General features: G+C 46.3%; 3 protein-coding genes across 3 annotated transcripts; all 3 read left to right on the top strand.

Annotated features, from left to right (window-relative positions):
* The first annotated feature begins 37,495 nt into the window (after positions 1-37,495).
* On the top strand, positions 37,496-39,866 carry LOC123063557 (40S ribosomal protein S10-1). Its single transcript, XM_044487363.1, has 5 exons — positions 37,496-37,629; positions 37,719-37,767; positions 38,185-38,467; positions 38,984-39,119; positions 39,539-39,866. Exons 1-5 carry the CDS (start codon positions 37,627-37,629, stop codon positions 39,614-39,616), a joined length of 549 nt encoding a protein of 182 aa, XP_044343298.1. The 5' UTR covers positions 37,496-37,626; the 3' UTR covers positions 39,617-39,866.
* A 1,836-nt stretch (positions 39,867-41,702) lies between these two features.
* LOC123063555 (putative box C/D snoRNA protein SPCC613.07) lies at positions 41,703-45,912 on the top strand. Its single transcript, XM_044487361.1, has 5 exons — positions 41,703-42,092; positions 42,193-42,418; positions 43,918-43,986; positions 44,364-44,496; positions 44,590-45,912. Exons 1-5 carry the CDS (start codon positions 41,819-41,821, stop codon positions 45,550-45,552), a joined length of 1,665 nt encoding a protein of 554 aa, XP_044343296.1. The 5' UTR covers positions 41,703-41,818; the 3' UTR covers positions 45,553-45,912.
* Positions 45,913-46,106: 194 nt separating this feature from the next.
* Positions 46,107-48,777, top strand: LOC123063556 (ubiquitin-fold modifier 1). The gene is made up of 4 exons (XM_044487362.1): positions 46,107-46,353; positions 46,445-46,542; positions 47,851-47,883; positions 48,512-48,777. Exons 1-4 carry the CDS (start codon positions 46,265-46,267, stop codon positions 48,589-48,591), a joined length of 300 nt encoding a protein of 99 aa, XP_044343297.1. The 5' UTR covers positions 46,107-46,264; the 3' UTR covers positions 48,592-48,777.
* Positions 48,778-71,686: the final 22,909 nt, after the last annotated feature.

Below are 71,686 nucleotides of genomic sequence, written 5' to 3'. Positions count from 1 at the left end.
TGCATGTATCCGATGGATTTCCTACTCCAAGTTCGAAGCATCAATAATGTTCAATTCATCTCTCAACCTGCAAAATACTTTCTCATCAAGAGGTTTAGTAAATATATCCGCTAATTGCTTATCGGTGCGAACATGCTTAAGATCAATGTCACCCTTAGCAACATGGTCTCAAATGAAATGATGACGAACTTCAATATGCTTAGTTCGAGAATGTTGTACGGGATTATGACCAATTTTGATAGCACTTTCATTGTCACAAAGCAGTGGAACATGTTTCACATAGATCCCATAATCTTTAAGAGTTTGGGTCATCCAAAGTAATTGAGCACTACATGAACCAGCAGCAATGTATTCCGCTTCGGCGGTGGATAAGGATACTGAGTTTTGTTTCTTGGAAGACCAAGACACAAGAGATCTACCAAGAAATTGACAAGTACCCGAAGTAGACTTTCTATCAACCTTGTCTCCGGCATAATCCGAGTCGGAATAGCCAACAAGATCAAAAGAAGACCTCTTAGGATACCAAATGCCAAAGTTTGGTGTATGAATTAAGTATCTCACTATCCTTTTCACGGCCTTAAGATGACATTCTTTAGGAGCGGCTTGATATCATGCACACATGCACACACTTCGCATAATGTCGGGACATGAAGCACATAGGTATAACAAAGAACCAATCATAGAGCGATAAACCTTTTGATCAATTGGTTCACCATCTTTGGTCAAATCAAGATGTCCACTAGTAGGCATGGGTGTAGGCATACCTTTGCATTCTTGCATATTGAACTTCTTGAATAAGTCCTTGGTGTACTTCGTTTGAGAGACAAATGTACCTTCCTTAGTTTACTTGATTTGCAAACCGAGAAAGAATTTGAGTTCACTCATCATAGACATCTCAAACTTCTCTGACATTAGCTTTCCAAACTTTTCACTAAAGAGAGGGTTAGTTGAACCAAATATGATATCATCAACATAAATTTGGCATACAAATAGTTCTCCATTAACCCTTTTAGTAAAAAGAGTAGAATCAATTTTACCAATTTCAAAACCACTTGCAATAAGGAACTTGGTCAAGCATTTATACCATGCTCTAGGAGCTTGTTTAAGACCATAAAGAGCTTTGTGAAGTTTGTAAACATGATTTGGTTTCTTAGGATTGATAAAGCCGGGAGGTTGTTTGACATAAACTTCCGCCTCTATTTCACCATTTAGAAAAGCACTTTTAATGTCCATTTGGTACAAGGTGATATTATGGTGCTTAGCATAGGCAAGTAAGATGCGAATGGACTCAAGTCTAGCAACGGGAGCATATGTCTCACCATAGTCCATACCTTCGACTTGTGTGTACCCTTGGGCGACGAGACGTGCTTTGTTGCGAACCACTTGTCCATCTTCATCTTGCTTGTTGCGAAACACCCATTTGGTACCAATGATGTTGTGGTTGTTGTCGGGCTTCTCAACCAATGTACAAACTTGGTTTCTCTCAAAGTTGTGTAGCTCTTCATGCATAGCGTTTATCCAATCCGGATCTTCCAATGCTTCTTCAACCTTCATAGGTTCAATGCTAGAGATGAGTGAATAGTTTTCACAGAAGTTAGCTAAACGAGTCTTTGAGCGAGTGATTCTCCCGGTTTGTATATCATTGAAGATTTGCTCGACGGGATGATCTTTGGCAATTCTTGCTCGAACTCGTGAGAGCTTTTGCTTGGGTCTTCGTTGAACATCTTCTTCATCTTGTTCTTCTTCTTGGCCTTCTTCATTGTTGACGTTGTCGTTCTCTTGTCGTGGTGGAGAAGGAGGTTGTTGATGTTCTTCTTGATGCATTTCCTTGCCTTCTTCATCTTGGTGTGTCCCACTTGTGGATCCTCCGTATCAATTTTTGGTTCACCTTGTCGTGAAGTAGAAGCTTCCACTTGGACGGACGAGGTACTCTCCTTCACCTCCGTTGGACGAATTTTGCCCATAGACAAGTCTTGGATTGCTTCTGAAGGGTCTTTGTCTCCTACATCGGTTGGCAATTGCTCTACTTGCGAGCCATTAGATTCATCAAACTTCACATCTACCGTCTCTTCAACTTTTCGGGTGAAATTGTTGTAGACATGGTAAGTGTGAGAGTTTGAGCCATAACCAAGTAGAAAACCTTCATGAGATTTAGGAGCAAACTTTGAACGATGATGCTTGTCAAGAATGTAGCACTTTGAGCCGAATACTCGAAAGTATCCAACTTGGGGTTTGTTACCGGTGAGGAGCTCGTATGTCGTCTTGCCGAGTAGCTTGTGAAGATACAAGCGATTTGTTGCATGACAAGCTGTCTCAACCGCTTCTGCCCAAAAGTGCTTCCGCGTCTTGTATTCATCAAGCATCGTTCTTGCCATTTCGATGAGCGTCCGGTTCTTCCTCTCAACAACTCCATTTTGTTGAGGTGTGTACGTAGCCGAGAACTCGTGTGAAATCCCTTCTTCGTCAAGAAAGGTGTCCACATTTGCGTTCTTGAACTCCGTTCCGTTGTCACTCCGAACCTTCTTGATCTTCACGTCAAACTGATTTTGGGCCTTCCTAGCGAAGTTTTTTGAAGATCTTCTGGACCTATGACTTGTCATTAAGAAAAAACACCCACGTAAATCTTGAAAAATCATCAACTATAACTAGACCAAAAGAATTTCCACCGAGACTCTTGTAGGCGTTGGGACCAAAAAGATCCATATGAAGTAGCTCGAGTGGCCTCCTTGTGGTCATGATGTTCTTCACGGGATGCCTTACTCCAACCTGTTTGCCTGCTTAAGCACTGCAAAGTCTATCCTTATCAAATATGACATCGTTAACTCCAAGGATATGATTTCCTTTAATAAGCTTGTCAAGGTTTCTCATGCCAACGTGACCAAGTCGTCTATGCCACAACCAACCGTTTGAGGATTTAGCAATAAAGCAAGTTTTAGGTTGTGCCCTTTTTGAGAAATCGACAATGTAAAGATCACCTCTACGCATACCGGTAAAGACCATTTTATGATTGTCTCGACGAAACACTTGGCAATCTACCTCAGTAAATAGGACATTCAAACCGAAATTAGCAAGTCTAGATACTGAGAGTAAGTTGTAGCCGAGAGATTCAACGAGCATGACATTTTGAATGGAACTATCATGTGAGATGGCCACCTTACCAAGGCCAACCACTTTACCCTTTGAATTATCACCAAAGGTGACATATTTTCGAGGGCCGTCATTTTCAGCAAGCTCACGGAACATCTCTTTATCTCCGGTCATATGATTAGTACATCCACTATCAAGAACCCATTCCTTTCCTCCTGACACATATCCCCGAAGATTTGCCGTAAGACCAAAATGTCTCATTGCATCATCAAGATCGAAGTCACTATCATCATCATCATCATAGTATCCATGTTCACCATGATCTTGTGACTCATCATTTCCTAGAGAGGGTAATTCATTAGATAAATGATCATCAAAGTGGTCACCTTTATGAATTCTTATAGCTTCGGATATAATGATTCCAACATCTCCTTTAGCACACTTGAGATTGGTAAGCTCAAATAGACAATCACCAAAACTAGGATCACTAGAGTTCATCTTACTCAAGGCAATAGATTTATGGAGAATTTCATCCAAGTTTTTTAAGGAATAATCGGGAAATCGTTCCTCAAGAAATTTCCATATAGTATAGGCACAATTAAGAGTAGGCAAACTAGCAATCAAATTTTTGGGCAATCCTCTAATGATGAGCTCAACAGTTCTAAGATTGCGAATTATGTCAATATCTTCATCTAGGGTGGGATGCAACGGACCAATATGAGGTGCACAAGGGCTAGCAATATACTTGTTCAAATGATATTGGTTGAAAATTACAAGCATCTCATTTTTCCACTCATGAAAATACTCTCCATCAAGAATAGGCACTCTATGTCTAAGACTCCCTAAAGTAGACACGTCCATCTTCCTCCAATGGTGATTAAACCAAGGCAATGGAGACCAAAGCTCTGATACCACTTGTAGGACCTTGAAGTAGATGTGTCTAGAGGGGGGGGGGTTAGACACTTAATGCTAAAGTTGCAGTTTTTAAGCTTTTTCAGTTTAAGTGGAGTTTAGGCACAATTTCAATATTCATAATACATATCAAGCAAGCATGCAAAGAGTGTATAGGGAGCGGAAAGTGAAGCATGCAACTTGCAAGAATGTAAAGGGAAGGGTTTGGAAAATTCAAACGCAATTGGAGACACGGATGTTTTTCCCGTGGTTCGGATAGGTGGTGCTATCCTACATCCACGTTGATGGAGACTTCAACCCACGAAGGGTAACGATTGCGCGAGTCCATGGAGGGCTCCACCCACAAAGGGTCCACGAAGAAGCAACCTTGTCTATCCCACCATGGCCATCACCCATGAAGGACTTGCCTCACTAGAGGTAGATCTTCACGAAGTAGGCGATCTCCTTGCCCTTACAAACTCCTTGGTTCAACTCCACAATCTTGTCGGAGGCTCCCAAGTGACACCTAGCCAATCTAGGAGACACCACTCTCCAAGAAGTAACAAATGGTGTGTTGATGATGAACTCCTTGCTCTTGTGCTTCAAATGATAGTCTCCCCAACACTCAACTCTCTCTCACAGGATTTGGATATGGTGGAAAGAAGATTTGAGTGGAAAGCAACTTGGGGAAGGCTAGAGATCAAGATTCATATGGTAGGAATGGAATATCTTGGTCTCAACACAAGGTTAGGTAGTTCTCTCTCAGAAATAGGATGCTAGAAATGTAGGCTTAGTCTGATGGCTCTCTTCCCAAATGAAGAGGGGTGGAGGGGTATATATAGCCTCCACACAAAATCTAACCGTTACACACAATTTACCAATCTCGGTGAGACCGAATTGAAAAACTCGGTCGGACCGATTTAGCAAACCTAGTGACCGTTAGGGTTTTCGGTGGGACTGATTGGATCAACTTGGTGGGACTGATGTGCTATGGTTAGGGTAAATCCAAAACTCGGTTTGACCGATTACTCAAACTCGGTGGGACCGATTTGGGTAATAAGCGAAACAGAGAGTTGGCCAAGCAAACTCGGTGGGGCCGATTTCATATCTCGGTGGGACCGAAAATATTACAGTAGGTAACAGAGAGTTTGCAAGCCCATCTCGGTGAGACCGAGATCCCATCGGTGAGACCGAATTGATTAGGGTTTTGGCAGTGGCTATGACAAGTGAAACTCGGTGGCGCCGGGTTGGAAGAATCGGTGGTGCCGAGTTGGATATTTGGTTTAGGTCATATGTGGAAGTGAGAAAGTGGCTGACGATTTTGGAGCATACCATTAAGCACTTGAGCAAGAGGCTCATTAAGCAACACCTCATCCCTCCTTGATAGTATTGGCTTTTCCTAAAGACTCAATGTGATCTTGGATCACTAAAATATAAAATGAAGAGTCTTGAGCTTTAAGCTTTAGCCAATCCTTTGTCCTTAGCATCTTGGAGAATTTCCCACAACCTTTAGTCCATGCCACTCCACTGTTGAACTTATCTGAAACATACTAGATAGAAACGTTAGTCCAACAAGAGATATGTTGTCATTAATTACCAAAACCACCTAGGGAGCACTCGTGCTTTCAAAAACGGATGACTTTGTCTCGAGCGACGCGGCTGATAAAGCGTTTGAGGATTTGAAGAGACAGTTAGCTGAACCGCTAGTCCTTGCGGCTCCGGTCGATAAAGAGCCCTTATTGCTATATGTGGCTCCTAATGCCTGGGCTGTTAGTGTGGCTATTGTTGTGGAGCGCAAGGAGGCTAGAAAGGAGTATCCGATTCAACGGCCGGTTTATTACATCAGTGAGGTGCTTATCGAGTCAAAGCAGAGGTATCCGCATTGGCAGAAGCTGGTGTATAGGGTTTTCATGGCAAGACGAAAGCTCAAGCATTATTTTTAGGGTCATCCTATCACAGTGGTCAGTTCAGCCCCTCTGGGAGATATCATTCAAAACAGAGAAGAAACTGGCCAGATTGCCAAATGGGCCATTGAGCTTGGACCTCATGGGATAAAATATACGCCTCGCACAACAATCAAATCCCAAGCACTTGTGGACTTCATCAATGATTGGACAGAGTTGCAGGCACCAGAGGAAAAGTCAGATAACACATATTGGACCGTTCACTTTGATGGGTCTAGACAGTTGGAGGGCTCGGGGGCTGGAGTCATATTAACTTCCCCACGAGGTGACGAGTTTTGTTATGTTCTCCGCTTAATGTTCCCTTGCACTAACAATGCAGCTGACTATGAGGCCTTACTCCATGGTCTGAGGATGGCTAAGGAGATGAACTTAAGCCGGGTTAAGTGCTTCGGTGACTCGGACCTGGTGGCTCAGCAGGTATCTGGCACCTGGGATTCTAAATATTCGCTCATGGCTGCATATTAACGAGAGGTGGACATAGTGGCTGGTCATTTCAAGGGTTATCAAGTTGACCATATAGACTGGCGAAAGAATGAAGCGGCGGACGCTTTAAGTCGTCCAGGCTCTCAGCGTGAACCGGCGCCACCTAATGTCTTCCTCGACGTACTTCATAATCCGTTGGTCAAGATACCCACAGAGGAGTTGGCTATTCCTGACCCGGAGGCCCAGTTGGTGACGGCTTTGCATGTTATACTGGATTGACAGTCCCGTACCTGGCTTACATGAACCAGGGCGAGTTACCGGATGATGAAGCCTTGGCCCGGCAGATAATCCGGCGATCCAAGTCAATGACCGTTATCAAAGGGGGGCTACATCATTACAGTGTCACAGGAGCGATTCAGCGTTGTGTGTCTCCTCAAGAGGGTTGTGAGATTTTGCGAGAAATCCACGAAGGAGATTGTGGTCACCACGCCGGTTCAAAATCCTTGGTGGCTAAGGCTTTTCATCACGGCTTCTATTGGTTGACGGCTCATGCTGATGCTGAGGATTTAGTAAAAAGGTGTGACGGTTGTCAGAAACTTGCACGCCGCGCTCATGTTCTGGCTCAGGAGTTGAGAATGATTCCAATCACTTGGCCGTTTGCAACTTGGGGGCTCGATATGGTTGGACCCTTTAAGGGATCCAAGGACAAAAAGACCCACCTGTCGGTGGCGGTTGACAAGTTTACCAAGTGGGTAGAGGCAGAGCCAGTCAGTAAGTGTGATGCAGCCACCGTGGTTCAATTCATCAAAAAGGTGATATTGCGGTTTGGTTTTCCACACAGCATTATAACTGATAGTGGTACTAATCTGTCCAAGGGTGCTATGGAAGAATTTTGTCAACGTGAGCACATCCGGCTTGATGTGTCATCGGTAGCTCACCCCCAATCTAATGGTCAAGCAGAGAGGGCAAATCAAGAAATTTTGAGAGGTATTAAACCCCGGCTTATGGTTCCTTTAAAGCGGACACCGGGTTGTTGGGTGGAGGAGTTGCCTTCCGTATAATGGAGTATCAACACCACACCAAACAGATCTATGGGTTACACGCCTTTCTTCATGGTTTATGGAGCAGAGGCGGTTCTCCCTAGTGACATCCGTCATGACTCGCCCCGTGTGGCGGCTTACGTTGAAGCTGAAAATGAGAAGGCATGTCAGGACTCACTGGACCTGTTAGATGAGATGTGTGATCTCGCAGCGGCGCGGTCGGTGATTTATCAACAAGATCTCCGATGTTATCACAGCCGTCGGGTTAAGACCAAAACTTTTCAAGAGGGCGATCTGGTGCTCCGACTCATCCAGGATCAGACTGATATGCACAAGTTATCCCCACCCTGGGAAGGACCTTTTGTGGTCACCAAAAATCTGCACAACGGGTCATACTACCTTATCGATGTTCGAGAGCACAAAGACTCACGCAAATCGGAGGAGGAGACCCAGCAGCCATGGAATATAGCTCTTCTTCGACCTTACTATACTTGAGCCACGGGCTCTTCTCATGTACATACTTATGACAATGTATATATTATATAATAAACTGGAGCCTCGGCTAAAGCAGGGTCTCTGTTCTTTTTTTACATCATGTGTGGTTATGAGGGGGCTTCTACTTACAAAGTGGAGTTCTATTAACCCGGCCTATAAAGCTACATAGATATAAAGGAAATCACTAGGGGGCCTGGTCGTATTCGAACCATAGCTACGCCTCTTGATCGGCTTAAGACCAAAAAGGGAAATCACTAGGGGGCTTGATTGTATTTACACCATAGCTACACCTCTTGATAGGCTTAAAGCCAAAAGGAAATTATGTGGAACCAAAGAGAGTCTGTTGCATCAAGCACAACTCAAACATAGGTAACCACTGAGCATAGCTCAAATATTACTTGGGGGCTCCTTGCTTCTCGAAGAACAACGAGCTTGCACCCTTGTGATAGGCTATCAAGCCAGGCTTGGAAGCCAGGTGTATTCACCTAAAACCCCGGGTTATCCTGCCTTTTTAAGTAAGCCACTCCATCCAGGTAAACCTGGTATGACCCATCGAACGTTTGACAAGTCAATCTCATAGACCCTGAACTTGTCAAAGTTAAAATGATGATTGGTTAAAGATTGAGGTCCATCTTAAAAAGGCTTTGAAAAATGGTTTAACTCCCATGAAAAGCCTCGATTTAGGGCCTGGCAGCCCATGAAAAGCCTTGCATATTTCTTTTGTATTTGTTGTTTTAAAATCTTTTGATAAGAGATTTATGAATATTTTCTGATAAACCGGTGTTTATCACAACCCGGCATGGCTTTCAACGCTCAGTTGTTAGTACATGATCAGTTCTAAACCGGCAGTAAGTTGCTCCGGTCTGGTTTTGACTAGAGGTCACCAGCGTTATACGAACAAACATGTGGTTATCATAACCCGGTATGGTTTTTATATGAACCGACAAGAGGGAAAGGACTCATCAAAACTCCAGATTGGTGTTTTCACCCTTACTATACCAACAGTTGGTCAGCCAACGAGATATATCACAGGTATCATCTATTTTATATCTGGTTATTACAATCTTGGTTATCCATCCAAGTTATCTATATATTTTTTGGGCATCATGACCCGTCCAGTGGTAAACCACTAGGACACTTTCAAGTTCTTATATGCATGAACAAGTTAAATAAAAGCCATAATGGACTATGCATATCATCGATCCGAAAGGCATGGCAAGTTCTCAGTATCAAGCGAAACAAACATGCTCGATGGCATGACAGATAACGTGTTCACGCTATCCTATTACAAGGCGCTTTAAACAACCCAAATTGAATAATTGTTTTAATAGGAGCGGCAGACTACAACTGATAAACGGGCCTCTGGTTTATGATTCCTCATCTGGACGGCTTGAAGATTGAGGGTCATCTTGAGCGGTCGCATTCTCCTCATCCCTACCCAGTTGCTGGAAATCAATCGTTGACCAATCAATTCCAGTTAAGGCTTGAAAAACGGCTTATTCATGAATATGGTTGGAAGGGTCAATGTCAGGGGCATAAGTATGCTTACGAATCGGCGGAACAAGATTTTCTACATCATGAATCGGTGCGGGCTGTCTTTTCCCCTCAACGTTATAAACTGGTTGATAATGAGATAGATCTGTGCCATCCGCCAGTTTACTCGATATAGGCCGCATTTCCTTTGTCAGCCTTCAGAGATCATCATTGTTGAAGTTTGTGCCATCTTCCTTCACGCTGGGGTAACCTTGGCCGATATCTGCCGGTTCAAGATCTGGAATCCACGCCTTAGCCCGGATTAGTGCGGTCAGTGCACCTCACCTTGTGGCTGATCTCTTCAGTTCATCCAACCGGGCAGGCAGCATGGCCAGTTTTTCGATGGTTTTTTTATCAGCGTTGGAGGAGGCTTGTTATACGTTGCAGTGCAAATGGCTCGTTGGGATCCAGCATACATCTGTTCTATCAAAGTATAGGCCGCTTTAAGCTTCATCCGCATGTCGGAGCCCAGATGAGTAATGCGGGTCCCTGTCACAGTAAGGCATCAGTAAACCGGTCCTCGGTAAGATATTATGGATTGGAAAATCTTAATATGCGGATACTCACCAAAATACATCAGAAGTCATGGCATTAATCTACCGTTTTAAGCCGATCAGTTCTTCAACCACTGGCTTCAGGGATGCTTCTGCGTCTTCGGCCTTCTTTGTTAAACCGGACTTTTCTGTCTCCCAGTCTGCATGCTCTTTGTTAAAGGTTTCTTTCAGTTTCTCCATGGCTGCTAAGGCATTTGTCAACTCTTCCTTGGCCTTGGAAGCCTCCGCTTGCTGAGATTTAATGTTCTCCTGAAGGTCAGCGGTTTGAGCATCCTTCTTACTCAGCTCGGCCTGCAAAGGCAAGATATATCATCAATGGGCTATGTATATTTGAAGTACCAAGCGTATAACAAGTTATGCACTTTGTACTTGGGGGCTAATGCCTATTTGCTATGTCATCAGAAAAATTTGCAAGTCTCAAATACAATGCAAGCATTATCCTTAACACTTGGGGGCTAATGTACATTTGTTCAAATTAGAGCATTGGTTAAAATCCCGGTTCACCTTGGAAAGATAGACCGGCCCTTGGGGACTACACAGAGGAAAACTACAGGAATACAACGATAAAGTGCCGGTTTATTTCAAAGGATCACCTAACATATGGAGGATAAGTATGTAAGGGTAGAGATATTACAAAGTCCCGATTTATGATTACCATCATAAACTGGTCGTTGAGGGCTACTTGAGTTGGTACTTACAAATTGGATTTAACAAAGGAAAAAGTGTTGAAAAATACCTCATAGCGCTCCTTCATCAGATTCACCAAACTGGCTTCATAGTCGCGGTTTGAGTGCAGTCGGTTTAGAAAACCAAAGTGGAGTTCTTGAGCACTAAGATGGGTATAGCTGGATAAATCGGTGCTCCATTTTCCTTTCTCCATGGCAGCACGCTCTTCCTTGGCACTATGTTTCGCCAATATAACAGGATGGCCAGGAGAGGTGTGACTAATACCAGTAATGATAACCTCACCTTCTTTGTCTCCAGCAGCCTTTTCTGGAGTTGATGGAATGTCGGTAGTTCTCACTGGACTAGACGGTCTGTCATCAGTCCAGATTGGATTTGTCGGTTCATCATCTGGCACAGCAGTATCAATTTCTGCTTGTTCATCAGCATTATGATCTTGAGGGGGTGGTTCATCAAATTTGGCCTCAGTATTTGGACCCTCTGATCCTGCAGTTTGCTCCGGTTCAATAACCACATGGTCTTCGGGCGGATTATTCACCCGAGCCTTTTCACTGGGTCTGGCTTTGGCGCTAAACAAAATAAGATGTAAAGGTTAGCATAGCATATAAAGTGTGAAACATCAAAAGATTGGGTTGAAATGCTTACCCAGCCATGGTTTTGAGACGAGGGAGTTGGGTCGCTGTTGACTCGCCAAAGGATGAAGGAGGTGTCACCTGATAATTCGAATCGGACGGATTAAGAGGTTGTCGGAAATAGCCTGCCTTGGGATAAGAAGTGTCAGAAGTGGGTGAGACCTCAGATCGGCCTTTTCGAACCAGGGTGTCCGGTAAACCGGTCGAAGTGACCTTTTGGCCGCTGTGTCGGGTTGTGCAGCAAGCCTCGTGCTGCTGCTTCTTCAAAATAAATGTTGGATCCAAGTGAGCAAGAGGATGAGAAAATCTTACTTTCTAGACTGCTTGACGGATTTTTTGTGTTGGCAGAGAGTCTGAACCGGAGGAAAGGATAATTACCTCTGCATCGTCAGCTTGGCTGCCCTCAACGTCCTCCTGATAAGTATCATTGTCAATGAGATGCATGAAAAGTGAACCAAGTGAGTCAAGTTCTACCTCTGCTTCCGGTTCATCCGGATCATCATCAAGCTTGAAGCCGATGGGTTCAGGTGCTTTTCTCTTTGTGGTTTTCCTGACTGCTTTCGTCTTAGGACGAGAAGGCTTCACTGCTTTCTCTTGAGGTTTCTTTTTCCAGAAAGGATCGTCACCTTGTTTAAACATGAGCGGAGGGTATTCAAAGATTGCATAGTTCAAAAATATCAGATGTAAAGCGAAAGCACAAACAATACTTACAACGGGCGGTTTGTTTTGTGTATAAAAGGGGCTTAACCCGCTCTTGCTGCAGACAGCTTCCAATTCATTCAACATTTTCTTAACAGATTCAGTGACTTCTTCATCTGTTAGCTGAATATTGATATAGCGTTGGGAGTCTTCTACGTCACCAGTATACTCACACATTAAACCGGAGCGGTGACTTAACGACAAAATGCTCCAGGATATCCAGCAACGGACGAAGTACACACCTGTTAAACCGTTGGCCAAGAAGGCTCTAAGCTTGGCAAGTTGAGGTGCGTACAAGGCCCGTTCCTGGGCACTTAGTCGTTGCGGAAGCGGATGAGTATTAGCAAGCCGGTGAGCGCGGTAATCTGGCAGAGGGTTTTCAGCTTCCGGAGAGGTGTCCCTACAGTAGAACCAAGTTTGATTCCACTCTTTGGGGTGACTGTGAAGTTTGGCATGAGGAAACTCAACCTCTTTCCTTTTTTGAATTGAGATACCGCCAAGTTCTGTATTGGGTCCGTCTACGAATTCATTGCGACGGTTTAAATGGAAGAAATCCCGGAATAGCTCAACAGTTGGTTCTTCTTGAAGGTACGCTTCACAAAAGACTTGAAAGTTGCAATATTGGATACCGAGTTGGGTCCAATATCTTGAGGATGGAGCTGAAAGCTAGCAAGTACATCTCGAAAAAACTTCGATCCGGGCGGTTTAAAGCCATGGCCTATGTGATCAACAAACACCACTACTTCACCCTGCTTAGGGGTGGGAGGATTTTCCGGCCCAGGAACTCGCCACCGGATCTCATTCTTCTTCGGTAAGGTGCCAATCTTGACCATTCCGTTGAGTTGCTCCTCAGTAACCCGGGAGGGGACCCAGTTGCAGGAATAAAACTGCTTGGCCATTGCAAGTGAAAGACTGGGACGAAAATAATGCCGGTTTACGATTCATTAATGGTGATGCATAAGGTACAACAAGGAAAAGGAATCCGAGTATGTGCAAATTGGTAAACCAACGACAGGGTATTTATGAATGATAAGGAATGAACAGAGGCAGAGGTATATGCGTACTATTAAACTGGAGTATAAATAAATTGGCGGTTTAAAAGGGGACTAATGGTACCTGTCGGATTATCATATTTCAAAAAGTTAAACCGCCTATATTGGTGTGAAGGGTACAGATCTGAAAAAATACCTAAGTACGGGAAACAGGTTTCACAGATTTATATGGTGATTTCAGATCTAAGGGGTGACAGAAAATGAGAATATATTCAAGAACTAAGTTACAGATTTCAGTTCATCAGGTTCAGGTGAGTTTTCTTATATATGAAGGGGATGATCAGGTTCAGATAAGACCTAAGTCGCACGAAGAGCTAGCAGATCTAGCTAGTTTTTGATGCTACTGGGAAGAAAAGAGAAGAACACCACCGGAGCTGCGACGAACTCCGATGAATACGAAAACCCTAAAGTGGATCTATGAAGAAAAAGGGGAAAACTTACCGAAGTTGTTAAGATAGCGGAGGTGTGCCGCGGTTATCTGGAGCGTTCAGGTCGATGCAGCGGCCAAGGATGAGGAAGAGACGAAGCTTGACGACGGCGATGGCGTTCGGGCGCAGGGACGTCGTGAGGAGGAAGAGGAGATGAAGAGGTAGCGGAGGAAACGGAAAAGGGGGGTCTCAGCCCTATTTATAAGGCGAATAGATAAGCGACAGGCACGAGAATCAAGGAGCTCAAAAATGGATATTTAATAAGGTTGTCGCCTCGATGGTTGGATACTCATTAATGAAGGGCATCTTTGGCCTCAACGAATAGGTGACATCATGACGGTTTACTGCGGATCTGAAGGATGACATCACGGCGGTTTTACAAGATCCATGCGAAGGTGCTAGGGCAAGAATTTTTCTAAGTGTTGAAGATTGACATGAACAAGTTCAAATCAATCTGGGGCCTAATGTTGGGGATATTACTACTGGACGTAAACTGGCCAGGGGTACCGGGTTAACTCTATGAAGATCAGAGGCCCATAAAAACGTAAGGATGGTGGCGCTTTACGAAGGCCCAAGGCCCAAAGGCGGGTTAAGGCCTGTAGATGTAAACCGACTTTCTCATGTAACTTGTATTGTAAGATAGGGAGGATAAAGACTGAGTTGGACACATTGATGATCCGGCATCGGGACTCTGTAAACCGACGGGCGTCGACCTATGTATATAAAGGGACGGCCCGGCGGCGGTTTAGGGATAACAGACAACAACTCGAGATCCAGGCAAAGCGGATTCGCTCCCTGATCATCGAAACCCCAGCAATTCCATCGCAACTAGACGTAGGCTTTTACCTTCATCGTAAGGGGCCGAACTAGTATAAAACTCTCGTGTCCCTTGTCCGGTTTAACCCCTTTAAGCTAACCCGTAGCAATGGCTCCACGACTAAGTCCTTTCACGAGGACATTTGCCGTGACAAAACCATGACAGTGAGCGTATAAAATAAAATACCTTTTGGACACTGTCAATTCAAAGTGCAGAACAACAAAGTGAGTAGAAATATGTGGAATTGATGGCAATATATTCAATGAAAGTACAATTTCAATATGAAAACACATCTAGGCACTTTGAGGATTGTTCAGTTTATGAAACCGCAACAAGATATATCATGGCAAAAACTTTTATATTGTCAGAGAGGATACAACAGCCATGCATCTTTGAAGAAAGTTCACAATCAAGAGGTCCCAGAACTTCCTTCAACACTCTCTTTCTAGTTGCAGACAAAAATACACTTGAGTGATGATCCAGGAGTAAGGGCACTTGAGCTAGCAGTACCACCCACTGCCAGTTTCAGGAGTTCTTATTTTCTCGGATGATATCCACTGTAATCTTGCACGTGAAAATTCACGTGTATAAAAAAGATAGTCCAATAGTAGCAGTCAAAAATACTGCAAACGAACTTATACTTGAATTAAGTTTCAGAAAGGCCATTATTTATAACATCTGTTTTTCAATGTACCTAAACATGTTTCTATACAAAAGTTAAAAAAATGGTCATTCTTATTGTTCTGAGCTACTGCTGGCCATACTTCAAGATAAGGTATGCCACATATACATGTGTTCATAAGTTTCCTTCAAAATCTCATTAATGAATAAGTGTATCAGAAGAGAACATAACACTCCTTTGGTTAAATCAACGCATCCAGAACACATATATGCTAGCAGAAAAAATTGCACATTTGTCATAACCTTGATCTCATATGAAGTAACATCAGTAGAAAATGAATAAAATCTTAAATGGCTTGTACATTAGGAGAAGGCAAATAGATATGTCGTGTCCAATTGTCCAGAAGAACGAACATGGTCATCAGGGGGAAAGAAGAAATATACAACACTGGTTCGCTGTTTCCTAATCAAACATATGGTTGGCTTATCTGGATAATCCAAATTGGTGTTGCTTGCCAGTAAAATTCGGGGCCGGGATACTCTGCATAAATGTGGTCGATCTTGTGCCTCATTTGCACAAAAGGGTAAGAAAACCATTTAAAGCACAAATCCTAGTAACCTATGGGTTATAACAATTAACCCATAGTAAAGAAAACATGTCGACGCATTATCAACGGCTACAACCAGAACTAAACAATCATTACATTTAAAGGGTCGAGGTCATACTATTTTTGAAAGTTCAGTGCCCAAGTCCACAATGCGAAGACATAGAGGATTTACTTCAGTTTGTAGCAGAAGCCCAATAACTTAGAATCATCAGCCTGCATATATCAAAAATAAAGCTAGGGAAATACTTTTGTGATTTGAGAAACTGATATCATATAGAAGAAACAACAGAAGTTGTACCAAATCATTGATTTGGTTAAGAAATCAGCAAACACATAACACTGGCATTGGTTCGCCATGAACCGTGGTATTGAAAGAGGCACTATTCTTCTTCCTTTTACCTTTTCCTTTCTAGAATAAATAATCTTGGTCTAGAATTTTTTTTACATAACCACAGCAATAGGAAATTATAGAAACTGAATCATGTAGGAAAGTTGCATATTCTTTGAATATCATGCAATGTTTTCCTCACCAGAGAAGTGGTGAAGAAGCTGTTGCTAACCAGAGTGCCCATGGCGTCTCTCCGGGAAATTCGTACAGGCACACAACGTAAGAAGCATAGTAATAGGATAGGAGTGGCCGATAATTAAATATGACCACTATCATGTGCATTGGCAGGATCAAAATATGATTTCAGTTAATCCTATCCATTTGTTTCCATTATTTCTGAAGCGGTCAATAAAGCTCAAGCCCTTAATGCGAAAACAATGAAAGATCGGTTTATGCACTTCTTTATCCTTTAAGAGAACACTTTAAGTGTGTTCTGTTGCGAAGCAACAGTAATTGAACTCAGCAATAAGGAGGTAAAAAGATTATCTTCTCGATGAGGCCAAGCCATAGCAGAATGAATAAGATCTCCAAAACTCAACAAATCGTAAACGAATTTAAAGAACTCATAAGTGAACCACAGAGATATAAATGGGATATGTAATCACTTGAACTGTAAAAGATCTTACATGATTTGGAGAGTAAAAGGATAGAGTAAACTTACAATAGCGTGCGAGGCATATCCTGGAAAGATCCCAGCATAAGCATCAGCAGTATAAGGAAGCCTATAACAAAAAAATAGTTGGTCAACTGAAGGCAGCATATGAGATAGAGAACAATTCCCATGATGACATGAACTTACAAATGATTGGCTACAATCAAGCATTGGTGGGGGAGCAACAGTCTCTGGGTTCCCCATAGATAAAAGCGGCTTTACCTTGTGCTGATCGGGCTTTCCATGATCATTGTCATTGTCTGAAACAAAAAGGGTGTTACTGTTAGCATGAAGATATAATCACATCAATTCACCTCACTATAAATGGGGCTTGGGCGATGTGAACATCATCAGAGAAAAGAGCCATTAATAAAGTAAAAGACCTAACAGAACTTCTAGTTTACAGAGATAATCTTCTCTTCATATTTTGAGAAAACACAAATGATGAGTTTAGGCATTGGTAAGAAGCATAGTTGTCGTGGTTTTGTCACGGCAGATGTCCTAGAGAAAGGACTTAGTCGTGGAGCCATCGCAACCGGTTAGCTTGAAGGGGTTAAAGCGGACACAAGGACGCAAGAGAGTTTATACTAGTTCGGCCCCTTCGATGAAGGTAAAAGCCTACGTCTAGTTGTGATGGAATTGATGGGGTTTCGATGACTAGGGAGCAAACAAGCTTTGCCTAAGTCTCGAGTTGTTGTCTGTTGTCTTTGAACCGCCGCTGGGTCGTCCCCTTATATACACGGGTGACGCCCGTCGGTTCACAAAGTCCCAACACCGGTCCATATTCGTATCCGGGTTGGTCTCTCCTTATTCCTAACTTACAATACAAGTTTATATACAAATGTCGGTTTACAGCTACAAGTCTTAAACTGACTACGGGCTTTAGGCCCTCATCTGTCTTCTCGGGCTTTAGCACTCTTGAACTACTGATGAAGTTGACCCGGCCCAGATAGGCCGGTTTACGCCCAGCAGTAATATCTCCAACATTAGGCCCCAGATTGATTTGAACGGGTTCATGTCAATCCTTTAGCAAAAACTTCGTCTTCAACATCTTCTCATAAATTGGTAAACCGCCATGATGTCATCTTCTCTGATTGCTGTAAACCGGAGTGACGTCACCTGTCATGACGAAGCTATCCATTACGCTTGCTTGTTTAATAGATCTACGGAAATCGAGGCAACAGCTCCGTTTCGCGGCCCCTTGATTGTCGCGCCTGACATATGTCCTTTTGCCTTATAAATAGGACCGAAGGGTCATTTCTTTTCTCCCCTTCATGCCTTTCTTCTTCGTCTTCCTCGCGTCGCCAGCCTCGGAGCTCCGCCGCCACCGTCAACTTCTGCACCAACCTTGGCCGCTGCATCAACCTGAACGCACCAGAGCACCGCGACAACCTTCCGCGTCTTCCTCAACTCTGGTAAGCCTGCTGCTCTTCTCAACACAGATCTGTTCTAGGGTTTTGTGTTCTTGCAGTGTTCATCTCCTGTTCATGTTCATATACTAGCTCCTGGATGCATCTGTGAACCCCTGCTCTATGTAGCGGTAGCTTTTAGTATCCACCTTTAGTTTCATGCCCAAGACCATAGATCTCACATATATTTCTGCCCATTGATTCAATACTGTTCTGCTTTGAGCTTTTGAATATTTTTCTTATTTTCTGAACTTGCTTCAGATCCAATGCTGTAGAGAAATCTTGTGAAATCTGTTTCTGCATACTTATCCATCCGCAATCTCAGCTGTTTCAATGCTTAGATCAGGCGGTTTAACCCTGTAGAAAAAATTGCCAAACCGGTATATACCATTAGTCCCCTTGTTGAACCGCCAGATGTTGTTGCTTCATAAAACTCTGGTTTAGATAGATCTGTCTCCGGTTTAACATTGCACATACCAATGTACCTTAATCAGTGCATTTTTGAACCGGGATCCTCTACCATGTAGATTTCATCATGGCCAAGCAAGTATATGAGTGCAATTGGGTTCCTTCTCGCATCACAGAAGCTCAACTGGACGATTTAGTCCTGATCGGTGCCTTAGGCAGCAAAGATACCATCCATTGGAGGGCTCCCGGCAAAGAATGCCCTCCCACACCTCAAGAAGGAGAGGTCGTCGTTTTCGTAGATCACTTAGCCCGGGGTTTTAAGCCGCCCGGTTCTAAATTTTACCGGGATGTTTTAGCCGATTTCCAACTCCATCCACAAGACACTGGCCCCAACTCTCTTACAAACATGTGTCACTTCCAAGTGCTCTGTGAGGCGTTCTTTCAAGAGGAGCCCACAGTGGAATTGTTCAGAGACCTTTTCCATCTAAACCGCCGTACTGAGTTTACTGACGGCTCCAATACGGAGTTGGGTGGCGTGGCGATTCAGAAAAGGAAAGAGGTCACATACCCTCACGCCAAACTGCACAGCCACCCCAAAGAGTGGAATCAGACATGGTTCTATTGCAAAGACACCTCCCCTGCTGGAGAGAATCCCTTGCCTGGCTTTCGTCCGGAGTGGCTCAGCAATACACACCCCTTTCCGCAAAGGTTGACTGCCCAGGAGAGAAGTAAATATACTCCTCAACTGTCAAAGCTCAGAGCCTTTATGGCCAACGGTTTAACAGGGGTTGATCTTGCTCGTTGTTGGATATCATGGAGCATACTGCCCCTTAGTCAGCGCTCCGGTTTGATGTGCGAGTATACTGGCAGTGTTGATGACCCACTGCGACATTCCAACATCCAGCTCACCGATGAAGAGATCACAGAGGCTGTGAATAAGATGCTGAATGAACCGGAACACATCTGTGCTAAAACTGGCCTGCTTCCCTTCTGTGCCACCAACAAACCGCCAACTATAAGACTTTGATTTTTCTTTTTGCTGAATCTGTTATTGATATATCTGGTCATTGTTTAATATCAGTGTCTGTGTAACTAGGGCAATGATCCGTTTTGGTGCAAGAAACTGCCACAGGAGAAACCAGAAAAACCAGACAAACCGGAAAGAGCAACCTGGCAAAAGACTAAAGCTGTGAAGAAGACTGCCCACAGGAAAAGAACCACTGCATCCTCCAATCCGGCCCTTGATGATGATGTGGATAATCTGGACCTTGAGGTAGGGCTTGACTCACTTGGCTTATTTTTCATGCGTCTTATTGATGATGATATTTGTCAGGATGATGCCGAAGCCAGACATGCTGATGCTGTAGAGGTAATTATTCTCTCTTCCGATTCAGAACCTTTGCCTTCACTAAAAATCCGTCAGGCAAACCGGAAAGTTAAATTTTCTCATCCTCTTACTTATTTGGATCCCAAATTTCTTATGAAGACCCAACAGCACGAAGCTCGTCGCACCACCCGGCACAGCGGCCAGGTAGTTACCTCCGCCGGTTTACCGAACAGTCCGGTTCGGAAACGCCGCTCAGAGGTCTCTAATTTGCTTGTCAGTGCTTGTCCTAAAGTGGGCTGCTTTCGTCAACCTCTTAATCCATTTGACTCCGATTACCAGGTTACTTCCCACTCATCCTCTGGCGAGTCATCGGCTACTCAGCTGCCCCCGCTCAAAACGGTGCTTGGTTAAGCTATACTTATCATAATATTTGCAGTACATCACCTTGGAACATATGCTGTATTTGATTTTTTTATTCCTTTCAGGGCCAAGCCTAGGCCAAGCAAGAAGGCTCGCCTGGACAAAGCGGCCGAAGAAGATGCCATCCTTGAACCGGGCAAAACACCAGATCTTGAAGCGGCTATTCCTGAGGATATACCCAATGATCCACCGCAGCAAGATGACGATCTTATTGCTGAAGAGAAACCTATTGATACCTCCAGTCCTGTCAATCAGCCAACAAGTTCCATCCGGATTGAGAAATTCACCGGTCCAACAAAACCTACTGACAAGCCAACAGCCCCAGTGCAAACCGGCGATGCCAAGGATGATGAGGTTGTCATTACTGGCATTGGCCATACAGAGCCAAGCAATAATGTCGCTTTGTCCAAACACACTGCCAAGGAAGAATTTGCTGCTTTTGGCAAAGGCAAGTGGAATGTTGATCTAGCGACTTACGCTGCTCTGAATGCCCAAGATATCCATTCCGGCTACCTGAACCGACTGTATACCAGTCGTGACTATGAAGCCGGTCTGGTTAACATGATGAAAGATAAATATGAGGTAACTTCCATATGCTCTTTCCTGCTTGTATGCTTCAATTCTTGCTGACTCTCCTAGCCCCCAAGGGCCGGTTTGTAATCTTCTTTCAAACCGGGACTTACTAATATGAATCTTAATGCTTTGAAATTCGCTGATGTAGCCCCCAAGGGCCGGTTCAACTTAGCGTAGTTAAACCGGGACTTTAAGTAATTGAGATTGCCGCATCAGAATATATACGAGCAAATAGCCATTAGCCCCCAAGTGCCAAGTTGAATACTTGTATTGATCTTGGGATTTTGTAAGCAATTGAAAGATGAAGATCGAATATGCATTAGCCCCTAAGTGCCAAGTGCATAACTTGTTATGTGGTTGGTACTTCAATCCTTGTACCGTTTTGCTGAAGCATATAACTGTCTGCATGCAGGCTGAGCTGAAGACGAAAGAAAGCCAAGTTGCCGATCTCCAAGAAAATCTGAAATCCCAACAAGCTGAAACCTCCAAACCAAAAGAGGAATTAGCCAGCACTTTAAGCGCCATGGAACAGCTTAAGGAGAGCTTCAAGAAGAAGCGGGCGGATTGGGCCACTAAAAAGTCTGCTTTACTCAAACGAGCAGAGGATGCCGAGGCTGCACTAAAACCGGTGGCGGATGAACTGAGCAGCATAAAGCGGCACGTGCATGCCATGACCACTGCTATCTTTGGTAAGCCAGTTTGACTTCTGAATTGATTCTGCCGTCTTACAAAGCTGCCGGTTTGTTAACCCTTTATGATATTTCAGGGACACGCATTGGTCACTTGGGGTCAGATGTGCAGAAGAAATTGAAAGCCGCCTATACGTTGAACGAACAACTATACACTGGTGCACAGCGTATCATCTATACTGCATCCCACAACATACCGGCGCCCACTTTGATTCAAGACACTCTGATGAAACTGTCGGTGCTTCCTGCCCGGGTTGAAGAGCTGAAGAAATCTGCTGCTCGAACCGGTGCGATCAATGCCTTAATCCGGGCAAAAGCTTGGGTGCCGGATTTGTTGGAAATATGCCCTAGAGGCAATAATAAAAGGATTATTATTATATTTCCTTGTTCATGATAATTGTCTTTTATTCATGCTATAATTGTGTTATCCGGAAATCGTAATACATGTGTGAATACATAGACACCAACATGTCCCTAGTAAGCCTCTAGTTGACTAGCTCGTTGATCAACAGATAGTCATGGTTTCCTGACTATGGACATTGGATGTCATTGATAACGAGATCACATCATTAGGAGAATGATGTGATGGACAAGACCCAATCCTAAACATAGCACAAGATCGTATAGTTCGTTTGCTAGAGTTTTTCCAATGTCAAGTATCTTTTCCTTAGACCATGAGATCGTGTAACTCCCGGATACCGTAGGAATGCTTTGGGTGTACCAAACGTCACAACGTAACTGGGTGACTATAAAGGTATACTGCGGGTATCTTCGAAAGTGTCTGTTGGGTTGACACGGATCAAGACTGGGATTTGTCACTCCGTATGACGGAGAGGTATCTTTGGGCCCACTCGGTAATGCATCATCATAATGAGCTCAAAGTGACCAAGTGTCTGGTCATGGGATCATGCATTACGGTATGAGTAAAGTGACTTGCCGGTAACGAGATTGAACGAGGTATTGGGATACCGACGATCGGATCTCGGGCAAGTAACGTACCGATTGACAAAGGGAATTGTATATGGGGTTGCTTGAATCCTCGACATCGTGGTTCATCCGATGAGATCATCGAGGAGCATGTGGGAGCCAACATGGGTATCCAGATCCCGCTGTTGGTTATTGACCGGAGAGCTGTCTCGGTCATGTCTACATGTCTCCCGAACCCGTAGGGTCTACACACATAAGGTTCGGTGACGCTAGGGTTGTAGAGATATGAATATGCAGTAACCCGAAAGTTGTTCGGAGTCCCGGATGAGATCCCGGACGTCATGAGGAGTTCCAGAATGGTCCGGAGGTGAAGAATTATATATAGGAAGTGCAGTTTCGGCCATCGGGAGAGTTTCGGGGGTCACCGGTATTGTACCGGGACCACCGGAAGGGTCCCGGGGGTCCACCGGGTGGGGCCACCCATCCCGGAGGGCCCCATGGGCTGAAGTGGGGAGGGGAACCAGCCCATAGTGGGCTGGTGCGCCCCCTTTGGCCCACCCCATGCGCCTAGGGTTGGGAACCCTAGGGTGGGGGGCGCCCCACCTGGCTTGGGGGGCACTCCACCCCTTGGCCACCGCCCCCCTAGGAGATCCCATCTCCTAGGGCCGGTGCCCCCCCTAGGGGAGCCTATATAAAGGGGGGAGGGAGGGGCAGCCGCACCCTTGACTCTTGGCGCCTCCCTCTCCCCTGCTACACCTCTCCCTCTCGCAGAAGAACGGCGAAGCCCTGCTGCGGTGACTGCTGCATCCACCACCACGCCGTCGTGCTGCTGGATCTTCATCAAACTCTCCTCCCCCCTTGCTGGATCAAGAAGGAGGAGACGTCACGCTGACCGTACGTGTGTTGAACACGGAGGTGCCGTCCGTTCGGTGCTAGGATCTCCGGTGATTTGGATCACGTCGAGTACGACTTCCTCATCCCCGTTCTTTGAACGCTTCCGCGCGTGATCTACAAAGGTATGTAGATGAAATCCGATCACTCGTTGCTAGATGAACTCATAGATGGATCTTGGTGAAACCGTAGGAAAATTTTTGTTTTCTGCAACGTTCCCCAACAGTGGCATCATGAGCTAGGTCTATGCGTAGTTCTTTTTGCACGAGTAGAACACAATTTGTTGTGGGCGTAGATGTTGTCAACTTTCTTGCCTCTACTAGTCTTATTTTGCTTCAGCGGTATTGTGGGATGAAGCGGCCCGGACCAACCATACACGTACGCTTACGTGAGACCGGTTCCACCGACTGACATGCACTAGTTGCATAAGGTGGCTGGCGGGTGTCTATCTCTCCCACTTTAGTTGGAGCGGATTTGATGAAAAGGGTCCTTATGAAGGGTAAATAGAAGTTGACAAATCACGTTATGGCTTTAACGTAGGTAAGAAAACGTTCTTGCTAGAACCCTCTTGCAGCCACGTAAAACTTGCAACAACAATTAGAGGACGTCTAACTTGTTTTTGCAGCAAGTGTTCTGTGATGTGATATGGCCAAAGTTGTGATGAATGATGAATGATATATATGTGATGTATGAGATCATGTTCTTGTAATAGGAATCACGACTTGCATGTCGATGAGTATGACAACCGGCAGGAGCCATAGGAGTTGTCTCTATTTTTTGTATGACCTGCGTGTCATTGAGAAACGCCATGTAAATTACTTTACTTTATTGCTAAACGTGTTAGCCATAGTAGCAGAAGTAATAGTTGGCGAGCAACTTCATGGAGACACGATGATGGAGATCATGGTGTCATGACGGTGACAAGATGATCATGGAGCCCCAAGATGGAGATCACAGGAGCTATATGATACTGACCATATCATGTCACTATTATTCGATTGCATGTGATGTTTATCATGTTTTTGCATCTTGTTTACTTAGAACGACGGTAGTAAATAAGATGATCCCTCATAATAATTTCAAGAAAGTGTTCCCCTAACTGTGCACCGTTGCGACAGTTTGTTGTTTCGAAGCACCACGTGATGATCGGGTGTGATAGATTCCAACGTTCACATACAACGGGTGTAAGACAGATTTACACATGCAAACACTTAGGTTGACTTGACGAGCCTAGCATGTACATACATGGCCTCGGAACACAGAAGACCGAAAGGTTGAGCCGTATAGAAGATACAATCAACATGAAGATGTTCACCGATGTTGACTAGTCCGTCTCACGTGATGATCGGACACGGCCTAGTTAACTCGGATCATGTTATACTTAGATGACTGGAGGGATGTCTATCTAAGTGGGAGTTCATTGAATAATTTGATTAGATGAACTTAATTATCATGAACTTAGTCTAAAATCTTTACAACATGCATTGTAGATCAAATGGCCAACGTTGTCCTCAACTTCAACGCGTTCCTAGAGAAAACCAAGCTGAAAGACGATGGCAGCAACTATACGGACTGGGTCCGGAACCTGAGGATCATCCTCATAGCTGCCAAGAAAGATTATGTCCTACAAGCACCGCTAGGTGAAGCACCTGCTCTCCCTGCAGAACAAGACGTTATGAACGCTTGGCAGACACGTACCGATGATTACTCCCTCGTTCAGTGCGGCATGCTTTACAGCTTAGAGCCGGGGCTCCAAAAGCGTTTTGAGAGACACGGAGCATATGAGATGTTCGAAGAGCTGAAAATGGTTTTTCAAGCTCATGCCCGGGTCGAGAGATATGAAGTCTCCGACAAGTTCTTCAGCTGTAAGATGGAGGAAAACAGTTCTGTCAGTGAGCACATACTCACTATGTCTGGGTTACATAACCGCTTGACTCAGCTGGGAGTTAATCTCCCGGATGACGCGGTCATTGACAGAATCCTTCAGTCGCTTCCACCGAGCTACAAGAGCTTTGTGATGAACTTCAATATGCAGGGGATGGAAAAGACCATTCCTGAAGTATTTGCAATGCTGAAATCAGCAGAGGTAGAAGTCAAAAAGGAACATCAAGTGTTGATGGTGAATAAAACCACTAAGTTCAAGAAAGGCAAGGGTAAGAAGAACTTCAAGAAGGACGGCAAGGGAGTTGCCGCGCCCGGCAAGCAAGCTGCCGGGAAGAAGCCAAAGAATGGACCCAAGCCTGAGACTGAGTGTTTTTATTGCAAGGGAAGTGGTCACTGGAAGCGGAACTGCCCCAAATACTTAGCGGACAAGAAGGCCGGCATCACGAAAGGTATATGTGATATACATGTAATTGATGTGTACCTTACCAGTACTCGTAGTAGCTCCTGGGTATTTGATACCGGTGCGGTTGCTCACATTTGTAACTCAAAGCAGGAGCTGCGAAATAAGCGGAGACTGGCGAAGGACGAGGTGACGATGCGCGTCGGGAATGGTTCCAAGGTCGATGTGATCGCCGTCGGCACGCTACCTCTACATTTACCTACGGGATTAGTTTTAAACCTCAATAATTGTTATTTAGTGCCAGCTTTGCAGCTGAGCATGAACATTGTATCAGGATCTCGTTTAATTCGAGATGGCTACTCATTTAAATCCGAGAATAATGGTTGTTCTATTTATATGAGAGATATGTTTTATGGTCATGCTCCGATGGTGAATGGTTTATTCTTAATGAATCTCGAGCGTAATGCTACACATATTCATAGTGTGAATACCAAAAGATGTAAGGTTGATAATGATAGTCCCACATACTTGTGGCACTGCCGCCTTGGTCACATAGGTGTCAAACGCATGAAGAAGCTCCATGCAGATGGACTTTTAGAGTCTCTTGATTACGAATCATTTGACACGTGCGAACCATGCCTCATGGGTAAAATGACCAAGACTCCATTCTCAGGAACAATGGAGCGAGCAACCAACTTATTGGAAATCATACATACTGATGTGTGCGGTCCAATGAGTGTTGAGGCTCGCGGTGGCTATCGTTATGTTCTCACCCTCACTGATGACTTGAGTAGATATGGGTATGTCTATTTAATGAAACACAAGTCTGAGACCTTTGAAAAGTTCAAGGAATTTCAGAGTGAGGTTGAGAATCAACGTGACAGGAAAATCAAGTTCTTGCGATCAGATCGTGGAGGAGAATACTTGAGTCACGAGTTTGGCACACACTTAAGAAAATGTGGAATAGTTTCACAACTGACGCCGCCTGGAACACCTCAGCGTAATGGTGTGTCCGAACGTCGTAATCGCACTCTATTAGATATGGTGCGATCTATGATGTCTCTTACCGATTTACCGCTATCATTTTGGGGCTATGCTTTAGAGACTGCCGCATTCACTTTAAATAGGGCTCCGTCGAAATCCGTTGAGACGACACCGTATGAATTATGGTTTGGGAAGAAACCTAAGCTGTCGTTTCTAAAAGTTTGGGGATGCGATGCTTATGTCAAGAAACTTCAACCTGAAAAGCTCGAACCCAAGTCGGAAAAATGCGTCTTCATAGGATACCCTAAAGAAACTATTGGGTATACCTTCTACCTCAGATCCGAAGGCAAGATCTTTGTTGCCAAGAATGGATCCTTTCTAGAGAAGGAGTTTCTCTCGAAAGAAGTAAGTGGGAGGAAAGTAGAACTTGATGAAGTATTACCTCTTGAACCGAAAAATGGCGCAACTCAAGAAAATGTTCCTGAGGTGCCTGCACCGACTAGAGAGGAAGTTAATGATGATGATCATGAAACTTCAGATCAAGTTGCTACTGAACTTCGTAGGTCCACAAGGACACGTTCCGCACCAGAGTGGTACGGCAACCCTGTCTTGGAAATCATGTTGTTAGACAACGGTGAACCTTCGAACTATGAAGAAGCGATGGCGGGCCCGGATTCCGACAAATGGCTGGAAGCCATGAAATCCGAGATAGGATCCATGTATGAAAACGAAGTATGGACTTTGACTGACTTGCCCGTTGAGCAGCGAGCCATAGAAAATAAATGGATCTTTAAGAAGAAGACAGACGCGGATGGAAATGTGACCATCTATAAAGCTCGGCTTGTCGCTAAGGGTTATCGACAAGTTCAAGGGGTTGACTACGATGAGACTTTCTCACCCGTAGCGAAGCTGAAGTCCGTCCGAATCATGTTAGCAATTGCCGCATTCTATGATTATGAGATATGGCAAATGGACGTCAAAACGGCATTCCTTAATGGTTTCCTTAAGGAAGAATTGTATATGATGCAGCCGGAAGGTTTTGTCGATCCTAAGAATGCTGACAAGGTGTGCAAGCTCCAACGCTCGATTTATGGGCTGGTGCAAGCATCTCGGAGTTGGAACATTCGCTTTGATGAGATGATCAAAGCGTTTGGGTTTATGCAGACTTATGGAGAAGCCTGCGTTTACAAGAAAGTGAGTGGGAGCTCTGTAGCATTTCTCATATTATATGTAGATGACATACTTTTGATGGGAAATGATATAGAGCTTTTGGACAGCATTAAGGCCTACTTGAATAAGAGTTTTTCAATGAAGGACCTTGGAGAAGCTGCTTATATATTAGGCATCAAGATCTATAGAGATAGATCAAGACGCCTCATAGGTCTTTCACAAAGCACATACCTTGATAAGATATTGAAGAAGTTCAATATGGATCAGTCTAAGAAGGGGTTCTTGCCTGTGTTGCAAGGTGTGAAATTGAGCTCAGCTCAATGTCCGACCACGGCAGAAGATATAGAAGAGATGAGTGTCATCCCCTATGCCTCAGCCATAGGGTCTATTATGTATGCCATGCTATGTACCAGACCTGATGTAAACCTTGCCGTAAGTTTGGTAGGTAGGTACCAAAGTAATCCCGGCAAGGAACACTGGACAGCGGTCAAGAATATCCTGAAGTACCTGAAAAGGACTAAGGAAATGTTTCTCGTTTATGGAGGTGACGAAGAGCTCGTCGTAAAGGGTTACGTCGATGCTAGCTTCGACACAGATCTGGATGACTCTAAGTCACAAACCGGATACGTGTATATTTTGAATGGTGGGGCAGTAAGCTGGTGCAGTTGCAAGCAGAGCGTCGTGGCGGGATCTACATGTGAAGCGGAGTACATGGCGGCCTCGGAGGCAGCGCATGAAGCAATTTGGGTGAAGGAGTTCATCACCGACCTAGGAGTCATACCCAATGCGTCGGGGCCGATCAAACTCTTCTGTGACAACACTGGAGCTATTGCACTTGCCAAGGAGCCCAGGTTTCACAAGAAGACCAGGCACATCAAGCGTCGCTTCAACTCCATTCGTGAAAATGTTCAAGATGGAGACATAGATATTTGTAAAGTACATACGGACCTGAATGTAGCAGATCCGTTGACTAAACCTCTCCCTAGAGCAAAACATGATCAACACCAGAATTCCATGGGTGTTCGATTCATCACAATGTAACTAGATTATTGACTCTAGTGCAAGTGGGAGACTGTTGGAAATATGCCCTAGAGGCAATAATAAAAGGATTATTATTATATTTCCTTGTTCATGATAATTGTCTTTTATTCATGCTATAATTGTGTTATCCGGAAATCGTAATACATGTGTGAATACATAGACACCAACATGTCCCTAGTAAGCCTCTAGTTGACTAGCTCGTTGATCAACAGATAGTCATGGTTTCCTGACTATGGACATTGAATGTCATTGATAACGAGATCACATCATTAGGAGAATGATGTGATGGACAAGACCCAATCCTAAACATAGCACAAGATCGCATAGTTCGTTTGCTAGAGTTTTTCCAATGTCAAGTATCTTTTCCTTAGACCATGAGATCGTGTAACTCCTGGATACCGTAGGAATGCTTTGGGTGTACCAAACGTCACAACGTAACTGGGTGACTATAAAGGTATACTACGGGTATCTCCGAAAGTGTCTGTTGGGTTGACACGGATAGACACTGGGATTTGTCACTCCGTATGACGGAGAGGTATCTCTGGGCCCACTCGGTAATGCATCATCATAATGAGCTCAAAGTGACCAAGTGTCTGGTCATGGGATCATGCATTACGGTACGAGTAAAGTGACTTGCCGGTAACGAGATTGAATGAGGTATTGGGATACCGACGATCGAATCTTGGGCAAGTAACGTACCGATTGACAAAGGGAATTGTATACGGGGTTGCTTGAATCCTCGATATCGTGGTTCATCCGATGAGATCATCGAGGAGCATGTGGGAGCCAACATGGGTATCCAGATCCCGCTGTTGGTTATTGACCAGAGAGCCGTCTCGATCATGTCTACATGTCTCCCGAACCCGTAGGGTCTACACACTTAAGGTTCGGTGACGCTAGGGTTGTAGAGATATGAATATGCAGTAACCCGAAAGTTGTTCAGAGTCCCGGATGAGATCCCGGACGTCACGAGGAGTTCCGGAATGGTCCGGAGGTGAAGAATTATATATAGGAAGTGCAGTTTCGGCCATCGGGAGAGTTTCGGGGGTCGCCAGTATTGTACCGGGACCACCGAAAGGGTCCCGGGGGTCCACCGGGTGGGGCCACCCATCCCGGAGGGCCCCATGTGCTGAAGTGGAGAGGGGAAGCAGCCCATAGTGGGCTGGTGCGCCCCCTTTGGCCCACCCCATGCGCCTAGGGTTGGGAACCCTAGGGTGGGGGGGGGCGCCCCACCTGGCTTGGGGGGCACTCCACCCCTTGGCCGCCGCCCCCCTAGGAGATCCCATCTCCTAGGGCCGCCGCCCCCTAGGGGAGCCTATATAAAGGGGGGAGGGAGGGGCCGCTGCACCCTTGACTTGGCGCCTCCCTCTCCCCTGCTACACCTCTCCCTCTCGCAGAAGAACGGCGAAGCCCTGCTGCGGTGACTGCTGCATCCACCACCACGCCGTCGTGCTGCTGGATCTTCATCAAACTCTCCCCCCCTTGCTGGATCAAGAAGGAGGAGACGTCACGCTGACCGTACGTGTGTTGAACACGGAGGTGCCGTCCGTTCGGCGCTAGGATATCCGGTGATTTGGATCACGTCGAGTACGACTTCCTCATCCCCGTTCTTTGAACGCTTCCGCGCGTGATCTACAAAGGTATGTAGATGCAATCCGATCACTCATTGCTAGATGAACTCATAGATGGATCTTGGTGAAACCGTAGGAAATTTTTTGGCAACCATCACATCGTCTGACTAGATCCTCCGCATCAGCATGAGCAGTTAACCAATAGAAGCCATGGCGAAACGCTTTAGCCACCAGAGATTTTGAACCGGCGTGGTGACCACAATCTCCTTCGTGGATCTCACGCAAAATTTCACAGCCTTCTTCAGGAGACACACAGCGTTGAAACTCCCCTGACACACTGCAATGATGCAACTCGCCGTTGATAATAGTCATGGACTTGGACCGCCGGATTATCTGTCGGGCCAGAGTCTCATCCTCTGGTAACTCGCCCCGGTTCTTGTACACCAGGTAAGGAAGCGTCCAATCCGGAATAACATGAAGATCTGCCACCAATTGAGCCTCTGGATCAGGAATAGCCAAATCCGCTTCACCAGGGATCTTGACCGACGGGTTGTGCAGCACATCCAGAAAAACAATGGGCGGGACCGGTTTGTGCTGAGAGCCCAGCCGGCTTAAGGCGTCCGCCGCTTCATTTTTCCGCCGGTCCACGTGGTCCGCCTGATAGCCTTTAAAATGACCTGCAACAATATCCACCTCACGACGATATGCTGCCATGAGTGGGTCCTTGGAGTCCCAAGTGCCAGACACTTGTTGAGCCACGAGGTCCGAGTCACCGAAGCACTTAACTCGACTTAGATTCATCTCCTTAGCCATCCGGAGACCATGGAGCAAGGCTTCATACTCAGCTGCATTGTTAGTACAAGGGAACATTAAGCGGAGAACGTAACAAAACTTATCACCTCGTGGGGAAGTTAATACGACTCCAGCCCCCGAGCCTTCCAATTGCCTGGATCCGTCAAAATGGATGGTCCAATATGTGTGATCTGGCTTTTCTTCAGGTGCTTGCATTTTCGTCCAATCATTGATGAAATCAACAAGCGCTTGAGACTTAACCGCCATTCGAGGCACATACTTCAAACCGTGCGGCCCAAGCTCTATAGCCCACTTGGCAATCCGGCCAGTTGCTTCCCGGTTCTGGATGATATCCCCCAAAGGAGAAGAACTGACCACCGTAATTGGGTGCCCTTGGAAGTATTGTTTAAGCTTCCAGCTTGCCATAAAAACTCTATACACCAGCTTCTGCCAATGCGGATACCTTTGCTTGGACTCAATGAGTACCTCGTTGATATAATAGACCGGACGTTGAACCGGATGCTCCTTACCTGCCTCCTTTCGCTCCACCACAATAGCCATGCTGACCACCCGAGCATTAGCAGCAACATATAGCAGTAACAGCTCCTTGTCAATGGGAGCGGCGAGCACAGGCGGATTGGCCAATTGCCGCTTTAAGTCCTCAAATGCTTCATCAGCAGCGGAACTCCAGACAAACTGATCCGTCTTCTTCAACATCTGATACAAAGGGATTACCTTCTCACCAAGACGACTGATAAACCGGCTTAACGCGGCAATCCGGCCTGCCAGGCGTTGAACATCATTGATACACTTCGGTTTAGCCAGGGAGGTGATGGCTGTGATCTTCTCCTGATTAGCCTCAATTCCCCTATTGGACACCAGAAAACCCAATAACTTGCCCGCCGGTACACCAAAGACACACTTGTCCGGATTAAGCATCATCTTGTATGTCCTCAGGTTATCAAAGGTTTCCTTCAAATCATCAATCAGAGTCTCCTTCTTCCTGGATTTAACCACGATATCATCCACGTAAGCATGTACATTACGGCCAATCTGCTTGTGAAGACAATTTTGCACACACCGTTGATAAGTTGCCTGGGCACTCTTGAGCCCAAAGGGCATAGACACATAGCAGAAGGCTCCAAAGGGAGTTATGAATACTGTCTTCTCCTGGTCCTTAACTGCCATTTTGATCTGATGATAGCCAGAATATGCATCCAAAAAACTTAAACGCTCACAACCCGCCGTAGCATCAATAATTTGATCAATACGGGGGAGGGCAAAAGGATCTGCTGGACAAGCCTTATTAAGATCTGTGTAATCCACACACATGCGCCAGGTGCCGTTTTTCTTAAGGACCAGCACCGGATTGGCAAGCCACTCAGGGTGAAAAACTTCAATAATAAAGCCAGCTGCTAAGAGCCTGGCTGCCTCTTCTCCAATAGCCTTGCGTCTTTCTTCGTTAAACCGGCGGAGGAACTGTTTCACCGGTTTGTATTTAGGATCCACATTAAGGGTGTGCTCAGCGAGTTGCCTCGGTACACCTGGCATGTCAGAGGGCTTCCATGCAAAAATGTCCCGATTCTCACGGATGAACTCGATGAGCGCGCTTTCCTATTTCGGATCCAAGTTGGCACTGATGTTGAACTGCTCGGACGAATTGCCATGTACGAAGTCAACAAGCTTAGTTTCTGCTGCCGATTTGAACTTCAGGGCCGGATCATGCTCCGTAGTTGGCTTCTTTAATGGAGTCATGTCCGCCAGATCAATAGTGTCCTTATAATACTTCAGCTCCTCGGTGGCACAAACCGACTCTGCATAGGCCGCATCTCCTTCCTCGCACTCCAAAGCGATTTTGCGGCTTCCGTGAACCGTTATTGTCCCCTTGTGACCCGGCATCTTTAGCTACAAATACACATAACAGGGCCGTGCCATAAACTTGGCGTAGGCCGGTCGCCCAAACAGGGCGTGATATGGACTTTGGATTTTCACCACTTCAAACGTCAATGTCTCCGACCTGGAATCATGATCATCCCCAAAGGCCACTTCCAGAGCTATCTTACCAACAGGATATGCTGATTTGCCAGGCACTACACCGTGGAACACCGTATTGGACGGTTTGAGATTTTTATCTGTTAGTCCCATACGACGGAAGGTCTCATAGTACAAGATATTAATGCTGCTCCCTCCATCCATGAGCACCTTGGTGAACTTGTAACCTCCCACCTGAGGCGCCACCACCAGAGCCAACTGACCCGGATTATCAACCTGGGGAGGGTGATCCTCTCTGCTCATATGATTGGCTGTTCAGACCAGCGTAGATAACGGGGTATGGCCGGTTCAACAGAGTTGACCGCCCGCCTCTGAACCTTCCGGTCTCGCTTGTCCAAGATAGTGGTGAAGACATGGTACTGCCCACTGCTCAACTGCTTTGGGTTGCTCTGGTAACCTGACTGTTGCTGCTGTTGGTTGTAACCACCCTGGTTGTTCTAACTATTTTGATTATTATGTCCGCCCGGATTACCATTAAATCCTGAACCGGAATTTCCTCCACCGTAACCCGGCCCGGACCCTGAGCCACCGCCGGAGCCGTGATCATACCGGAAAGCATTAGAATTCTTGAACTCCTGCATAATGAAGCAATCCTTCCAAAGGTGGTTTGCTGGCGCCTCCTTCGTCCCATGTCTTGGACAGGGCTGGCTCAGTAGATAGTTTAGGCGGTCCGGGTTAGGGTTGGGTGCCCCATTGCGATTTTTCGGTTTACCCTTGCGTCGCTGGCCATTGTCCTGCGTGTTGGTATTAGCCACAAAGTCCATGTTACCATCCGCTTTACGCTTGCCTCCACCACCATTGCCTGCCCAGTGATGCTGCTGACCTTTGGAGTTGCTGTTCCTCTTTCCCTTCCCTGCCTTGTCATCATCAGATTCGGGATCCTTGGTACTATCAGAATCAGCATACTTTACCAAAGCAGCCATGAGGGTCCCCATGTCAGTGCAATGACGCTTCATCCGTCCCAACTTCAGCTTTAGGGGCCCAAACCGGCAGTTGCCTTCTAGGGTTAATATTGCGGTGTCAGCGTTGATGCGGTCTGATGAGTGCAACACTTGTGAAACCCGGCGCACCCAATGAGTCGTTGATTCTCCTTCCTCCTGGATGCAGGCAGCTAAGTCCACTATCGACATAGGCTGTTTGCATGTATCCTTGAAATTGCTGATAAACCGGGCTCGTAATTGGGCCCATGTACTGATAGAATTAGCCGGCAAGCTTTTTAACCAAGTACGGGCCGTTCCTTCAAGCATCATGGTGAAGTATTTCGCACACGCCGCGTCATCCACATCAAGCATCTCCATGGCCATCTCATAGCTCTCCACCCATGTCTCTGGAAGTTGATCCGCCGTGTAATTTGGTACTTTGCGCGGGCCTTTGAAATCCTTGGGCAGGCGCACATTGCGTAAAGCGGGGATAAGGCAAGGCACCCCCAAAGAACTAGAAGTAACACCAGGTTCGATCGAGATAGTTGGACGAACCGGCGTGAGCTGCCGAGCCTGATGCTGTGCGGCTAACTCGGCCTCCCTGCGCGCTCGGGCCCGGTCCACCATTTCCTGAGCGTTCTCAGCACCACCCGCCGGGTTGTTGCCACGGGGCGCTCCACGTCGTTCATTACTCGACACTGCCGGTTCATCCATATGTCTGCTATAGCTCCGGCTTGGACGGGGGGTCGAGTGGATCCGGTCGCGGCTGTACGAGTATGCTTCTTGTTGAACCAAAGCTGTCCTCAGAAGCTCCTTGACCCGTCGCGTCTCTACTGCCTGCGGCGAGTCACCTTCAATTGGAATGGCCTCCAGCCGTGCAGTAGCGGCAACGAGATTGTCCATCGGGTTGGAGTAGTGACCCGGAGGTGTTGAAACAGCCTGAGGTATAACAGTATTTTGACGAGGCAGATCCATCCGATGGGGCTGAACCGGCGTGCCGGTCGCAGGGGCTTCCGCCCGGTTTACCTCCAGCGGATTATTGGCTCCTGCTCCGGGGTGTTGAAAAGGTCTCTGGCCTCGAAAACCGAAGGCAAATGGGATCGGTACTTCCTCTTCATGACTTCATGCGACGCGTTCTGATCCAACATGAGCTTGTAGGCTTGTGCGTCTAAAGCAGCCCACTCTGCGGTCATCCTGGCATCCTCAGCTGCCAGGTCCGCCTTGGCCTGGGTGATCTGTTCCTTCACCTTTGCAATCTCCGCGTTGTGGACTTCCTGATCCGCCAGATTAGCCTCCGCCATAAGCGCAGCCAATGCATCAAATAGATCTGATAGAACTTGAGCCGGCGGGCGCGCAGAGCTCCCTGCCCCAGCAGCTATCGCCGCTGCTGAACCGGAGGTTATTGGTGCAGCAGTCGAAGAATGAAGTGCTGCTTGTGTACCAGCCATGAATATTCCAACTCGGTTGGGTAGATTAGAGGGGTCCGAAATACTGTCACCATCGAAACAGCCCCCAATCCGGCCATCTTGTAGCTGATAAAGAGATTCGGTTTCTCCGGATGACTCATCGCCGGAGTAAATGACGGTCTCGCCGCCAGATCCCGATCCGTCCTCATGTCCTCCTCCATGGATGACTCCCACGAAGGCACACTTCACGGCCGGTTTAACCTGGGCAGATCGCGCACGCTGAGCTGTTTCGACGAGGTCGGTGCAGATGTCCGGCTGAGGGCCCGGTTCTCCGATCTTGCCGATGAAAACGTGTATGCCACCAAAGGGGACCCGGTACCCGTACTCAACTGAGCCGGCCTCGGGGCCCCAGCCTGCATCATCGATGTAGAGCTTGCCGCGACGACTCTTAGTCATCCGGCCCACGGCGTAGCCCTTGAGTCCTTCAAAGCGGCCTTCCAAGAACTTGAAACCATCGTGCGATAGCCCCACGGTGGGCGCCAACTGTCGTGGTTTTGTCACGGCAGATGTCCTAGAGAAAGGACTTAGTCGTGGAGCCATCGCAACGGGTTAGCTTGAAGGGGTTAAAGCGGACACAGGGACGCAAGAGAGTTTATACTAGTTCGACCCCTTCGATGAAGGTAAAAGCCTACGTCTAGTTCTGATGGAATTGATGGGGTTTCGATGACTAGGGAGCAAACAAGCTTCGCCGAAGTCTCGAGTTGTTGTATGTTGTCTTTGAACCGTCGTCGGGTCGTCCCCTTATATACACGGGTGACGCCCGTCGGTTCACAAAGTCCCAACACCGGTCCATATTCGTATTCGGGTTGGTCTCTCCTTATTCCTAACTTACAATACAAGTTTATATACAAATGCCGGTTTACAACTACAAGTCTTAAACCGACTGCGGGCTTTAGGCCCTCATCTGTCTTCTCGGGCTTTAGCACTCTTGAACTACTGATGAAGTTGACCCGGCCCAGATAGGCCGGTTTACGCCCAGCAGTAATATCTCCAACAATAGTAATAGGATAGGAGTGGCCGATATATTGCGCATCTGTTACCACCTAGTTGCTCAATCCCTTTGGTGGAAAATGTAAAAGAAACTTACTTGCATTAGGCCGCCGGGAAGCAGAAGAGGAACGACGGGCGGCGGGGCGGACGCCAAGCTGGGCGGTCGGGCTAAGGGTGCGGTGGCTCCCGCGGGGCGACCCGCAGCAACCTGCAGCGGCGGCTCCCGCGGCGACCCGCGGCGGAGGGCGCGGCTGCGGGAGGCGGCGAAGGGCGCAGCGGGCGGCGTCTGCGGCTAACGGCGGCGCGAGGCTGCGGGGGGAACGTCGAGGCGGCGAACGGTGCGAGACGAGGAGAATGGGACGAGAGGTCGTGCGGTCGTGCGGGCAGCGGTTTTTGTTTTAAGGAGGGGCAGGGCTAGCGATCGATGGATTGGCTTAATGCGTGGTTGGTAGCGTTAAACACCGAAGGATTAAGGGCCATTAGATCTTGATAATGGATGGATGTGATTGTTTGGATCTGCCCCTCTCTTCTTTTTATAGGCGTAGTAGATAGATACATTTCCCAAATACGTGATTAATATTTGTTTCAAATATATGTTATGATGTCTACCGTTTTCATACATATTGTGTATTTTTTGGTAAATAAAATATTTTCTAATACTTAACCTTTTTTCAAATAATTGATTAAGATTTTTTTTCAAATGTATGTTTTGAGGTCTACTGTTTTCATACCCATTGTACATCTTTGGTATACATCTAAGCACTTGTTGACACAGGTTTACCATTTCTCATATACACGAATCATATTTTTTTGATACAGGAAGTAGAAGTACAAACCCATGTCATTTTTTTTTCTGAGACAAAAGCCCATGTCATCTCAATGTTTACCGAGAGCACCTGGGCCACCGTGTGTTTTCTCGGCCGGGCCTGCACAGAACCACAGAGCAAAAACAAGCCCAGACGCAAGCCCATCACACCCCACCACCACCTCGCGGCCCAGGCGGCTGCCCTACATATACCGACCCCCCAGACGGCTAGGGTTTCTCCCTCCATCCACCCCTCCCAGCCGCGCTCCGCCTCCCGTTCGCCTGCACGCCGCGGCGCCGCCGTCTCCGTCCCCGCCTCCGCCCCCGGCGCCCGTCACCATGGTGAGCACCCCCCAGCCGAGTCCGCTCTCCCCGTTGGTTGCTCCGGTGGTAGAGCTCCCTAATCTGACCTCCCTTGTCTCCCTCCGCAGATCATCTCCAAGAAGAACCGCCGCGAGATCTGCAAGTACCTCTTCCAGGGTGAGCTACTCCCCCCTCCCTCGCCCATTTTTCGCACCGTGCCGGCCGTGGTCAGGATCCAGATGCCATCTCGTTAGTCTTCTTCTGTAGGGTTCGATCCATGTGTTGTCTAGGGTTTTAGCCAGGTTGCTCCGTTAGTGTTCTTGGCACCCATTGACCGCGGCGAGTTCGCTCCGATGCGCGGTTGCTGCAAGGTTCGAGCATAGACAGTTAGGACACCACTGACATCCTAACTGTAGAATCTTATTCATGTCAAGCTGCAATCTTGAAGAATTCTACTGACTATTACAATAGTCTGAGCATCTTAACTGAATTCCTTGCTGCGAATTTCAACTTTTGATTGATGTGTCCAAGAATGCTACTACTTTGGATGGTCTGAAGGATTTGACCGATGAATCTATTGTGATGTGTGTGCAGAGGGAGTCTTGTACGCCAAGAAGGACTACAACCTGGCCAAGCACCCCCAGGTCGATGCCTCGAACCTCGAGGTCATCAAGCTCATGCAGAGCTTCAAGTCCAAGGAGTACGTCAGGGAGACCTTCTCGTGGCAGCACTACTACTGGTACCTGACCAACGACGGCATTGAGTTCCTCCGCACCTTCCTCAACCTGCCGTCTGAGATCGTGCCCAACACCCTCAAGAAGTCCGCCAAGCCCCCGTCCCGCCCCTTCGGCTCTGGCCCACCGGGTGACCGCCCCAGGTGAGCTAGCTATGTTCATCATTCTGCCTCTCTGTTTTGGGCATAGTTGTTCCTGTTGCTGTTGAGAATATAACCACACTGATCATCTAGCTATACTCTATATTTTGATTAGTCTGTCTAATCTTGGTGCCTGTTGACTTGGAATGAGGATAAATTTTAGTCCTGATCCACCATTTGTTTAGCAAAGTTGAAATTAGTTGATGAACCTTGCCATGCCACACCAATGCTCAATAATAATCTCTGTTCCATTTCTGTTGTATGGCCATGCTATTCAGTTGTTGAAACACAGGGGAATTAGGCTTGTGTTTTTTATATATCTGTATATGTATATTCTACAATTTGACCTACAATTATCCTCCCTATAATGTTGTGTAGTTAAAGCCATAAGTAGTTACATTTGGCAAAGTATGAAACACAATTCTTCCATGGTGTCCAGCTTGTTTGTTTCTCTTACATTCATATATCAAGAACACTGATGTATTTGTATTCACTAATTGGTTTTGCTAAATTTGGCAGGGGTCCTCCTCGTTTTGAGGGTGACAGGCCCAGGTATGGTGACAGGGATGGTTACAGAGGAGGCCCACGTGGTGCTCCAGGTGATTTTGCTGGTGAGAAGGGTGGAGCTCCTGCTGAGTACCAGCCAGCTTTCAGGGTAAGGACTGCAATTACCGTTGTTAAATTTCATATGATTGTTGGCATCAACTTAGGTGTGCATTCATGACATGATTACGTTTCTAGCTTCTAGCATTCGAACCAGTTTTGATAACTGGACTCTGATTCTCTCATTATATGTTGGAAATATTCTACTGTGATACTGTATTGGTTTTTAGCTTGATCATAGATTGTAGTGTTAAGCTCTGGTTTCCTATGAGGCTTGATCATAGCTTGGCAGTTCTCAGCTCTGTTTCTGTTCTATGTAAAACAGTTTTCAATTCTGGTGCTGTACTATGTAAAACATTCCTTCATTGCACATATAGACTCTACTATGTAAACCATTCCTTAATTGCACATATAAACTCTATACTTCCTTCTGGTTATCTAATTTTGTACAATCTGTAATTGTTTCTCCAGGGTGCTGGTGGTGCTGCCAGGCCCTTTGGCCGTGGAGGCGGCGGCGGCACTTTCGGTTCTGGAGCTACCATGGAGTGAAGAAGCGACTCTTCAGCAAGTGGGAGCACCCAACAGGTCTTCAGATCCAATGCGTGCGTGGGGTGCTGTCCTCTCTGTTGATGTTTGAATTCTGCGAACACTGTGATGATTTTGTTTATCGGGATTGTAGCTTAAGACCATGGTTTATGGGTTCGTTTGTGTTAGAATGAGCTCTTTGATATTAAGACAGCTGTTGATCGACTCACAATCTAAAGATGGTCAACTTGCTATTTAATTGTGTTTTCTGTCCTGTGCTGTTTCTGGTTCCAAGAAGTTACGTTTCACTTTCTTTTGACATGTGGAATGTGTGCATGCCTCCTAGATTGGGTTCTATTGCCCTTGGCTCTCCATTAAGTGAAAAGGAATCACTTTTGCCCTGGATCAAATTTAGCACTCCCTCTGATCTTAGTTTGATGAAATGGATGTATTACAGTGCTTTGTGAATTAGGTTCATTTGCCATTGGCGTTGGAAGTGAAACCCCCCCTGAAAAGTTTGGTTCGTAATTCAGCTTCACCTGAGAGCTATTGAAAAAAAGCCAACCTCAGCAATCAAAAGGTGAATCATGTAGAAAATGTGAAATTATGAATTGATGCTGAATTTGTGTTTGTTTCCTTTGTGAAATTGAAGTTGACTTTGAAAGTTTACATGTTCCTCGGAATTTCTGAAACATCTTATACATTGTTTTCGGTTCAACAAAAACTTGATTTCCACTGGATATTCTCCCGTCTTTGACTCATCTCGCTGAAAACTTGATTTTCACCGGATTTTCTTTCCTTGACTTCAACTCGATATCACGACAATAGTGTTTACCTTGCAACCTTGGCCTCTCGAGTGATGTCGTAGAGTCCACACCCTAACAATCCCACATTTTGTCTTTTAAAACATAGAAGGGTTTCGAAGGCCCCCGATGTAAAATGGGGGTACACAATCTTGTCGTCGCTAGGGACACCAATTGGGGCGGCAAAGCCTCCATGGTAGCACACCATGGACTTCATGCTGAAACCACATTGTCTCTCATCTGGCATCTTGGTCGGGAGGAAGAAGAAACACTGCCATTCAACCAACATATCCGATGGTAAGCTAAAACGGCTGACAATCGACCATTGCAGCAGGGGCGAGAGCCTCTTGACAGCAGCCATCGATGATTAGCACCTTCTCAATCTGGATCTCCATCACTCTTCTGCTCCTCTTTTTACCACCATTGCTACCTTGCTAGCAGAGGGCGGCGAGACACAACACCAGGTCTGACCTTGCTCCTCTTTAATTCTTCTTCGCCCCCTCCACAGAGGGAAGAACAATATTGGGGATTGTAGCAGGAAATCACCCGAATCAATTGATTTGGCACTGAATCCCCTGATAAAAGGGAAGCACTCGTGAAGGGGGTTTATTCCAGTAAAGAAGGTGAGAGGGAGTGATGCCGGGTGACCAAGAGCTTCACCACAGAAAAGGAAAACGAACGTCGGCATAAGAAGTAGCCTCAGAGCCTTCCCCTTCCTCTGCTACCTCACCATCCACATGTACCCAGGGACATGAGAGAAAAGATAATCACGATCAACTTCATATCCGGTCGACGCTTTATTTGCGTGAAAGAAAAACACCACCAAAACATAAAGGAAGAACCCGACCTTCCTCCAGCAAACCCCGGCCACCATGGTCGCCGATAGTGGGAAGAGGGAGGTCGGTGGGGAGATATATGAGGGAGCGCAAGGAATAAACGCCACTAGAGGCAGTCGTCACTGGGGCAAATCCGTCACTGGCAATGCCCCGGGAAGGGGGTTTTCACCTCGCCGTTGTCAGTGAGGAACCCTGACAATCCCTTTGTCTTCACTTCACCTCCTTCACTCTAAAGTGATGGCGGTTGAACGTTAGAGCGTTTTTTCTAATCTTCTGGACTCTTAACTAAAATCAATTCATCGCACCAAAAAAATTCAGAATCGTCGACTCTTTAACTAACCCTAGCAGAAATATTCATTGCACCCTACCAAATACTGTATGTCAAATCAAAGCACAAATAGAAATTAGTAATTGGTGTATCATCCTCCGGCGGATAAAAAACCCCACCTTTCCCACCTCGCTCGCTGCCAGAGACACCCAAACGGTCACCGCCGCCGGCCGCCCCGCCCCGCTGCTAAACCCCCCACTAAACCCTAGCCAGAAAACCCCCGCCGCCACCGCCGCGCCGCCTGCCCCCCGGCCTCGGTATGGAGGGGGAGCCGCCCGCGCAGGGCCCGCCCCCCAGCGCCGCCGCCGCCTCCGCCTCCGGCCCCGGCGGCGGCGGCGGCGGCGGGGAGAAGGGCGCCCCGTGCCAGGAGTGCGGGGAGCAGCCGTGGAAGTACCGGTGCCCGGGCTGCTCGCGCCTCACCTGCAGCCTCCCCTGCGTGCAGGCCCACAAGCGCCGCACCGCCTGCTCCGGCAAGCGCCCCCGCACCGTCCCCGTCCCGCTCGCCCAGTTCGACGACAACCAGCTCCTCTCCGGTGACGGATCCGTCCCTCGCCCCCCCGGCCCACTCCCTCGCTCGCTCGCCGTGGCCTCCATCCATGCTGACCGTCTGTCCCCTGTTTTCTCCGCTTGCAGATTACAACTTGTTGGAGGAGACGAGCATGGTCAGGGAGTCAGCCCACAGGCTGCTCGGCGGCTTGGGCCGCAACTTCGGCTGCGGCTTCGAGGGACGCCATGGCGCCCAGCTGCCGCCGTGGCTCTCCTTCCTCCGCAAGGCCGCGGAGCGCCGGGGCGTCCGGCTCGCCTTCCAACCCACTGGCATGACCAGGAGGGAGCAGAACCGCTCGCGGCACGACAGGAGGTATCTCAGTGCTGCTCTTTCGATTGATCGATCCTGTCTATCGCGATATGATGATGATGATGATGATGATATATTACTGAAGTAAAGTTGATTTTGTGTCAGTAACTGTTGACTGAAACTGAAGATACTGAAAGCAAATGGATGCTGTGGAGAAGTGAAATGCTCTCTATCTTGTTTGAGTTGTTGCTTTGCCTATGTATTCAGTAATCATTTACTTGTTGACATCATTGTGAACGTCTGATGCACATTGCCAAGGCCGTACCCCCAAAATTTGGGTCCTGGTGATATATAAGAAAGTCAATTAAAACATTTTTCATTGACCATTTGTAGCAGTATAGATTTCTCAAAGGATTAAACGAAAATCTCCTATGTCTACAACTAGAAGACATCTTAGAAAATTAGGATACTGAAGCTACAAGGATGCACAACTTCAGGAAAGAACAACCAATTAACTAAAGGTCAAGACTTCCTTAAAAGAGAAACTAAAGAACTGAGGGGCAAGAGAAGAGACGAAACAACCTTCGGCAGCCCGGCTGTTGACTGAGGCTGATGCTTGGGTCTCCGATTGCTCTGTGCCACGACCACAGACCAAGCAGCGAAACACGACTCCGATTGTTCGGATTTTCTTAAGGGAGGATTGAATGTAAAATCAATAGGAAAGCCCCTAATTTATATGTTGCAGTTGAACGAACCTGCAGCCGACTGCCATGGACACCTCTCTTCTCAGGAAATTGAGAAGCCATCGGAGGAGAATAGAGCAAGGATACGAGGCGTCCAAGAGTTAATTTCCAGCTATTTAATTTGGAGAGATTTGATTTGCCACTGAGCTGGGGCGAGCCAAGGAAGAGAGAGGCTGCCTGGAATTTGATGCGCAACATAAACTGCCTCTAGAGTTCTCCTGCACGTGAATGTGATAGAAAGAGATGAGAGAGAGAGACAATAGTTTGGCCATGGGCTTGGGTTGGTGGTTTGGTTCCATGGTTGGCCTGTGTCTTTTTCTCTTTATTTATAGTTCAACAAACTGATTAATCTTTAATCTCTTAATCAGAACTGATAATACTTAAAAGAATTGCCTAAAAAAACGTAAAAGAAAGTTGGGGGCCTGTGCAGCTGCTCCAGTTGCACTGGTGGATGTATGGGCCTGCATGTTGCTTAGCAACTTTTCTACTCGGAAGTTCGGCAAGTTTGCTCTAGAGTCTTTGATTGTTGGGGTTCCTGTCATACTTAATGTGATTATGATTCAGTTTGGCCTTTGCATGATTCCATGGTTAGGCGCTTCGACTCATAACTGATAAGTTTTCCATGCAAGTTTGTCCTCTCCTTGCTATTTAAGCAATAACACAACCACTGTCAGCACATTGGCTACAACACGTTGTGAATCAATATACAACGTTTTATTTTCTTAATAATTTGTGCAAGCATCCTATGCCTAAATACATTTGAATGAACCTTACCAGTAGTATCACTCCCCCTCCTTATGTGTAAATATCTCTTTTCAGAAGTGACTGCATATACTGGACAGTCGAGTGGAAGTTCAATTCAACAGATATTTTCCTAACTGACGAGCAGTAAGTTTTCTAATCTATCAGCATAGAATGTCTCCTCCTGTTTTTCCTGTTTGCAATCCTTGTTAGTTTAGCACCATTGCAAGATGATAAGATATATATGTGAAAGCTACTCCTTCCGATCCATATTAATTGTCGCTGATTTAGTACAAGAGTACTTAAAATTTCTGAAGTAGTTGCTCTGTATGTTATAGAGATGATCTGTCTATCATTTTCAAACTTCTTATGGGACATATTTTCTGATTCTGCACTTACTTACTACTACCAAACATCTGGAAGCAGAGCTAAACATTCATATATATGTTGCGCTAGTTAGTTTGATCCTACACATAAATATAGAATCTCCGTTCCTTCAATGCTCATTATGCCTTCTTTTCCAGGACAGACGAGAATGCAAGCTTGCTATCTTTATTGGAAAAGCATCTGACTCCTTCCCCTTGGAAGGACCAGCTTACGCCATATCGCAATACTGAACTGCGTGATTTGAAACTGTTCATTCAGAAGTCTGCCAAGGTACTGCAGTCAAGTTTCCATGTGTCTTCTGCGGTTATTGATCTTTGCTCTAAATTTGTATTAAAATGACTTCTTGTTTTAACATTGCTATAGAATTCAAAGTCGCCACACCGTCAACTCAATATAGAAGAGCCCTTGCGCCCCCAACTGAGGGGCACTCTTATTGTCGAGTACCCAACTATCAATGTCTTCCTTCCATCAGATAGTTACGAGTTTCAAGTCGAGAAGCCTGCAAACAAGATTAGCAGAAATGAGCAGCCCCCTGGCACTTCGAATGATAGCCCTCCTATAGAAGGCACCCAGTTTCAGGAGGAAGAAATAGAGGAAGGCGAGTTGTCTCCAGAGACGCAGGTTATTGATCTCAAGGATTCTGGTCCGTCACGTACCACAAATCTTTCTCAAGTGAAGGTTACGAGTGAACCTAAGATGGACAGCATGCCGTCGTATGTCCGTGGTCTGGCATTTGGTGGTAAACAGGGGGAAGTTGATCAACATAGCAAGATGGCATCGAACATGACTCCTGGGGCTCCAAAGGCTGAATCCTGCATGAAAGTCTACCCAGTGGACTTGAAGGAAGGAGTTGAAGGTGGGACCTTAGAGGGTCAGGTTATTGACCTCAAGAACCATGCAGCTTCAGATCCTGCTAAAGATATGAAAACACCTGACACAGATCGCAAGATAGATTCTTCAGTGCTGTCTCCCATCAGTACTCTAGCATCTGAGGTCTCGAGTCATCCTCAGGAAGAAGAACACAACCAAGAAAGCAAGCTGACGCCATCCGCAACCCCTGAAGCTCTGAAGAAGAGATCTCTCACAAAAGTCTACCCGCTGGACATCGACGACGCCCAGGGGGTACTGCTCTCGGAGCTGCCCAGCGTGGAGTTTGAGCAGGAGATGGGAGACGCCTACGAGGAGCTGTTTGGGGACATGAACCCCGATGACTTCCTTGACTTTGATCTCGGGACGATGGACGTGGACGGGTACGGCGAAATGAGGTCCCCGTTGAAGCTGTGGGACGATGATTTGGAGGAAGGCGAGATCCCCTCGCAGCTCTGAAGAAGAAACCTGGGTGCTCGGAACTCGACACGAGAGCTTGGAATCCGTTTGGTTAGGCAGTCGCTTTGCCATGAGTGTTGTTCCCATGTATTACTAGCATTGGCATTAGTACCACCTCAGGTGCTATTTATTCGTTGTTGTTTTTTCTCTTGGTTCCGGTTGTCGCCGGGGCGGCATGGAGTCAATTTTGAGGTTGTAACTCTGCAGCCGCAAGGCCTGTCAAGCAAGCAAGCAGTCATTAAGTGAAGCCGGCGGGCAATGTCGATCATAGTTGTGGGTAGCATATGAAATTGCGAAAGATGTGATGTTATCTATGAACGCATCATCAGTCTGTTGCTGGTCAGAGATATTTTGTTTTCATTGTTCACCGTTGCTGAACCTGCCATTTCATGAAGGACCTGGTGTGCTTTCTCGTGGCAAGCTGGAGTAAGAGAATGCGTGAGGGAGACCTGAACTGCAAAATGTGTCTTTATACAAATTTCTTTTCTTTCCAAAATGCATTTACTTTCGAAATATTCGTCGTATCTGTATAGATATAAATATTTTCTTTCTTGGACGGAAGGAAAAAAAGAGAAAGAAATGAAAAGAAGTACGTAGTAACGTAAAGGGAATTCCTCCTACACAAAAAGAAGGGCTCGTGAGGCGCATCGCATTCTATCACGCGACCCACCAGGCGGCGGCGGCGTCTCGGCTCGCACCCCACAGCACACCCATGGCGGCGGAGGGCGGCGGCGGCGGAGGAGGAGGGAAGGTGTCGTTCAAGGTGATCCTCACCTCCGACCCCAAGCTCCCCTTCAAAGTGTGAGCACAGATCCCCCTCTTCCCCTTCCCCTCCCCTCCTCGGACCAGATCTCGTCCCTGATCCGTGTGTGTCGTTCGGTGGCTTTCGCAGGTTCAGCGTGCCGGAGGCGGCGCCCTTCACCGCGGTGCTCAAGTTCGCCGCCGAGGAGTTCAAGGTCCCGCCCCAGACCAGCGCCATCATCACCAACGGTACGACCCCCCGCCCCCAACCTCCGCGCGTCCTCCCGTCGGATCCCGTCGGGACCGTGGTGCTCTTGGTTGCTCTGATGCGATTTAGATTAGGGGTGCGTCACGAGGGCCTATCAGGTTGCGATTTTAACGGGGAAGTGGTAGATAATCCATGGCTTCTCTGCGCCAGTTGTTCCACTCGGTGGGATTTATCTTCATGTTGGAATGATTGATGATATACGTATTCTGTAGGTTCAGATATGCCTGTGAATTGGGAAGAAAAAAGAGTTCACTTTGAATTGTCGACATACAGGACGAATTCAGTGGGAAGTCTGTATGTTTGTGGGAACAGGGGAATGCATAGCACGGTTTCAACATGTAGTCTGATCCAGACAGACAGATTACTCATCTGTCCTGGCTTTGGCAAGCCAATTGGTGATTCTATTCTAGCGAGTGAATTTGATTCGCTGAGGCTTTCCGTGGACGGCTTGCACCGTTTTCTGAGATATGGACAGCGTGAGTAGGAACCCATGTGGCCTTTATTTTGCTTTCCGGGACATGTTTACAGGTTTTCCAATCATGGTTGGCACTTCGTGACCTTAAACCTTATGGGATGGTCGGTGGTGATTTACTGATTTGTGCTAGTTGATCGTTTTCCATCCGGACATGGCCACTACATATCATCTGACTTCTAGCGCTTGATGAATGATGATGATGATAGGCTATCACGCACCACATTTTGTATGACGATGATGATGATGTGGTGAAGTGGTGATTACGAATGTGGGAAAACAGTCCTCGGGGTTTTCCTGTCTTGGCAGATTCATTTATGATAATCTCATTTGTTAACAGAAAACTTTAGCCTATCAAAGATGGAATTCTAGACCAGCATGCAAGGATGTACTCCCTCCGTTTGGAAATAAGTGGCGTGGTTTTATTTCAATTTTTGAACTAAAACCATGCCACTTATCTCTGAATGCAGGTAATATTATTTCCCAGCTTGTTTGTTTGCACTCCTTCTGTGAACAAATGTAAGACATTTTAGGTCACTACTTGGTGACCTAAAACGAGGGAATACTTTGTAGAAAACCTGCAGTATAGTTTTGAACTGTTAGTTTTGTGGCATATTGGTGGTGAGACTAACATAGTAATAGTAGCATGGTCCTTTGATGGCTTCTTAATGCAAATACGATTTGATTATGAGCTGTCAAACATGTGGCCAGCTTCAGGTCACTAGAGCAGAAAAGTGTTTGTTGATTATTGTTTTGCCTGTTTGTTTGATACACAATTTTCTCACTTGAAATAATGTTGCATTTACCCTCTTTGCAGATGGAGTAGGCATCAACCCACAGCAAAGTGCAGGTACTATTTGCAGATACCCACACTTGCATTATTTTATTTCAGATCTGCGCTCTTTCCCAGTTCATTCCATTAGCCACAAGTATATTTTCGACAAACTATTTTGTACCATAGAAATACTTGAGTCACTGGATTCAGTTGTCTACTAGGTTGTACAATATTAGCTGGAACTGTTTGAGGTCACTGATATTTTTGTGTGTGTTCTTATATCGAACCATTTGATTTGTGCTGGGCTGCTGGCACTAAAATTGTTGGCTACTAGAACTCAAATGAGGTAACCAGCTTTTGTGTAAAAGAAGAGTAGATGATCACCATAGGGATTGGTGACATGCAAAGCAATAAAACAGGCATCAAACACTGCATATCATTTTTCTGACATATTACATGAAGTGAGTGCATATCTGAATAGCCTCTTTGTGATTCTCTCTTTCTGAAACTTACGTCTCCTGGAGTACTCACTACCATTCTCATTTAGGTTATTTAATCTTCTCCCAGCCTCCTTGTTGAGCTTGCAAATTGTATACTGTGTATTATGCACTTCAAGTCCAGCCAATAGGACACCACTTCCCTATGTAAATGTGCCCCTTTTCTTCATTGCCCGGCTGATGTAAAACTGTTGTTATTTTTTCAGGCAACGTGTTCTTGAAGCATGGCTCGGAGCTGCGACTCATCCCCCGCGACAGAGTTGGAGCGACTGCGGCGTCTTTCTAGTCAGTCATTGTTAGAGCCAACAATGAAGAAACCTATATAACAGGAATAAAAGCATGTCCATGCTCGGTTGTATAATGGATGTAACATGGTCGAGTATAATTTACCATCAACAGCCAGCCAGCCCTATGATTGACAGGATGAATATAGCTTGGCAGGCAGTGCCATGTGTTGCTGTCTTTGTTTGCAGCCCCTGATTTCCTGCTACTGCTCTTGAAAGCCATGGAGCGTCTGCTTGCAGTGTTGACTTTTTGAGAGAGGAAAAAAAATACACCTGGCATACGTGCTGGACACCTCATTGTTTCTGAGGAAAAAAAGGCATTGACAAACCAATTCTGTGAAGCCAAAAATGACATGTTTGCGTCGGTCATCCCTTTGCCTATGCAGAATCGATCTGGTTTTAGTTCTCTGTTTAGTTAGAGAAGCCGTGAAAGAAACTGTTTGCCTTCTTAGGTGCCACACAATTGTTAGGAGACAAGGTTCTGTAGTTCATTGTTCATTCAGTAGGTACTGCGCCTTACACTTTTGTTTAGTGTCCATGACCAGGCCCAAAGATCGTGCTCCCTCGCAAGCATGGCGGCTCCTGCCATACCAATACCCCGATTGTTTTTTCCGAGAGTACGTCAATAACGTACTATATTTTTATAGAAAGTAGGAAACATATTTACAAGAAGTGTAGCACAAATGTGAACAAAGATCGTGCTCCCTCGCAAGCATGGCGGCTCCTGCCATACCAATACCCCGATTGTTTTTTCCGAGAGTACGTCAATGACGTACTATATTTTTATAGAAAGTAGGAAACATATTTACAAGAAGTGTAGCACAAATGTGAACATTCGGGTGTCCACGATGCACCAACTCCCTAGAAGAAAATAAGAAGGAAAACTGCCCCCGCGTCGTCCGCCTGGGCGACTCGAGCGACGCTCGATCCGCTTTTTCCGGTGTCGTCCCTGTGCGCCTTCCCCTCGCCGCCGCCGGTCGGTGTCATCGGGCCTTGCCCGGGAGGCTGACGGCGGCGGCGGGGTTCCGTTCCGTGGATCTTTGGGCAGCGTGTTCGACGAGATGCAGATGGCGACTGGCGGCTGTGAAGGTTGATGCTGCAGCGGCGGCTCCGGCGCTCCACGTATCTGACGGAAGCCTGGCTTGGGATAACTAGGTCGGCACCATGGGCGCTCGTGACGCAGTCATCTTCGTTGACAGAACCACTGGAGCATGCACATATGTTGCTCTTCTGCGTCTTGTGCTGTGACTTCCTCCGATGCATCCAACCTGAGAGCACATCCATGCTAGGGCCACTGCTCCATGGGTGCATTTTTGGCGTTGGTGCGTAGAGCTCATGGTGGTTGTTCCCTCAGGTTTGGCCGTGAATCTGGTCCACAGGCTGCTGTGTGGTTGTGGGCTAGACTGGTTACCTGAAGAGCTTCAACCTGGATGATCTGCGTCCACTGGCGAGGACGACGGAGGTAGTGGCAGCTCGTGGAGCTGTTCGTCTGATACAGATCAGTCAACAGCTGCTACTTGTGAGGATGGTGTAGGCCTTCAGAGTGTCCCCATCCAGGATTTTGGTGGTGCCGACAGTCCTTCTTCCCCGTCAAAGTCTTCGTCAGATGGTGGCGAGAGAAGATCTTGTCTCATCTTGTCAGCTTGCTCGTACGGGCGTGGGCATCCCCCGTCACAAGGACCGTGCGCATATGCAACTACTGGAATCGAGGAAAGTGGAGGAGACGACACAAGACTACTTCGATTGGCTGGTACTTCTGTAGTACCTAGTCTCGAGCTCCGTGGTGAAAACCATAGGTTTGACCCTAGTTGGTCATATCTGGCAATGGCGGCGTTCTTTTGCGTCGTTATCCTGATGAGGGCATTGCTTGGAATTGGCTCGGACAACATCTTCAGGGTGAAAACCCATGATCTAACCTTGATGTGGTTGGATTCGGCGACGGCGGCGCTTGAACGCCGTTTCCTTCCTGAAGGCGTCGCTTTTGAAGAGCCTTTCTCATAGTCCTTGTGTTGTGAAGAGATGGTTGACGCCGATGGTCACTGCATTATACCGTTTATCGTTGCTTTCAATTCCTCGGGTTTTCTTTTCTCCACCTAGGCATAGTTTTGGTCTTTTATGACTTTGCTCTTTGCCGAAGTGATCGTGTGGGTGCGTGTGTTGTGTTGGCTGTGTGCATCCTAGTTGTGCAGAGGCCGGGTGTGTACTCAGTATGATTGTATCCCTCGATGCTACACTATGAGTCAATAAAAAAGCACCCTTTGTCGAAAAAAAGATGCACCAACTCCGACACCGACACTATCACCCAGGCTAATCCAAGCTGGATGTTGCTGGGACCGGGTCGTCGTCGTCCGAGTTGGAGCGCCTCGTCCGCTTCATCAGGGAGCTTAGCAGCGTCAGGTCATGTCTGAAGCCCAGGATTACTGAAGAATAGCACAGGCTACGCTGGCCTCTCATTACATGTATGTAAGATAATGGCAATTCTTGAGTTATGCAGGTCGATCATGTTTTTCTCAGAAAAAATTATGCAGCGCGATCAACTTATATCTTAAGTTCATTTGTGGAGATGCTTCATCAAAGAGTAATTTGCTGTTCAGCAGTCAAGCGATGTATGCTATTTCTGATGAAATTATGTATCATTTAAACCTTGTAAGGTCTCATGATGCTTTCGCGTTACTGTGATTGCAAGGTCTGCAGCTTCCTTCTATTTCTTTGACCTTGTTCATCGGTGTAGGATCAAAGAATATGCAGATGATAAGTGGCAAAGGAGGCAGTGAAATCTGAAGAGGCAAATCATCATTGTAGGTGTTACTACAAAGCAGATGTTGCTTTATCAGAAGAAAACACTTGGCCTTAGAGCATCTCCAGCCCTTGCTCCCTCCCCCACCCCCCAGGAGGCATAAAAATCACCGCCTGGGGCGAGCCGGTGGTAGAATCGGCTCTGGGAGCGGTTGGGCACCCAGCCGTCGCCCCCAGGCGCTGATTGTTGGGTTTCGTAGTAATTTCAAAATTTTCCTACGCACACGCAAGATCATGTGATGTATAGCAACGAGGGGAGAGTATTGTCTACGTACCCAACGCAGACCGACTGCGGAAGCGATGACACGACGTAGAGGAAGTAGTCGTACGTCTTCTCGATCCAACCGATCAAGCACCGAAACTACGGCACCTCCGAGTTCGAGCACACGTTCAGCTCGATGACGATCCCCGGACTCCGATCCAGCAAAGTGTTGGGGAAGAGTTTCGTCAGCACGACGGCGTGGTGACGATCTTGATGAACTACAGCAGCAGGGCTTCGCCTAAACTCCGCTACAGTATTATCGAGGAATATGGTGGCAGGGGGCACCGCACACGGCTAAGGAATAGATCACGTGGATCAACTTGTGTCAACTTGTGTGTTTAGAGGTGCCCCTGCCTCCGTATATAAAGGAGGAGAGGAGGGGAGGCTGGCCGGCCAAAGGGGGGGAGGCGCAGGAGAGTCCTACTCCCTCTGGGAGTAGGATTCCCCCTCCAATCCTAGTCCAACTAGGATTCCTCGGAGGGGAAAAGAGGAGGAGGGGGCCGGCCACCTCTCCTAGTCCTAATAGGACTAGGGGAAGGGGGGGGGGGGGGGCGCAGCCCATCTAGGGCAGCCCCTTCTCTTTTCCACTAAGGCCCACTATGGCCCAAATAGCTCCCGGGGGGTTCCGGTAACCCTCTCGGTATTCCGGTAAAATCCCGATTTCACCCGGAACACTTCCGATATCCAAATATAGGCTTCCAATATATCAATCTTTACGTCTCGACCATTTCGAGACTCCTCGTCATGTCCGTGATCACATCCGGGACTCCGAACAACCTTCGGTACATCAAAATGCATAAACTCATAATATAACTGTCATCGTAACCTTAAGCGTGCGGACCCTACGGGTTCGAGAACAATGTAGACATGACCGAGACACGTCTCCGGTCAATAACCAATAGCGGGACCTGGATGCCCATATTGGCTCCTACATATTCTACGAAGATCTTTATCGGTCAGACCGCATAACAACATACGTTGTTCCCTTTGTCATCGGTATGTTACTTGCCCGAGATTCGATCGTCGGTATCCAATACCTAGTTCAATCTCGTTACCGGCAAGTCTCTTTACTCGTTCCGTAATACATCATCTCACAACTAACATATTAGTTGTAATGCTTGCAAGGCTTTATGTGATGTGTATTACCGAGAGGGCCCAGAGATACCTCTCCGACAATCGGAGTGACAAATCCTAATCTCGAAATACGCCAACCCAACATCGACCATTGGAGACACCTGTAGTACTCCTTTATAATCACCCAGTTACGTTGTGACGTTTGGTAGTACCCAAAGTGTTCCTCCGGTAAACGGGAGTTGCATAATCTCATAGTCATAGGAACATGTATAAGTCATGAAGAAAGCAATAGCAACATACTAAACGATCGGGTGCTAAGCTAATGGAATGGGTCATGTCAATCAGATCATTCTACTAATGATGTGACCTCGTTAATCAAATAACAACTTATTGTTCATGGTTAGGAAACATAACCATCTTTGATTAACGAGCTAGTCAAGTAGAGGCATACTAGTGACACTTTGTTTGTCTATGTATTCACACATGTATTATGTTTCCGGTAAATACAATTCTAGCATGAATAATAAACATTTATCATGATTATAAGGAAATAAATAATAACTTTATTATTGCCTCTAGGGCATATTTCCTTCAGTCTCCCACTTGCACTAGAGTCAATAATCTAGATTACACTGTAATGATTCTAACACCCATGGAGCCTTGGTGCTGATCATGTTTTGCTCGTGGAAGAGGCTTAGTCAACGGGTCTGCAACATTCAGATCCGTATGTATCTTGCAAATCTCTATGTCTCCCGCCTGGACTAGATCCCGGATGGAGTTGAAGCGTCTCTTGATGTGTTTGGTCCTTTTGTGAAATCTGGATTCCTTTGCCAAGGCAATTGCACCAGTATTGTCACAAAAGATTTTCATTGGACCCGATGCACTAGGTATGACACCTAGATCGGATATGAACTCCTTCATCCAGACTCCTTCATTTGCTGCTTCCGAAGCAGCTATGTATTCCGCTTCACATGTAGATCCCGCTACGACGCTTTGTTTAGAACTGCACCAACTGACAGCTCCACCGTTTAATGTAAACACGTATCCGGTTTGCGATTTAGAATCGTCCGGATCAGTGTCAAAGCTTGCATCAATGTAACCTTTTACGATGAGCTCTTTGTCACCTCCATATATGAGAAACATATCCTTAGTCCTTTTCAGGTATTTCAGGATGTTCTTGACCGCTGTCCAGTGATCCACTCCTGGATTACTTTGGTACCTCCCTGCTAAACTTATAGCAAGGCATACATCAGGTCTGGTACACAACATTGCATACATGATAGATCCTATGGCTGATGCGTAGGGAACATCTTTCATATTCTCTCTATCTTCTGCAGTGGTCGGGCATTGAGTCTTACTCAATTTCACACCTTGTAACACAGGCAAGAACCCTTTCTTCGCTTGATCCATTTTGAACTTTTTCAAAATTTTGTCAAGGTATGTGCTTTGTGAAAGTCCAATTAAGCGTTTTGATCTATCTCTATAGATCTTAATGCCTAATATGTAAGCAGCTTCACCGAGGTCTTTCATTGAAAAACTTTTATTCAAGTATCCCTTTATGCTATCCAGAAATTCTATATCATTTCCAATCAGTAATATGTCATCCACATATAATATCAGAAATGCTACAGAGCTCCCACTCACTTTCTTGTAAATACAGGCTTCTCCGAAAGTCTGTATAAAACCAAATGCTTTGATCACACTATCAAAACGTTTATTCCAACTCCGAGAGGCTTGCACCAGTCCATAAATGGATCGCTGGAGCTTGCACACTTTGTTAGCTCCCTTTGGATCGACAAAACCTTCCGGTTGCATCATATACAACTCTTCTTCCAGAAATCCATTCAGGAATGCAGTTTTGACATCCATCTGCCAAATTTCATAATCATAAAATGCGGCAATCGCTAACATGATTCGGACGGACTTAAGCATCGCTACGGGTGAGAAGGTCTCATCGTAGTCAATCCCTTGAACTTGCCGAAAACCTTTTGCGACAAGTCGAGCTTTGTAGACAGTAACATTACCATCAGCGTCAGTCTTCTTCTTAAAGATCCATTTATTCTCAATTGCTTGCCGATCATCGGGCAAGTCAACCAAAGTCCATACTTTGTTCTCATACATGGATCCCATCTCAGATTTCATGGCTTCAAGCCACTTTGCGGAATCTGGGCTCACCATCGCTTCTTCATAGTTCGTAGGTTCATCATGATCTAGTAGCATGACTTCCAGAACAGGATTACCGTACCACTCTGGCGCGGATCTTACTCTGGTTGATCTACGAGGTTCAGTAGTATCTTGATCTGAAGTTTCATGATCATTATCATTGGCTTCCTCACTAACTGGTGTAGGTGTCACTGAAACAGTTTTCTGTGATGAACTACTTTCCAGTAAGGGAGCAGGTACAGTTACCTCGTCAAGTTCTACTTTCCTCCCACTCACTTCTTTCGAGAGAAACTCCTTCTCTAGAAATGATCCATTCTTAGCAACGAATGTCTTGCCTTCGGATCTGTGATAGAAGGTGTACCCAACAGTTTCCTTTGGGTATCCTATGAAGACACATTTCTCCGATTTGGGTTCGAGCTTATCAGGTTGAAGTTTTTTCACATAAGCATCGCAGCCCCAAACTTTAAGAAACGACAACTTTGGTTTCTTGCCAAACCACAGTTCATAAGGCGTCGTCTCAACGGATTTTGATGGTGCCCTATTTAACGTGAATGCGGCCGTCTCTATAGCATAACCCCAAAACGATAGCGGTAAATCGGTAAGAGACATCATAGATCGCACCATATCTAGTAAAGTACGATTACGACGTTCGGACACACCATTACGCTGTGGTGTTCCGGGTGGCGTGAGTTGCGAAACTATTCCACAGTTTTTCAAATGTACACCAAACTCGTAACTCAAATATTCTCCTCCACGATCAGATCGTAGAAACTTTATTTTCTTGTTACGATGATTTTCAACTTCACTCTGAAATTCTTTGAACTTTTCAAATGTTTCAGACTTATGTTTCATTAAGTAGACATACCCATATCTGCTTAAATCATCTGTGAAGGTGAGAAAATAACGATATCCGCCACGAGCCTCAATATTCATCGGACCGCACACATCGGTATGTATGATTTCCAACAAATCTGTTGCTCTCTCCATAGTACCGGAGAACGGTGTTTTGGTCATCTTGCCCATGAGGCACGGTTCGCAAGTACCAAGCGATTCATAATCAAGTGGTTCCAAAAGTCCATCAGTATGGAGTTTCTTCATGCGCTTTACACCGATATGACCTAAACGACAGTGCCACAAATAAGTTGCACTTTCATTATCAACTCTGCATCTTTTGGTTTCAACATTATGAATATGTGTATAACTACTATCGAGATCTAATAAGAATAGACCACTCTTTAAGGGTGCATGACCATAAAAGATATTAATCATATAAATAGAACAACCATTATTCTCTGATTTAAATGAATAACCGTCTCGCATTAAACAAGATCCAGATATAATGTTCATGCTCAACGCTGGCACCAAATAACAATTATTTAGGTCTAATATTAATCCCGAAGGTAGATGTAGAGGTAGTGTGCCGACCGCGATCACATCGACTTTGGAACCGTTTCCCACGCGCATCGTCACCTCGTCCTTTGCCAGTGCTCGCTTATTCCGTAGTCCCTGTTTCGAGTTGCAAATATTAGCAACAGAACCAGTATCAAATACCCAGGTGCTACTGCGAGCTCTAGTAAGGTACACATCAATAACATGTATATCACATATACCTTTGTTCACCTTGCCATCCTTCTTATCCGCCAAATACTTGGGGCAGTTCCGCTTCCAGTGACCAGTCTGCTTGCAGTAGAAGCACTCAGTTTCAGGCTTAGGTCCAGACTTGGGTTTCTTCTCTTGAGCAGCAACTTGCTTGCCGTTCTTCTTGAAGTTCCCCTTCTTCTTCCCTTTTCCCTTTTTCTTGAAACTAGTGGTTTTGTTAACCATCAACACTTGATGCTCCTTCTTGATTTCTACCTCCGCAGCTTTCAGCATTGCGAAGAGCTCGGGAATAGTCTTGTTCATCCCTTGCATATTATAGTTCATCACGAAGCTCTTGTAGCTTGGTGGCAGTGATTGGAGAATTCTGTCGATGACGCAATCATCCGGAAGATTAACTCCCAATTGAATCAAGTGATTATTATACCCAGACATTTTGAGTATATGCTCACTGACAGAACTGTTCTCCTCCATCTTGCAGCTATAGAACTTATTGGAGACTTCATATCTCTCAATCCGGGCATTTGCTTGAAATATTAACTTCAACTCCTGGAACATCTCATATGCTCCATGACGTTCAAAACGTCGTTGAAGTCCCGATTCTAAGCCGTAAAGCATGGCACACTGAACTATCGAGTAGTCATCAGCTTTGCTCTGCCAGACGTTCATAACATCTGGTGTTGCTCCAGCAGCAGGCCTGGCACCCAGCGGTGCTTCCAGGACGTAATTCTTCTGTGCAGCAATGAGGATAATCCTCAAGTTACGGACCCAGTCCGTGTAATTGCTACCATCATCTTTCAACTTTGCTTTCTCAAGGAACGCATTAAAATTCAACGGAACAACAGCACGAGCCATCTATCTACAATCAACATAAACAAGCAAGATACTATCAGGTACTAAGTTCATGATAAATTTAAGTTCAATTAATCATATTACTTAAGAACTCCCACTTAGATAGACATCCCTCTAATCTTCTAAGTGATTACGTGATCCAAATCAACTAAACCATGACCGATCATCACGTGAGATGGAGTAGTTTTCAATGGTGAACATCGTTTATGTTGATCATATCTACTATATGATTCACGCTCGACCTTTCGGTCTCCGTGTTCCGAGGCCATATCTGCATATGCTAGGCTCGTCAAGTTTAACCTGAGTATTCTGCGTGTGCAAAAACTGGCTTGCACCCGTTGTAGATGGACGTAGAGCTTATCACACCCGATCATCACGTGGTGTCTGGGCACGACGAACTTTGGCAACGGTGCATACTCAGGGAGAACACTTCTTGATAATTTAGTGAGAGATCATCTTATAATGCTACCGTCAATCAAAGCAAGATAAGATGCATAAAAGATAAACATCACATGCAATCAATATAAGTGATATGATATGGCCATCATCATCTTGTGCTTGTGATCTCCATCTCCGAAGCACCGTCATGATCACCATCGTCACCGGCGCGACACCTTGATCTCCATCGTAGCATCGTTGTCGTCTTGCCAATCTTATGCTTTCACGACTATCACTACCGTTTAGTAATAAAGTAAAGCATTACATCGCGATTGCATTGCATACAATAAAGCGACAACCATATGGCTCCTGCCAGTTGCCGATAACTTGGTTACAAAACATGATCATCTCATACAATAAAATTCAGCATCATGCCTTGACCATATCACATCACAACATGCCCTGCAAAAACAAGTTAGACGTCCTCTACTTTGTTGTTGCATGTTTTACGTGGCTGCTACGGGCTTAAGTAAGAACCAATCTCACCTACGCATCAAAACCACAACGATAGTTTGTCAAATAGACTCCGTTTTAACCTTCGCAAGGACCGGGCGTAGCCATACTTGGTTCAACTAAAGTTGGAGAGACAGTCGCCCGCAAGCCATCTCTGTGCAAAGCACGTCGAGGGAACCGGTCTCGCGTAAGCGTACGCGTAAGGTTGGTCCGGGTCGTCTCGTCCAACAATACCGCCGAACCAAAGTATGACATGCTGGTAGGCAGTATGACTTGTATCGTCCACAACTCACTTGTGTTCTACTCGTGCATATAACATCAACATCAATAACCTAGGCTCTGATACCACTGTTGGGTTTCGTAGTAATTTCAAAAATTTTCCTACGCACACGCAAGATCATGTGATGCATAGCAACGAGGGGAGAGTATTGTCTACGTACCCAACGCAGACCGACTGCAGAAGCGATGACACGACGTAGAGGAAGTAGTCGTACGTCTTCTCGATCCAACCGATCAAGCACCGAAACTACGGCACCTCCGAGTTCGAGCACACGTTCAGCTCGATGACGATCCCCGGACTCCGATCCAGCAAAGTGTCGGGGAAGAGTTTCGTCAGCACGACGGCGTGGTGACGATCTTGATGAACTACAGCAGCAGGGCTTCGCCTAAACTCCGCTACAGTATTATCGAGGAATATGGTGGCAGGGGGCACCGCACACGGCTAAGGAATAGATCACGTGGATCAACTTGTGTCAACTTGTGTGTTTAGAGGTGCCCCTGCCTCCGTATATAAAGGAGGAGAGGAGGGGAGGCTGGCCGGCCAAAGGGGGGGAGGCGCAGGAGAGTCCTACTCCCTCTGGGAGTAGGATTCCCCCTCCAATCCTAGTCCAACTAGGATTCCTCGGAGGGGAAAAGAGGAGGAGGGGGCCGGCCACCTCTCCTAGTCCTAATAGGACTAGGGGAAGGGGGGGGGGGGCGCAGCCCATCTAGGGCAGCCCCTTCTCTTTTCCACTAAGGCCCACTATGGCCCAAATAGCTCCCGGGGGGTTCCGGTAACCCTCTCGGTATTCCGGTAAAATCCCGATTTCACCCGGAACACTTCCGATATCCAAATATAGGCTTCCAATATATCAATCTTTACGTCTCGACCATTTCGAGACTCCTCGTCATGTCCGTGATCACATCCGGGACTCCGAACAACCTTCGGTACATCAAAATGCATAAACTCATAATATAATTGTCATCGTAACCTTAAGCGTGCGGACCCTACGGGTTCGAGAACAATGTAGACATGACCGAGACACGTCTCCGGTCAATAACCAATAGCGGGACCTGGATGCCCATATTGGCTCCTACATATTCTACGAAGATCTTTATCGGTCAGACCGCATAACAACATACGTTGTTCCCTTTGTCATCGGTATGTTACTTGCCCGAGATTCGATCGTCGGTATCCAATACCTAGTTCAATCTCGTTACCGGCAAGTCTCTTTACTCGTTCCGTAATACATCATCTCACAACTAACATATTAGTTGTAATGCTTGCAAGGCTTATGTGATGTGTATTACCGAGAGGGCCCAGAGATACCTCTCCGACAATCGGAGTGACAAATCCTAATCTCGAAATACGCCAACCCAACATCGACCATTGGAGACACCTGTAGTACTCCTTTATAATCACCCAGTTACGTTGTGACGTTTGGTAGTACCCAAAGTGTTCCTCCGGTAAACGGGAGTTGCATAATCTCATAGTCATAGGAACATGTATAAGTCATGAAGAAAGCAATAGCAACATACTAAACGATCGTGTGCTAAGCTAATGGAATGGGTCATGTCAATCAGATCATTCTACTAATGATGTGACCTCGTTAATCAAATAACAACTTATTGTTCATGGTTAGGAAACATAACCATCTTTGATTAACGAGCTAGTCAAGTAGAGGCATACTAGTGACACTTTGTTTGTCTATGTATTCACACATGTATTATGTTTCCGGTAAATACAATTCTAGCATGAATAATAAACATTTATCATGATTATAAGGAAATAAATAATAACTTTATTATTGCCTCTAGGGCATATTTCCTTCACCGATATCGGCCCATTTCTGGCCGCTTTTCAGCCCACTTTCGGCGAAAAATGGCCCGATATCGACACGAATCGGCCCATATCCAGCGTGGTTCGGCATGAATTCTCAACATAAGTAAATTTTGTATCACATAGTTCATCATAGAAAATCAATAAAAATCAAATAGTTCAACAGATAGCTCAACAACAAATAGTTCAATACAAATTATATAGTTCAAGAAATAAAAACTCATATTTCATCACACGTCGAGCTAGGCGTCGCCCTTGATCCTGCATAGGTGCTCCACCAGATACTGCTGCAGTTGTTGATGCACCTGTGGGTCTCGGATCTCCTGACGCATATTGAGGTAGGCAGTCCAGGTTGCCGGTAGCTGGTGATCAACTTGGGCTAGAGGACCCTGCCTGTAGTATGATTCAGTGTCAAGCACTGACTCTTCCTGCTCGCTCTCAATGATCATATTGTGCAAGATGACACAACAAGTCATGATCTCCCACATTTGATCTTTCCACCAGGTCTGAGCAGGGTACCGGACAACAACAAATCGAGATTGGAGCACACCAAATGCCCGCTCAACATCCTTCCTGCAAGCCTCCTGCACCTTGGCAAAGTGGGACTTCTTGCCTCCTGGCACATCGTTTGAGATAGTCTTCACAAATGTAGACCATCTCGGATAGATGCCATCAGCTAGGTAGTACCCCTTATTGTAGTGCCGCCTGTAGGATCGAAAGTATGTCTAGAGGGGGGGGGGGTGATTAGACTACTTGATCAAATAAAAATCTGTCCTTTTCCCAATTTTAGTCTTTGGCAGATTTTAGCTATCTTAGCACAAGTCAAGCAATCTTAACATAATTCAAGCAAGCATGCAAAGAGTCTATGAGCAACGGAAAGTAAAGCATGCAACTTGCAAGAATGTAAAGGGAAGGGTTTGGAGAATTCAAACGCAATTGGAGACACGAATGTTTTTGTCGTGGTTCCGATAGGTGGTGCTATCGTACATCCACGTTGATGGAGACTTCAACCCACGGAGGGTAACGGTTGCGCGAGTCCACGGAGGGCTCCACCCATGAAGGGTCCACGAAGAAGCAACCTTGTCTATCCCATCATGGCCATCGCCCACGAAGGACTTGCCTCACTAGCGGTAGATCTTCACGAAGTAGGCGATCTCCTTGCCCTTACAAACTCCTTGGTTCAACTCCACAATCTTTGTCGGAGGCTCCCAAGTGACACCTAGCCAATCTAGGAGACACCACTCTCCAAGAAGTAACAAATGGTGTGTTGATGATGAACTCCTTGCTCTTGTGCTTCAAATGATAGTCTCCCCAACACTCAACTCTCTCTCACAGGATATGGATTTGGTGGAAAGAAGGTTTGAGTGGAAAGCAACTTGGGGAAGGCTAGAGATCAAGATTCATATGGTAGGAATGGAATATCTTGGCCTCAACACATGAGTAGGTGGTTCTCTCTCAGAAAATGTGTATTGGAAGTGTAGGTATGTTCTGATGGCTCTCTACGAATGAAGAGTGGGTGGAGGGGTATATATAGCCTCCACACAAAAACTAACCGTTACACACAATTTACCAATCTCGGTGAGACCGAAGTGAAAGACTCGGTCAGACCGATTCAGCAAACCTAGTGACCGTTAGGATTTTCGGTGGGACTGAGATGCAACTCGGTAGGACCGATATGGTTAGGGTTAGGGCATAACGTAATCTCGGTGTGACCGATTACACAAACTCGGTGGGACCGATTTTGGTAATAAGCTAACCAGAGAGTTGGTCAGGTAAACTCGGTGGGACCGATCGCTCATTTCGGTGGGACCGAAATGTTACGAAAGAGAAACAGAGAGTTTACATTGCAATCTCAGTGGGACCGATCGCTCATCTCGATAGGACCGAAACGTTATGAAGGGAAACAGAGAGATTACAACCCCATCTCGGTGTGACCGAAATCCCTATCGGTGAGACCGATTTGCCTAGGGTTTGTGGCAGTGGCTATGACATTTGAAACTCGGTGGCGCCGGATAGAAAGAATCGGTGGGGCCGAGTTTGACTTTTGGTTTAGGTCATATGTGGATGTGGGAAGGTAGTTGAGGGTTTTGGAGCATATCACTAAGCACTATGAAGCAAGAACCTCATTAAACAACACCTCATCCCTCCTTGATAGTATTGGCTTTTCCTATAGACTCGATGTGATCTTGGATCACTAAAATATAAAATGTAGAGTCTTGAGCTTTGAGCTTGAGCCAATCTTTTTGTCCTTAACATTTTGAGGGGTCCACATTCCTCATCCATGCCATGCCATTCATTGAGATTTTTCTGAAATATTAATCTTGGAATAGCATTAGCTCAATGAGCTATATGTTGTTAGGAATTACCAAAACCACCTAGGGATAGTTGCACTTTCAATCTCCCCCTTTTTGGTAATTGATGACAACATATAGATCAAAGCTTCGACAAATGATAATAAGAGTGAAAAACTTTATCGCTTTGAGAAGTATGTGAAAGGCAAGAGCTTCCCCTAAATTTGTGCATAGTTTATGGTTTGCTTTGGACTGCAAATGCAAAAAGAGTTAGGCTCATGGGTTACTCTTCCATGTCACATACATCTTGGTGGAGCGCTCAAAATGATAATAATTAAATGCATGCACTCATCACCAAGCATTATATAGGGATAAAAGGATAATGTCATCCAACAAGCATTAATGTAGCATATGATCAAACACATGATCATCCAAGTATCACAAAGACAAAAGGTATCTCAAACAAGCAAAGCAAATAAAGTTCAACCACCAAAGCAAGAGAGAATAAAAAGTAACACTCTCTCTCAAAGCCTATGATCTATACATTTTTCTCCCCCTTTGGCAACAAGTTACCAAAAAGTTCCTAGGAAATGCATAGCACTAGATCGTCTCTCAGGCTTGGTCTTCAGGTGGTGGTGTCCGGATAACTCCAAGAACGAAGGCTTTAGTTGAAGTAGATGGAGCTGATGGAGTAGGTGCTGGAGCTGGTGGCACTGGAGCTGTAGCTGGTGCAGATGACGTGGCTCTGGTGTCTGGAATAGGCACTGCAGCAGACCTCTAAGCTCTAGGCACTCTGGCAAATGCATCAGTGGTTGTCTTGCCCTTCCTCTCCTGCATATCATCTTGAAGTTGCTCCACAACAGACTGAATCTCAGTTACCTTCACATCCAAGTCATAGAACTTTTGCTCCATAATCCTCTCTAAGCTCTCCTGGTTTTGAGTCAGGGTGGATAGTCCCTTCTCAATCCTCAGAGTGGATGCAATCAGGTTGCCAAGCTGATCTTGCTTGCTCTTCAGGAGATACTGAGATGCTTCTTCAGTAGTTGGCATCCTTGCAGCCTTTTCAGCTTTTGCCTTCTACTTCTTGGCTTGTGCGTGCACAGAAGATGGTTCATCCTCATTCATAACCACAGTGTTGTCCTCGAAGTCTAGATAGATAGGCATGTGCTCCTTGTCCAGCAGATATGTACCAGTGCCCATCTTGGAGTTGATCAGCTCCTGGATCTGTGGGGCATACCCACAACTCCTCTTCTGATTTGCAGCTGTCCTCTTGATAGTTTCAACTATTAGGCTAATGCCTTTGAACTTCTGTGGGACATCAAAGATGTGAAGCAAGTTAATTGCATGGCCTCTGATCATCTTGTGATCACCTGACTTTGGCAAGAGAGTGTGCCTGAGGATCCAGTTGATGGTTGGCAAGCCTGACAGAAGGTAATGTACAGATCCAAACTTATGTGTCTCAAGAGCAGCATCTGGGATCTCCTTATACATGTGTGCCATTGTGTTGTGATCCTTCTTCCTGTTGGCATAGACATCCAAGTCATCTTGACTCTCTTTTGGGGCATTGATCAACTTCGCCCATTCAGCAACCGTGGACTGGTACCTCGTACCTTCAGACATCCAGACAATCCTTGCATCTGGGTAGAAATGGGCTGTGGAGTAGAACTGCATGATGAGCTCATCATTCCATTTTGTGAGCTTCTGAGCCACAAACTCATCGACTCCACAAGCCTTGAAACTGTCATGTACACCTGGATAGTGATCCTCATTCTCCTTGATGTAGTCCCAGTCGACCCATCTCATGTCACACACTATGGGCTTCTTGTCAAGCAACACTGTCTCATAGAAGTCCTGCTGTTCCTTTGTATGGAACCTGTAATCCACAACAGTCCTCCTCCTGGTGGCATATGGATCTGACTCTCTCCATAGCCTCAGACCTGAGTCCTTCCTTATCTTCATGTTCTCAGCTACTGGATGAGCATCATTGTGATCTGGGATTTTTGGCTTCAGCTTCCTCAAGACATGTGACTCATCATCTTCTTCTTCCATTTCAGCTTCAGGCACTGGGGCCTTGTTCTTTTCCTCAGCAGGGATGTTCCTGGTGCTCCTCTTCAGTTTTGGCTTTGGAGCTGAAACAACAGCCTTTGGAGCAGTCTTAGGCTTAGATGGAATAGCCCATGCCCTGATGGCATCACCCATAAGCTACTGAGCTTTGGGTGCTGGTGCAACATCTTCTTCCTCTTCTTCTTCTTCTTCTTCTTCTTCTTCTTCAGAATCTCTCATGATTGAGGATCTTCCAAGAACTCTAGCAGTGGTCTTTTTGACCCTCTCCTTCATCTTCTTCCCTTCTGCAGCAGCCTCTTTGGGTTCAGATTCCAAAGGGACTTGAGTAGATGCTCTGGCCTTAGACATTGGAATTCTCTTTGTAGGCATTTTGGTTTTCATGTCAGGCTTAGTGGCAGCAGCAGTGCTATATTCCTTCTTAACCACTTTCTTCTTGGAAGTGGCCTCATCCTCAACGGCCACATAGTCTTCATCCTCAGATTTAGAGGCCTTCTTCTTTCTGGCCCTAGTGGAAGCTTTGGGTAAGTTGCTTGGGGTGCTCCTGCTACCATCATCTGAGCTGCTAGAGGGACTAGTGCCCTCACTCAGGTGAACCTGCTCCTCTGACCTGTTCTGGCTGTCACTCTGATCAGACATATTGCAAACACTGACAGCAGACCCTGTGAATAGATATAGATGAGATAGACCCTGTGAAAAGAATGAGTCAAAAACTTAGTTTTAGTTTTCCACAGAAAGCATTTCAGATCAACCGATTTGTAAACTTGGTGATACCGAAGCAGCTGTTGGAACCTAAACTAGTGAACTCAGTCAGACCGAGTCACAGTTCGGTGGCACCGAGACTGCTAGGGTTTCACAAAGTCCTGAACTCGGTCACACCGATTTTCAATTCTCGGTCAGACCGAAAATTACATGTGCAGTGGCCTGAGCCCAATCGGTGGTACCGAGTTCCACAACTCGGTGAGTCCGAGATGGTTTCGGCGGAAACCTAACCCTAAATTTTCAATTCACGACTAAACTACAGAGTGTTTTGACTGCATAAGAATGATCTCAATCGTGGCAAGATACATGGCGAACACAATGTGCTAGGAATCAGATAGGGATAGCACAGTGATCGAGTTCATACCCTAGTTCAGCGGAGAACTCGCTACGGCGGCAACGGCGGGGTTGATTCCCGTTGACGGCGGCGGAGACCAGCGGCAGGAGGCGGCTGGCGACGAGGAAGATGATCTGGAGACCCTAGAGGCGGAGAGCGGGCTAAGCGCGGGTCGAGGAGGTTCGGAAAGTTTTCCAAAATTTGACCCGTGGGTATATATAGCCCGACCCTGTCGGTGTGACCGAGTGGAACAACTCGGTGGCACCAAGATGCATAACTGCAAGCAGTTACTGCAACTCGGTGTGACCGAAAAGTTCAAATCGGTTGCACCGAGGTTGAAAACCTAGATCGACTTAGTGATCCCAATATGACCGAAATGGGTGAATTGGTCAGACCAAAACGCACAAAGAAGTTTTGGAAGTTTAAGTCTATGACGAATCGGGGACTCCGAGTGCTCCTCACACAGAGTGGTTCGAATATGACTTGATCAAATTTTGTGATGCAACATGAATAGAGTTTGAGACGAGAAAAAAGCATAGATAGCTAGAGAAGGTTCTTAGGCATTCTTGTCCATCCACTTGGCCAAAAGAAAAGGAAATCAATCAATCAAAACAACAAGTGGATGTCCTTGAATGAGTAAATTATGTAACCAACATGCTCACATAATAAAATGACAAATGAAATATGTGGCAAAGCATGCACAAACAATTCTAGCATCTATCAAGCAATTGGCGATGACTAGGTCATCTATATATGAGTATATTGACTTAGGAGTCAAATGAGAACATTTGATCATAGGTCATACTCATCGTTTAAGCACAAGTGGGGTTACCACTTTTATATAAAGTGTTGTTGTGTTCACACCATTAGAGTTGCTTTAACTCAATTGTTAGAGTAAAGCTCCCCCTAGATGTGAGATCCCCCTTAAGAGGGATGAACTAACCTTGGGTTTTGTCGATGATGACTTCATGTAGGTGTTGAAGATGTGGATGCTCTATGTTGATGTAGATCATTTGGAGCTATCCTTTGGAGTGAGTTGCACTTTGAATACCTACACGGGTTAGTCCCACAAGGAACAAACAAGGGTATCCATAGACATAGAGTGATGCACACACAAGATGATGTCTATGAAAGCTTTAGGTTACCTTGTCCTTTGTCTTATCAACAAGAGGGTTTGTGACTCCTTGAACTAGTGCAAGATGTGGAAGTTGATTGCACTTGTTCTTGCCAAAATGATAAGAGTGAAGTATGTTGGCGGAGTCACCCTCAAGAACTCTTCTAGTTCTTCTTCTTCGGGATCCACACCATCTTGATGGGAATCCTCAGAATTGTAGTTGTACTTGATGAAGTGGAACTTGATGTAGTCTTGGGAACCCACTTGACCAAGGCTTTAGGAGCTTCTTCAAATGCATCAATTTCCTCTTGAAGCTTGTCCTTGCCTTTTTGCTTGTGGTCTTGTGGTGGAAGATCATCTTGAGCTTGTGTCCCTTTGGATGAAGTAGGATCGTACTTCTCTTGTTGAGGAACAAACTTCGTCTTGGGGTATTGATCTTCTTCCCACTCAACTCCATTCGCATTGAACTTTCGTTCAAAACCAATACCTTGATTCTTCCGGTGCCTTCCTTGCGTGCGTACAATTTCCTCGAATTGCTTACTCCCGGCAAGGCTGTACACCTTTCTCTATAATTCCCTTCAATAAGCTATTTTCTTGCTCAAGTGTAACTTGGCTAAGAGAATCATTAGTGGAATCAAGAGAACTACTAGAAGCAACAACATTGGATTTAGCATGATTATTGTTACTACTAGAGGAAGAATCTTTCTTGTTCTTGTTACTAGACTTGACTTGAGGCATGTAAGTGGATAAGAGTAAACGCTTGGCAATGTAAGAAGAACTTTTCTTGCGAAGATCATCATTGATTGCCTTTAAGAACTCATGCTCTTGCTCAAGGTTGAGCTTTTCAAAAGGTAATTTCTCATGAGTCCTTAAAAGTTCTTGATGATCTCCTAAGATAGTTTCATGAGCTAACTTAAGAGTGTTTAGTTCTTTAGTTAGAAACTCAATCTTCTCCTTATCATTGTCATTCATTTCATCATAGTACTCATCACTATAGTTGTCAACAAGTAACTCATCATCACCTAACAAGTCATCTTCATCACTATTGAAATCAACATACTCGGGGTGTGATACCTTTGGACCTTTGGCCATGAAGCATCTTCCAATTCCTTCATTTGGTGAATCAAATATGTCGTAGGAGTTGGTTGACACAAGTGCTAGTCCGGCAACACCTTCATCTTGAGTATATTCGGAGTTGGAGTGATAGCTTCTCTCAGAGTCATTGTCGGAGTCGGAGCCGGATACCCATTCACCAACATGAGCTTGATGTCTTCGTTTTGTGTAGCTCCTTGATGACTTGTCCTTCCTCTCCGAATCCTTGCTTCTCCGAGGGTGTCTTCGTTCATATCGATCATCCCTACTCCTTCTCTCCCTTCACTACAAAAAAAGACACATTCGTGGCATTTTGGGCCGAATGAATTTTTTTTCTGTCATACATATGACACTTCTATGACGATAATTGTGACAAAACCCGGTATCATCATAGATGTGGTGGGGTCCTACTTCTATGACAAAAAATCATGACAGAAAATGGGCTTTTCGTCCTGGGCGGGCCGGAGACGCAGCTGCATGACATTCTTTGGGCAGTCCATGACGGAAAAAACCATGGTAGAAGTGAGGGGGAGGAAAATTTCGGGGAGTTCCCGGTTACGGTGGGAGGTCGGGGGCCGAGTGATGCATGTTTCTCTCGTACACGTACGCGCGTGTGTGTGAGGCATTGGCTCTAATTGAACCCGAGCGAGGCGTTGGGCTCTAACTGAACCCGAGCGATTACACTGCAGGCTACGCGTTACTGAAACCGAGCGATCGATCGATGGCTGTTAACTGAACCCGATCGAGCGATTCCTTCGCTACTGCTGCTAACTGAAGCCGGTCGATGCTGCCTCTGGATGAAAAGTGAGTGTTGCGGGGGGGGGGGGGGTTGATGAACAGTTCCCGATGGGGGTGGATGAACAGGACCCCGTGGTGTTGCCTCTGGATGAACAGGACCCCGATCGATCGAGCCGGTTGGGGCTGGATGAATAGGACCCCGTGGAGGGATGGATGAACAGGACCACCCCGTGGAGGGCAGGATGAACAGTAGATGGCGGAGGGCAGTATGAACAGTATCCCGTGGAGGGGTGGTTGAACAGGAGCCCGTGGAGAGGGCTGGTTGAACAGTAGCCGGTGGAGTAGCGCGCGGTGGAGGCTGGATGAACAGGAGCCCGTGGATGAACAGTCGCAGGTGGAGGCTGGAGGAGGTCGACGGTGGATGAATAGTAGCTCATGGAGGCTGGAGGGGGTCGACGGTGGAGATGAACAGTATCCCGTGGAGTCCCGTTTTGCGGTACGCCACACCCCTCCCGATGAACAGGACCCCCGTTTCGACCATAACCCTCCAACACAAGTCCGTTTCGTCCGTTTTGCGGTATGCCACACCCCTCCCGATCAACAGGACCCCCGTTTCGACCGTAGGAGGTCCGTTTCCTCCGTTTTGCGGTACGCCATACCCCCCGATCAACAGGACCCCGTTCCGAACGTAGGAGGTCCGTTTCCTACGTTGTGCGGTACGCCAGGCCTCGTTTCCATCGCCTGTTCCGTCCAATCCCTCCCGATGAACACGGCCATGCATTCCGTTCCGACCCAGCCGGTTGGCTCCCACGCGTTCCGTTGCCTCCCGATGAACACGACGCATTCCGTTGCCTCCCCATGAACACGACGCATTCGGTTGCCTCCCCATGAACACGACGCATTCCGTTGCCTCCCCATGAACACGACGACGACGCTGTTTCTCCGTTCCGACCCAGTCATATACACGAGCCCTCGCCGTACGTATGCGCGAGTAGGCATTCGAGACCCCGCCCGTATGTACACATACATGGCCATATTTTCTTTCTTGCACCCTGGCCGCTGTACGTACGTGTATATGCTACGTGCGCGCCTCTACTACGACACGTGCGCGCCTCTACTACGATACGTGCGCGCCTCTACATCGACCAGTATGTACGTACATGTTCCCCACCAGAATGACAACGCTACGTACGCTTCGACCAGGTGGGCCCCGACTGTTAGGCACTTCCTTGCCTGCGAAGATGTAGCTGGTGGGTCCCAGCAGTCAGGGGGCGAATCATTTTTTTTGCCCGAACGCGCTTCCTTGCGTGCGAAGATGTAGCTGGTGGGTCCCAGCAGTCAGGGGAAACGTTTTTTTCACGAAATACAGTGGCCCGTCCAGTGGGTCCCAACTATCAGGTGGAGGAATCATTATTTTCTGCGTAATAAAGAGGCACTTCTTTGCTGCGGCCGTGGACCCAGCTGTCAGCCTCTCCACGTACAGTCCACGTCCGATGGAAGTCGTTCCTTGACCACGTTGACCACGGCACGCCGAGAGCACCAGGGCGGTGGACGATAGCGAGGCCTAGGAAGGGGACGACACGGAGGCAGGGAAGACTCGACAGTTGTTTCCCACGCGGAGGGGAGTACGACTGTACGAGGGTTTACTGGTTTGTCTGCCGTCGCCGGAGAATAACAACAGGTGTGGGTGAGTAGAGGGATGGCTAGGCCAGCAATGGGAGTACGGTGGGGCGGTGAGGCCTGTGCAGCAGCACAGCCGGCCGCGGGGAGGAGGGAGCAGGCAGTCCCGCCGGCGCTTGTTTGAGCGGCTGGAGCAGGAAGAGCAGAGATTGAAGAAGCACGACGGCCGTTGGATGGACATCCAATAGTATACATGCCATCTGTGGAAAGCCTCAAATCTGTGGAAAACAGCATACAACCCATTTGCCATTATTTCAAATAATTTACAGCCCATTTGCTAATTCTTACGGGGTTTTTGAGCCCATATTCTTTATGTTAGCATTACAGCCCATATTGTGGGCACGGTTAAAAAATTATACGAAATTTTGCATATGTCGGTGCGGTCTGAACTGTTTTTAATCACGAAATTTCGAGTCACATTCAGACTGATTTTAAAAATAAATGTATATCAATATAAAATCCAATAAATTGTCCACGCATAAAAATCAATGCAATTTAAAATCTCGAAATGAAAAAAAAGATATTTGAAAATAATTGCCGGTTTGATGTGTTTTTAAAATGTACAACCCATTTCTCATTACTGATAGGCCATTTTCTCGGCCAGCCGAATGAAGCTCTCCTCATCTTGAAAGATTTGCAGCCCAGCAGGCCTGATAAAGCGACTTACTTGACAAATCACAAAAGAACTGGGCTAGCCATTTTCAGAAAGAAAAAAAAACTACTAGGCTGGTCTGTGGTAAACATAAAAGACAAGGCTGTCTAGACAGGCCAGAGTGTCCCACATAGCCCAGTATTTCTGAACGGACGTGTAGGCCGGGGCGCCTCTTCGTGAACCGTGGCAAACTCGCAACCGTCCACTGACTCTTCGCCTTTCCCTCTCGATTTGGAACTGCTGTCACACACTCTTCCTCTCCCTCCTCCATTTTCCTTCAACCCTTCACCCTTTCTTCTGCCATTGTTCGATCGTCTTCTCCATGGAGGGAACATGCCGAAAACGACCCCGTTATTCTTGCCCCGATCTGAAAGATGACGTGGTGGAGGAACTCATTGATCGGTGCGATGTCATCACCTCGGCTAGCATGGCAGGTTCGTTCAAGCCCATTCTCGACTCAAATAATAACATCATTACAAAGAACCCAAGAGTCAAGGAGTGGTTTGATCTCCCCTATCTTCTTTGTCGTGACCCTGATGACTGGCGCCGGCACGACGGAGGCCTCGCCTTGTGCCAGTTGATGCCGCTTGATAATGATACGTATCATGTTAAGATGCCATCGCTTGAGGGCAAGGCTTGGG

This window comes from Triticum aestivum, chromosome 3A (genome assembly GCF_018294505.1).
Source record: "Triticum aestivum cultivar Chinese Spring chromosome 3A, IWGSC CS RefSeq v2.1, whole genome shotgun sequence".
Taxonomy (NCBI): domain Eukaryota; kingdom Viridiplantae; phylum Streptophyta; class Magnoliopsida; order Poales; family Poaceae; genus Triticum; species Triticum aestivum.
This window is presented reverse-complemented; position numbering and strand designations above follow the sequence as displayed.

What these genes read in the sequence shown, in the direction of transcription:
- LOC123063556 (XM_044487362.1), top strand. Translation starts at nt 46,265, where the DNA reads ATGGCGGCGGAGGGCGGCGGCGGCGGAGGAGGAGGGAAGGTGTCGTTC. An exon ending in CCCAAGCTCCCCTTCAAAGT is followed by an intron (nt 46,354 to 46,444) that starts GTGAGCACAGAT and finishes TGGCTTTCGCAG; the next exon opens with GTTCAGCGTGCCGGAGGCGG. An exon ending in CAACCCACAGCAAAGTGCAG is followed by an intron (nt 47,884 to 48,511) that starts GTACTATTTGCA and finishes TTATTTTTTCAG; the next exon opens with GCAACGTGTTCTTGAAGCAT.
- LOC123063555 (XM_044487361.1), top strand. Translation starts at nt 41,819, where the DNA reads ATGGAGGGGGAGCCGCCCGCGCAGGGCCCGCCCCCCAGCGCCGCCGCC. An exon ending in CGACAACCAGCTCCTCTCCG is followed by an intron (nt 42,093 to 42,192) that starts GTGACGGATCCG and finishes CTCCGCTTGCAG; the next exon opens with ATTACAACTTGTTGGAGGAG. An exon ending in TCATTCAGAAGTCTGCCAAG is followed by an intron (nt 44,497 to 44,589) that starts GTACTGCAGTCA and finishes ACATTGCTATAG; the next exon opens with AATTCAAAGTCGCCACACCG.
- LOC123063557 (XM_044487363.1), top strand. An exon ending in CTGCAAGTACCTCTTCCAGG is followed by an intron (nt 37,768 to 38,184) that starts GTGAGCTACTCC and finishes ATGTGTGTGCAG; the next exon opens with AGGGAGTCTTGTACGCCAAG. An exon ending in AGTACCAGCCAGCTTTCAGG is followed by an intron (nt 39,120 to 39,538) that starts GTAAGGACTGCA and finishes TTGTTTCTCCAG; the next exon opens with GGTGCTGGTGGTGCTGCCAG.